This window comes from Eptesicus fuscus, chromosome 2, assembly GCF_027574615.1.
Source record: "Eptesicus fuscus isolate TK198812 chromosome 2, DD_ASM_mEF_20220401, whole genome shotgun sequence".
NCBI classification, from domain to species: domain Eukaryota; kingdom Metazoa; phylum Chordata; class Mammalia; order Chiroptera; family Vespertilionidae; genus Eptesicus; species Eptesicus fuscus.
Window position 1 is genome coordinate 28,673,906 of NC_072474.1, and position 63,788 is coordinate 28,737,693.

A 63,788-nucleotide genomic window follows, 5' to 3' on the forward strand; every position below is an offset into this window, starting at 1 on the left:
AAAATTTCAAAGTCTGTAACTCCCAGAATCTGATGGTGGTCAACCACTGCTCTCTTTGCTGGAATTGCCAAGGGCTGCTGGAGTCTGGAACTATCTCTTACTGATAGAGATGTCTCTAGAAGCAGATAAAAAGGAAGGATTATGTATTCTCTCTCTCTCTCTCTCTCTTTATCTGCCTTCCAATTCTTTTTAGGACTTGCCATTGACCAAACATAGCCAGAAGCAAGGGCAAGATCATCTGGGAAATGTAATTTGCAAAGACCCAGCCCCTAACCATAGAGAATAGGGTGTGGAAGGACAGGAATGCTTCAGCACTTCTGGTGTTGAGTCTTTTACTCCTTTGCTGATTAATGGTACCACTTCCACAATTAATCACTTCGCTCTAAAGCATTTATTCATTTCAAACATGTAGTGTCTTCTTTTATTAGGCCCTATTCTTTCAAGACAATCTAAAGAGCTTAAACCAAATTTTCTCTTTCAGGTCTAATTAGAAATGAAAACACCTAGCTGTCGGTCTGACTGCTCGAAGATAGTTAGCTATTAGTCTATTTTCCCCTCAGATGCATTCTTTTCTTAGTGGTGTGTTAATCATATTTTGTCATTTGATCTTTGTATAATTTTGTCCTTGTTGGTCTGTCCAACTTACCACACAATATTTTTCTTTCATAGTTACTGATGGAAACAGATCTGCCAGAGAACCCGAAACAGCAGATGTACGAGATGGCAGTTGCATACCCTAAAGAACTATGGTACTATTGGCTGTGTGCATAAATGTTGAACAGATCAATGTAGGAATAAAAATTATCTGGCAGTTGATTTAAATGCAGATTTTAAGAACATTCCCCACAAATAAATGTCCTACATACCAAGCACGAAGAATATAGGAGAAAAGATTTATCAGTGGGCATTAATAAGGACCAGAAGATATATCTAGAACTCTGGGGGGAAGCTCAATGGATCTGTACTCTTCCACCTGCTGCTCAACCAATAGATGTTAATCTCCAGGTCTAATGAAGTAAGAGACTATTCTTCCCACAAATATTTATGGATGCCTATTATGTGCATAGTGCCAAAGTAGACAATAGAATTCTATGAAGTACAACAAGTTTAAATTTTGGGGGGAAGGGACGAAATAAAATATAAAAAGTTCATTGACACGGTACAGCCATTATGAAAATGGTATAGAGGTTCTTCAAATATTAAAAGAAGAACTATCATATCATTCAGCAATCCAACTTCTGGGTATATATCCAGAGGAAATAAAATTTGTATCTTCATAAGGTATCTGCTTTCGTACGTTCATTGCAGCATTATTCACAATAGTCAAGGTATGGAAACAACCTAAGTGTCCATCAACAGATGAATAGGTAAAAAAAAAAAAACATACACACACATACACACACACACACACACATAATGGAATATTATTCAACCTGAAAAAAGAAAATTCTGCATTTGTGACAACATGGAAAAAACTGGAGGACAGTATGCTAAATGAAATAAGCCAGACACAAAAAGACAAATATTGTATGATCCTCTTATATGAGGAACCTAAAAAAAAAAAAAAAAAAGTCAAACCCATAGTTAGAGAGTAGAATGGTGGTACCAGGGGCCGGGGGTGGGGCAAACGGGAGATGTTGGTCAAGGAATACAAAGTTTCAGTTATCCGGGAGGAGTAAGTTCTGCTCTAAATAGCTTGGTGACTATAGTTAATACTGTCTAGTGTACTTAAGATTTGCTGAGAGACCAGATCTTAATTGTTCTCACATATATAAAAACTATATCTATATGATGTGATGGACATGTTAATTAGCTTGATTGTGGTGACCATTTCACACACACATTCCAGTACATAGTGCTGCATCTCAGATACTGAGCCCAAATTTTACTTGGACAGCTTAGCACATTGGCAATAGAAGAACATCAAAGAAGTTTTTCTACACCCTTAAAAACCCCACATTTCACTCCTCATAAAGCCTAAGTCCACATTTTCTTTCCTATTCCCATGACTGAGCTTTGAGATAGTACTTTCTAAGCTTTGTAATAGTATGATGATTTGAAAACTTAGATTTTTGATAAAATAATACTTCCTTATAGGCCATAAAGAAAAGTATGTTTGCTTACTCCTACATCCACTCTCCTTTCTCTGGTAACCTACTTTTCATTTGTTTGTTTACCATTCTCCCCACTCCAAGTAGCCAATGAGAGAAGCTGATTCCACTCTTAATTCTAGGGGCGGGATGTGTGGGTCTCGCCTAAGGAAATAAATGTCATCTTACTGTGCAAGGTAGACATGAGGCTTAATTTGAACCAATAAGACTAGAGAAGTCATTTCCTGGGACATTCTTAGGAAAGACGCTCTTTTTATTTTTTGATATGATGATCTGATAAAAATTCTGGAATATTTACAGTGTAGTGGCCACATGAAGTTAATCTTGCTATTGGATAAAGCTGACATCACTGGAAACAGAGAAGAGAGAGAGGGGGAAAAAAAACCAACAACAACAACCCCAAACTACATTCTTGATAAGGTTGTGGAGCTATGAAGAAAACTACCACTAAGGAGTACACAGTTATGTGAAAAGTTGTTTTGGATTTGTTATTATTTGCTACTTAGAATCCTAAGTGATACATATGCTAATACTGTGCTTGATAATTCTTATCTTTTGACCATATATTTCTTTTGGTCCCTATTCCCAAAGCAGTAGTATAACTACAAAGGCATGTTTCTCAATATTGTAGAAGAAAAAGAAGACATTCTTCAAAAAAGGAATGGAATAACAGGGATCGGCTTTGAAAATCTCTTTCTAATTCCTAATTTAGCCAGAAAACACCATCTGATAGGAACATCTCTTGTGAGCCAACATATTTGGAAAGACTTCAGGGACATTGTAAATTAGTTGCAGTCATTCTTTTTTTTTTTTTTAAAGTACTTTTATTGATTTCAGAGAGGAAGGGAGAGGGAAAGACAGGTAGAAACATCAATGATGAGAGAGAATCATTGATCGGCTGCCTCCTGCACACCCCCCACTGGGGATCGAGCCTGCAACCTGGGCATGTGCTCTTGACCGGAATCGAACCCGGGACCCTTTAGTCTGCAGGCAGATGCTCTAGCCACTGAGCCAAATTGGCTAGGGCTGCAGTAATTCTTTGAAGATGAGTAAGGGAATAGTCATATTACCACAAAGAATTGACACCATTTTCTCTGATATACTTATTTACCTCCTAGAGGGGAAAATTTTTAAGATAATATTTATGGAAACAAAAACATGTATTTACGTGAAAGCATGCTTAAATGTTGAAAGCTAATTCTTGTCCCATTTTCTATTGAAATATTTTGATGCTAATATGACAGTATAAGCCAAGTTTGGGAGAGGGGCATGTATATACAATATGTTAGTAAGGACGGATAATTGTTATAGGATGCTGATATAGGGGAAAAAGTCACAGTGTCCTGATTGGGAGGATTTTTCTGTGTTAGGTACAGTCCAAGTTTAAGCTGTCCTGGTGTGGCACCTTCATGGTGTTAGGCATCCAGGCTCCTTTGGTTTTGTTTCTCAAACTTAACATGCAGTTTCTATCACATTGGTAGTTCTAACGCCCACTCTCAAGACCACCTGCCAGCCAGTGGAAGAGACAAAGAAGGGGAAAGGCATACCTGTTCTCTTCAGACACATCCTGAAAATTGCATACTTTACTTCTGCTCAAGTCTCGTTGGTCAGAACTTAGTCACATGACATCACTTAGCTGTAAGGGAGGCTAGCAAACATTATCCTTAGCTGGGAGAGGGATGTGTTCCACTGAAACCTGGGTGGTTGTTTTTTTTTGTTTGTTTGTTTTGTTTTTTTACCAATGGAAGAATAGATTTAGGAGGACATGGCAATAGGTGTCAGAATTATTTCTTTATTTTTTAAAAGGGTTTTAATCATTTTAGAGGGAGAGGAAGGGAAAGGGATAGAGAGACAGAAACATCGATGAGAGAGAAACATTGATCAGCTGCCTCTTGCATGGCCCCTACAGGGGATTGAGCCCACAACTCAGGCATGTGCCCTGACCGGGAATCAAACCGGTGACCTCTTGATTCATGGGTCAACACTCAACCACTGAGCCACATCAGCCAGGCAAAATGATTTCTTTTCCATAGTTGTTTTAAATAATTCCCAGTCTGATGATTCCAACAACTCTGCCATTATGAATTTGGTTCTAATGCTGTCTTTGTCTCTCCAAACTGTGATTTTTTGCCTTTTAGAGTATCTTGTAATTTTTTTTGTTGAAAGCTGAACATGATGTAGTAGACAAAAGGAACTGAAGTAAGCAGGCCTTTGGTGTGAAGCTGTGTGTTTATCTGACTAGGAGTTAGGTTGTGGTTGTGTTTACTCTTTGCTGCTGCTGTGGGATAAGAGGCAAAATCTTCTCTAGTGTCTTTGTCTCTCCTATTGTCTCTGGGTTTCTGGAGAGACTTTGTAAATAGAGTATGAGATGTGGGGTTCTTTTAGCTGCTTTTCCCTGTTACCATACAGGAGAACTATTGATGTGGTGTTGAGGTGGGGGGCGGAGGGAGGGAACTGGTCCACCATGCTACAATTAGGGATTAGGTTTCAGTCTTTTAGTGAGTTGTTGTGTTTATCATCCCAGAAAACATGAATACTCATTAAGTAATTACTCTTTCCATGCCTTGGTAAGCACTAATTTACATTCTGTCTATATGGAGCTGCCTATTTTGGATATACCGTGTAAAAGAATCATACAATGTGTGGCTTTCTGTATCTGGCTTTTTTCATTTAGCATATTGTTTTTGAGGCTCATCTACATCATAGCATGTATCAGTACTTCATTCCTTTTTGTGACTAAATAATATTGCAGTGTATGGATATCTTACAATTTCCAGTGGTTCTCAAAGTGTGGTACCTGGACCAGTGTTTCTCAAAGTGTAGAACCATCATGCAGAATCATCTGCTTCACTTGGAATTTGTTAGAAATGTAAATTTTTAGGCCCACTCCAGACCTTGAAACTCTGGAGATGAGCCCAGCCATCTGTGTTTTAACAATTCCTGTCCGTTCATGGGAATTTGGGTTGTTTTCACCTCTTGGCTATTTGGCTATAGTGATGTTATAAACAGTCATGTACAAGTTTCTGTGTGGACATAGGTTTTCATCTCTCTTGGGTACATAGCTAGAATTAGAATCAGGAGTAGAATTGCTATTATGTGGTAATTCAATGTTTAACTTTTTTGTTGTTGTTAATCCTCACCCGAGGATATTTTCCCATTGATTTTTTTTTTTTTTTTGAGAGAGAGTGGAAGACAGAAAGAGAAACATCAATATGAGAGAGACACAGCAATTAGTTGCCTCCTGCACACCCCTCAACCAGGGCCAGGGATCAAGTCTGCAACCCAGGTACGTGCCCTTGACTGGGAATCGAATCCAGGACCCTTCAGTCCATGGACTGACACTCTATCCACTGAGCCAAACCAGGTAGGGCTCAATGTTCAACTTTTTGAGGAACTGCCAACTTGTTTTTCACAGTGGCTGCACCACCATTTACATTTCCACCACCAATGTATAAGGATTCCTATTTCTCCATAATTTTTCCATATCCTTGTGAACATTTGTTCTTTTCTTTTCTTCTTCTTCTTCTTCTTAAAAATATTTTTTCATTGATTTCATAGAGAGGAAGGAAGAGGGAGAAAGAGATAGAAACATCAATGATGAGAGGATCATTGATCAGCTGCCTCCTGCATGCCCCCTACTGGGGATCGAGCCCACAACCTGGGCATGTGCCCTGATTAGGAATCGAACTGTGACCTCCTGGTTCATAGTTCAATGATCAACCACTGAGCCACACTGGCCAGGCTTCTCCTCTTTTTTTGTTTGTTTTGTTTTGTTTAAAGTCATCTTAGTAGGTATGACATGGAATCTCATTATGATTTTGATCTGCATTTCTGAAATGACTAGTGATGATGTGGTTATTAGCTATTTGTTAGGAGCTCTGTATGTTATTAAAAAGTATTGAGGATGCCAAAGACCTTTTGTTTATATAGTTACCGCTAGTGATACTTACTGTATTTAGATACTAAAACCAAGAAATTTAAAAAATATTGTTTATTAATTTCTTCATAAACAACAGTAATAAATTCATTGTATGTTAACATCCGAATCATGACATGATCACATATGTAGTTTCTGGAAAACTTCACCATACACTTATAAGAGAATTAGAGTAAAAAAGGTAAATAAACATCTTAATTATTATGAAAAAAATTTGGTCTCATAGAACTCCCTCCCCCAAAATGAGTAATCTTACTTCAATTCAATGTTACTCAAATAATATAAGTAAAATAAAATAAAAATTATGGTCTGAGATTCCTCTCAACTTTAGTTTAACTAGAAAACACAAATTTGGGGCAGTGATGGGGGATATTGACAATGGAATCTGTAGGGTACTTGGTCATAGAAAGGACAGAAAATGTTTCTTTAATCTGGATATGGACCTGCTGGCACCTTCCTATATTTTTCATAAGACTTTCCTGCTCTTTCCAAAATGAAAACTGGCTGCAGGTTTAAACTTTTCATTAATCACCTTGGTCATCTGATTTTGTCTAACTGTGACATCCGAGTCAACTGATTTTAAGATTGAGCTCTTACACAAAAGGCTGTACAAGAACTTTCACTGAAATCCCAGCACCTGAAGCTGATTTTTCAGTAGGCATTGGGGATCAGAGGGCATAGAGAGATATAACCCAATGGTTCTCAAAGTGTGGTACCTGGGATAGTCATCAGTGTCATCTGGAATTTGTTAGAAATGTACATTTTCAGGCCCAATCCAGACCTGTTGACTCTGAAACTCTGGAAATGCACCCAGCCATCTGTGTTTTAACAAGGCCTCCAGGTGATTCTGATTTGCTAACAGTTTGAGGACTACTGGTATGACCTTTTCCATAGTTGCATCCTGTCAGTGTGATTTCCTTCCCCACTCCTCCCTTTTTTCTTCTTTCTTTCCATAAACATTGAATGCATTGATCTCTTACTGGTGTTTTTATGACACTTATTTGAAAATGTACACATTTGCACATAATGTCCATCTACAAATATCAAATTCTTGCAGGACAAATTCTGAGTATTATTTACAGCATGCTCAAAGAAACTAACTCTTAAAGAAACCTATTAGTAATGAATAGGTGGCACTTTTTAATAGGTATAATTCATTACCTTGGACCTAGTTTATCCCTCTTTTCCAACATGAACTCCAGTAAAATCCTTTCAAATATTGAAGCTCTACAATTCCAAGGGTTCGATTGCCCCATTTTGGTGTTACCCAAAGATAATTCTGCCATAGTCTCTGCTCTTTTGAGTGGGGCTAGTTTAGAGGACTGACCTAAGGACAAAAAGATGCATTCAAGTTACCAGTCCAGAGTTCTTAGCGGAATCTAAGGAATTAAGGAATGTGATCAGGAGAATGGGCTAGTCATTCAGAGGCTGGGAAAGGAGCTACGTGGATCAAGGGACAAGATCCTCTATTACGTAGGCTAGAGAGTGCGTATATGTCTATTTACATTAGTGCTGGGTTTTTCCTTGGGATGTCTAAACTGGGCAGTTGGGATGAAATTAACATTAAGCTATTTTCTTTATACTATTTAGGGTGTGGAGAGAGTTCCTGGCCCATCAAGCTTTACATATACATGAAAATAAGAATGAGAGTTCTGGTTGCTCCTTGCTGTTCCTCCAGTGATGTACTTAGAATCAGGTTGAGCTCACTCACTGATCCAGAGCTGGCTTCGTGATGGGGTTGCAGTTGCCTGTTGTTCTGTGATGTGGTGTCAGAGTTTTTCAAAACCCAAGGTTATCACAAGAGATGCAGCTTAGGTGAGTGTTTCACTTCTTTGATTTTGCTTGTGCTTCATGACTGCTGTGGGCTGTTCTCAGCTTCTTACCACTCTAGCTTTCTAGAGTGTTCTTCTACTCTTCTTCCTGTAGTGATATAACTAAGTCATAGTTATCAGTGTAATACTGAACCAAGAAAAATGTGTTTCCACCTAAATCGATGTGGGTAGAACATTCAACTAAGCCCACGTTGATCTGCTAACTTTAAATTCCACCCCAGGATACTATTACCTTCCTACATGCTGAAATCTGACCTCAAGTCTTCTCTCTCCTGCCAAGCTAAGACTGCCCCGTGGTTCTTACAGCATGAAAACTCAGTCATTATGCAATGAGGCAATCTGAGAAAGAGCCCAAGGTAGCCCTTCCATTTCCCTGTCAGTTCTAGGACTGGACAGTTGTAGGTATGGAGGCTGAGCGTGTCCTAGGTAATGGACCAGAGGATGAGCTCTGCTTGGGGGTTAATCCCAAGGGGTATACACTACTCTAGATCCTCATTCTATACTTCATCTCAGTGTATAGTGATTAGCAAGTCCTACTGTCACACTCTAAAACCTGGACTCACTCCTAAGTCATCCCTCTTCCTTAACCTTCACTTAAAACCAGCTACCTTGACCTCCTTTATATATTTCTTGATTCTTTTGCTCCTTTTTAACATACACCTACTGACCTAGTTCATGCTGTAATCATCTCCTGTGTGGATTTACTCCATCATAACATAACCAGACTGCCACCACTATCACCCATCTTAAATCCAGCCTCTGTTGTAGCTGGACCATTCAAAGGGTCAATGCTACCATTTGTCCCATAAGTAAAGCTTCTGTGGAGCTCTCTGTTGCCCTCAGGATAGGGTCTAAGCCCCTCAGTCTGGCCTGATCTTCATGACTTGGTCCATCCCCAGAGCTTCATTGTTACCACTGCCCCATGCATGTATGTTCAGAACTTCTTGGCTTCTCCCAAACATTGTGATACTCCCTCTCACTGCTTTCCCTCTCCCCACACTCCCTCTGCCCAGCAGCTATCTCCTGCCTTTTTAAAATCTGGCCTCAGACATCTTAGGCACCTTCAACTCTAAAAGCCTTCTTGGCACCCCCACATATGGTTAAGTGCTCATTTTCTTTGCTCCTATAACACCTTAATCTTAGGCTCCAACAAATTATATTAAATTCTCTATTTTTTCCCTTCTCTACTAGTCTGTAAGCTCCTGAGAAAAGAGGACATTTGTATTTATCTTCAGGCCCCTGACAAGTGCCTGACACATGGCAAATATTCTTTTTAATATATATATATATATATATATATACAGATATATACATATATATACAGGAGTGGGCAAAAGTAGGTTTACAGTTGTACTACACAAAACACGGAGTTTTTTCTTATTTTATTATTTATGTATTAATTATTATATTATTTTTGTTATTTGTCTTCTCCTTATTGTTATTATTGTGTATCCTTACTTATGATTTATCTTTTAGGTAATGATGGCTGATAATTTAACTTAATTTTGCCCACACCGATATATTTTTATTGAATTTATTAGAGTAACATTGGTTAATAAAATTCAGATATTCTAGGAATTGTTTTCTTGAAATATAACTGACATATAACATTGTGTGAGTTCAAGATGTAAACATGCTGATTTGATACATTTTATATATTGCAATATGAGTACCACTGTAGCATCAGCTAACACCTCTGTTGTGTCACATGATAATCATTTTATTTTTATGGTAAGAATATATAAGATCTAGTCTCTTAGCAACTTTGAAGTATATAATACAGTTTTGTTGATGATAAGTACAATGCTGTGCATTAGATTCCTAGAACTTATTCATCTACTAACTGGAAGTTTGTAACCTTTGGCCCACATCTACAGAGAAGATAGTCTATAAATTTTTTTAACTGTGTGGAGGACAATAGTTGCAGAAAAGGAATAATAATAGCAAATAACAGTGCTCAGTGATTTTCATGAGTGAAAACTCTTAGTTTCTAGCCAGCACTGTCCTATCTGAAATTTCTGTGATGATGGAAATATAAACGTGGCTAGTGCAACTAATGAACTCAATATTTAATTATATTTAATTTATTTAGGTTTAAACTTAAATATCCACATGTGACTAGTGGCTACCATATTAGACAAAACTGTGCTTATTTTCCCTAGTTTTTATTTAGCCCAGTTAGTTGCTTTCTACCTTGCTCAGAACTCCATGAGGCAAGGCTTCGATAAGTGGTGTGCTGGGAAATGTTTAATGTATATCCAACTAGCTCTCTGAAAAAATTTGCCGATTTCCATGTGTAAATATTCCTACCATGCCTAGTTTCAGGCTACCAATGTGACATCACTGAATACAGAGTTGGAAAGAGAGATGCAAGAGCAAATCATTATATAATATTTTCTTGATATTGACACAATAGCTGTAAATAACTCTGCGAATAAAGGAATCAGTAAAATGTAGTAAAATAATTAGAAAAGTGATAGTTTTGAGTATTTAATTTTGTATTTAATGTAATTTATTTGTAAGTTTGCATACCTTAATTTTTCACAATGGTTATACTTTAAAACAGTTTGTAAAATTCCTGAAAACTTAACTTTGGCTCTCAGGAGCCACTGTAAGCCAGCTCTGGCTCATCACTAGTTCCTAGTAATTGCTGGCAGGTAAATAAGATCAAATGTAGGATTCTGTTTGGCCATAAGAGGGCATTATTAGATGAAATTTGACTTTAGGAAGGATTTTGGACTAATCTCTGACAGAGATGTCAGTTTGAGTCTCCTGGAAGATTGTAATTATGGAGGAGTTTGTGGGACTCATGATTTCAGGCTGTTCTTTGTTTCACAAAATAAATTCCTAAACCTTGACCACCCCCAAATAGCTTCACCCTTTCATGTCTGAAGGCTTTTTGTCTTTAAGCTACTTAAATGAAAAGATCCTTGAGAGATATTAAGTATTATCACTGAAGGAAGGAGAGGACCTAACAAATATCTTCTGAGGGTCTTACTGGGGAGTTTATATTAGGGTGGGGCTAGAGTGTCCTCTGGTATGTGGGTAGGGATAGCCTGGATCTTTGAAAAAGTGACATAATAGGTCTCTATAGCCTGCTGGCTAAAGGGTGGGAGAAGCAGTGTGTGTGTGTGTGTGTGTGTGTGTGTGTGTGTGTGTGTGTAAAATTATTTTACTCTCTTGATTCTTAATACAGTTAGGCTTATACAGTGGTTCTCAAAGTTTGGTTCCTGGAACAGAAGTATCAGTATCAGCTGTGGATTTGTTAGAAATGTACATTTTCAGGCCCCATCCCAGACCTACTGAATCAGAAACACCGGGGTAGGGCTGGAAGTCTGTATAAACAAGCCCACCAGGAGATTCTGATGCCCATCAAGTTTGAGAACAAGTGGCTTAGTGCAGAGTTGGAAAAATTGGATGTGAATGTATTTGATGCATCTGAGGAGTTTTTAAAAAGTATTTCATAGTCACATGAGGTTGTATATTGTGTGATTCCATTTATATGAAATGTCCAGAATAGGTAAATCCACAGAGACAGAAAGTAGATTAGTGGTTGCCAGGGACTAGGTGAATTGGGAACTTCAGGGTTTCTTTTTGGGGTGATGGAAATGTTCTAATGTAGAATTAGGTAATGGTGGTGTGTCTCCAACATTGCTAAAACCACTGAGTTATGCACTTGAAAATGGTTAAAGTAATTAATTTTATCTCAATTGAAAAGAAAAAAGTACTGATGTTGAGGGCCAACCCCAAAGATTTTGGTTGGGACCCAAGCATTAGTTGGGACCCAAGCATTTTAAAGAATATCTCCTGTCCTGGCTGGTGGGCTCAATTGGTTGGAGCATCGTCCGATGCACCAAAAGGTGGTAGGTTCCATTCCCAGTCAAGGCACATACCCAGGTTTCAAGTTTGATCCCTGGTCAGGGTTTGGGCAGGAGAGGGTAGGATGTCTCTTCTCTCTCTCTCTCTCTCTCTCTCTCTCTCTCTCTCTCTCCTCTCTCTAAAATCAATTTACAAAAATACCTCCTGGTTGTTCCAACCTGCAGCCAAGATTGAGAATCCAAGTTAGTGGAAATAAGGCCACACATCAGTCATGTTCCTGGTCAAGAAGGCTCTGGTGTGAGTGTCTGCAGGAGGTGGGGTGAGAGCTCAGGAGAGAAGAACTTAGGGTGGGCCTAGCTTCCTTCTAGCCAGGTGATGGGGCAGAAAGGCCTTGGGATCTCTATTCAAGTTGCATTTGGAGCTCTGCTGTGCAATCTAGTTTATGTTACTTAATCTGTTCAAGATGTAGCTATGAGAAGGTTTCTGAGAAGACAGGTTGTGATAATGTTTATTAGACAAGCATTGAAATTGGTATACAGTAGGTGCTCAACAAATGTTAGTTTCCTTTGCTCTTCCAATTCCCTGTGGCTGTAATTTTGTTGATTGACTCTTTGGGAGTGCATGCTTGGCCAATTCTCCCTCTACTACTCTTCAAACTGCTGGTGGGTAGGAGGAGGATGGGGAGTGCTGGGGACCCGGGTATCTCTGCCCTGAGGCTTTTCCTACTCTGGCTTCACAGATAGCTTGGGCAAGGGCTTCCTTATAAGGTACTCACCGTCTCCGCTGCCAGGTGAGCGCACTCAGAAGGAAAATACTGATCAGCAGGAGAATGCAGCCGGCCACTGCCAACAGAGAAGCAGATCAGCACAGTATGTCCTGGGCTAGGTCATAGAGCAGGCTGAGAAAATCCCCCCATGAGCAAGGATATCCCAAAGAGGTGGGCTCTGCAGTTTCTGATTTCCCTCCCCTGACAGATTCCTTAGGGTGCTCCAGGACTGAGTGAGGTGGCATGGATGGAGAAGGACATAGTGCCTTTCCTCAAAAGGCTTTCAGGTGAGATCAAACTGAAAGACCCTCTTTTCAGAAAGGTTCAGAGCCCAGGCCTCAGTTAAAGAGGCTGAGAGGGAGGCCTGTGACAGGTAAAAGAAATACTGGAACGTAAAGATAAATCATAAACACTTTAGCATCTCTTGAAAGTGTTCATATTTCCCAATAGTACTGGAGTGAGCCATCTATCTACCTACCTATCTACCTTAAATGTGCCTCAAAGCATGTTTTTCTTCTTTTGTCCCCAGCTTTATTGACATAGTAGAGGTCCAGTGCATGAAAATTCATGCACTGGGGGGAGAGGGTCTCTCAGCCTGGCCTCCCCCTCTCAAAGTCCAGGAGCCCTCAGGGGATGTCCTACTGCAATATGGCCTCCCTCTGCAGAAGGGGACCAGGCCAATCAGGGGAAGGCGCTACCCCCATCACCCTGCTGCTGCTTCGACTGCCAGCCCTCCTCAGCTCTCACAGTCACTGCCGCTTTGTCCAGAAGACGTCCGGTCTATCTGGTCTAATTAGCATATCACCCTTTTATTAGTATATGTAATTGACACTAGAGGCCCAGTGCATGAATTCGTGCACAGGTGGGGTCCAGCCAGCCTGCCCCGATCAGGGCCTGATCAGGGCTAGGCTGGCTGGGGAAAGTGGCCACGGGTGATTAGCTGGCAGGCCTCACCCCCAGTTGGGGTGGTGGGGCAATCAGGGGCAGGGCCAGTCAGGGGGAGGGGCTTCAGGCTTATTGGGGTGGCAGGGGCCCATTGGGGGTAGGGCTGGCTGGGGGGAGAGGCTGTAGGAGGTTGGCCAGTTGGCCCCTCCCCCTTTGGGGTAGAGGGGGGTGATCAAGGGTGGGGCCTGCCCGAGGCAGAAGCTTCGAGCTGATTGGGGTGGGGTGGGCTGATTGGGGCTGGGGCCAGCCAGGGGGAAGGGCTGCGGGGGGGTTGGCCGGCTGCCCCACACTTGATCAGGGTGGGAGAGGCCGATCAGGGGTGGGGCCAGCTGGAGGTAGGGGTCATGGGGGGGGTGGCCAGCCACCCAGCCCTCGATCAGGGTGGGAGAGGCCAATTGGGCGGTTCACTGGCTGCAGTGGGTGTCATAGCGACCAGTCATTCAGGTCGTTACGGCGTACCGGTCACTGGCTTTTTATATATAGAGATATACATTGTGTGAGTTTAAGGTGTACAGCATGTTGATTTGATACATTTACATAGTGCCATATGATTACTACCATGGCATTGGCTAACACCTCCATCATGTCACATAATTACCATTTCTTTTTTGTGGTGAGAATGTTTAAGATCTCCTCTCTTAGCAACTTTCAATTATACAGTACGGTATTGTTAACTACAATCACCATGCTGTGCATTTCATCCCCAGAACTTCTCTTCTAACTGGAATTTGTGCCCTCTGACCACCATCTCCCTATCGGCCCCAGCCCCAGCCCCTGGTGATCTCCATCCTACTCTTTTTCTATGAGCTCATTTTTAATTTTATTGTTTTCTTGCCGCAAAGCATGTTTTTTCCCTCCTACCAGGAAACAACTGTACTGTTTTAGGAATTTTTTTTCTTTCCCTGGTTATACATTCTCCCTCCCCCTTTGCTTCAACGTTCACTTCCAGGCATGGGGTATTTCATCATTTAGGATCCATTCAGGAGGAGCTGAATGAGGCTAGTTTGAGCCTTCACTGTGATTTTAGGTTATGTTAATTTCTGCATTAGTATTTTACTCTTATAAACATGTAGTGTAAATAGGGGGTCATGATAAACAACTAACCAACCCACCCACCCACAAGCAACATGCCCCACAATCGCTGACTGGTGAACATTTTGTTAATAATAGAAGTGACTCCTACCCACCTGCTATCTGATACTCAATGGTAAATATGAACATCTCCGTGGTTGTAGACTCTTCTGTATATTTCTGAAAATCTATGCAGAAGAGAGAGGGGAAGATGCTCTGTTTAGGCAATTATTGGATTGCACAGGCTGAAGAGTGCTAGGGTTCTCCCTGAGCTAGAACCTCAAAGACTGATGGAAGAGACATAAAAGACAAGGGGAGGCCGTGCACAAGCATTTCCTTCTTCTGCTTCAAGACACTGCCCTCAGGATGGTATTATCTCTTTCTGACACTTGCTTTCCAGCCTTTGAGGATTGGGAGGTCAGATGCAGATCTTGATCATCTTAACATTCACGGGGCAGCTCTGCCCAGGCTGGCGAGGCTGCTCCAGACAAACTGTCTTCCCTCTCTCCCATTTGATAAAATGGCTTTTATCTTCATAGAAACAGACTCAGTCATACCTGTAGTAGTACCTGTCGTGGTGAAGGGACAGGAAGCTTCACTCCCAGAAGGAGTGTCCGTGATTGCTGGAGACTCTTCGTCATCTGGCAGAGAGAGTAAGCAATGTTTGTGGAACTGAAAGGGGAGGGGGTCTTACATCCAGCCCCACCCACCCACCTCAGTTGACTCTAGATACACTAGCTAAGGTGTGAATCTCAGTTCTGGGCATGTTATCTGTGGGTGCCACGTCACATGGCTCTACATCAGAGCCAAAGGGAGTGGCATAAGAGGTCCCAGCAGAGCCCAGTGAGAAGGAATTCTAATTCTGGCCTTGGTTTTCCATAGAACTTTGAGAAACTCTTCCTCTCTAGGCTTCCTACTCAGCCTGGTTTACATCTGTGACTTGGAAACAGGTCATAACAACACCAATACCACTGAACTATCAAACAAAGTAGAAAGGCACAAAAGGATAGTTTTTCCTCTGTTATAGGTCCTCATTCAGCATGGGTGTTGTCAGTTACCCAGGACACTGCCCCACCTTGTCATCCTTTTACAAAGGAAACCAGGGACACACTACGACCAGTATGGCTTACTGGAGACAAGCTATGGGAAAGAAACACAGAATTCTCAAGAATCCAAGAGGAAGTCATGGGATATGGGAAAGAGTGGTGAGCAAAGAAACCTGTAACCCATTGTTAAATGTAACTGACTTTTAATACACACACACACACACACACACACACACACACACACACACACACACACTTTTATAATCCTCATCCGAGGATATGTTTTTATTGATTTTAGAGAGAAAGGAAGGGAGGGGGAGAGACAGAGATAGAGACATCAATGGGTTGCCTCCTGTATGTGTCCCAACAGGGGATCAAACCTGCAACCTTTTGGTATATGGGACGATGTTCCAACTAACTGAGTCACCTGGCTAGGACAATGTAAGTGACTTTAGATTGTAGAAATAGTAATACAACTTCAGAATGAAAATAGCAGAAGATCTCAGCATACATTGGTTGTATGTGTGGATGAAGGAATGTGCATGCTTGTGTTTGAATAAGTCCCTTCTCTGCACATTTGCATTTTTATCAAAGCTCAGGTGGGAAGTATACAAGGGGAAGTTGCCATGTCAACAGTGTAGCACTGTACAAATAATGGATTTACATGATCTATAAGTAAATTAGAAATGTGTGGGTTGCAGGTTGGACTTTCCCCTTTGAACGAGAGGAAGTCTTGGTAGCTAAGAGGAAGAAGTGGGATTTCAGGATCAGCTAGGAAAGGGGAGGCATTATCACCAGTGAGGGATCTGGGGGCTCTGGAACACTCCAAAGATCTTTTCTCCTCTTCCCTCTCCTGCTACTTATCTCCACTCAGGGTTCAGGAGACCTTAAGTGATAGAGACCTTTGAGTTTCTCTAGTGTTTTTTATAGAATGAGAAAAAATAGAGGCCCAAGGAGATTAACTTGCCCAAAGTTACATAGCTGGTAGGTCAGGAATTCCACCCTGGTCGGCCTGATGGAAAAAGCAAACTAGTGAACTCAGGAAGGTGCCACCATACCTAGAAACTGATCGTTCTCACTCTCACTTGTGCACTTGAGCTGGGGCTGTGTCCACCTTGTCTTCCCACAGATCATTTTGCAGGTACTCGTGGCAGGACCTTTCTGTATGGCCCTGAATCCCTGGGCGCACTCATAGTGAACTGTCTGGCCCACCACGAAATGATAAATTCTCTCTGAAGCTTCATGTTCCCATGGTGGAGGCTCCCTGCAATGACCTGGAAGAGGGAAAGGAAATTCCAAAGGCAAGTTGGGGAGAGCACTGTGAGTCCAAGTTTCCCCTTCCTAGGGACCAGACCTTGGTTCTTATTTTTTTGTTCATTTATTTTCTTTCATTTAACCAATATGTATTGAGAATGTCTATATGTCAGGACTTTGCTAAGTACTTTGTGGGAAGGCACAGAGACTCAGTCACTCCTGCAGGAGGGGTCAGCCAACTGGGTAAGAAAGACATGTGAAGGCAGAATGTGCTGAGTATTATAGTTAAGGAACAGACGCTTGCTATGGGAACACAGAGGCATGAGTAATTACTTCTGACGATAGTGAGAGTTTTGGCAAGTGCACAGGACTGGGAAGGATGGTCTCAGCTGAGGGATAAGAGCAGGCTTAGCCCAATTTGGGTCACTGAAAAGTGAAGACCAACCACCCCTTATTGAGGAAGCTACAGCCTCAGGTTGCAGCTGATGGTCACCTTGGGACCATGGTAGAAGAACTGGGGACAAAGCCAAAGCCCCGAGGAGAGAGCGGCTGAGAGAATCTCAGAAAATTGGAGCCTGATCTCTGATCAAGCCATACCTGAAGCTTGCCCTGGGTTAGCCCAATGAAGGCCTCTGGAAATGCCCTGTGTTTGGTAACTTTCCACTCCCAAACTAAAACCCACGCCTGACTGACCTTTAACCCTAAAGATCGTGTCCTGCTATGATATAATCTCAGGATTTTTCACTCCATCCCCAATCTGGACATATGGAACCACATGTACCCTCTATTCCTCAGACATGGGAAGCTACACATATTCTCTGACCTTCCAAGCCTTCCACAGCCTGAATACCCAATATAAGCTCTACAAATACTCTATATAACCCTTCTGCCCCACCTGGAAGCTTAGTGGTTCTGTCCTGAGCAGTCTGCTCTAACACCTGGCAAATCATGACTGAACGTATGTTTTAGTCTCAAAAAATTTCTTTTACAGTCAGTGATATTCATAACTGTCTGAACCTGTTTTTAATTGGGTTTGCTTCTTTTAAATGAAAACATACTAATTAAGACAATCTGTGAAATATCCCTTAGCCAAAACCAGCTGGTTATCTCTTGAGTAAGGACAACAAACATTGACATTTTGAGGAACCTTTCAATAATTGTGGAGGGTATTATGGGAGAAGTAGAGAAAAAAACAATAATTAAACTTGCTTTGAAATACCATTCCAGTACAAAGTTGTGTGTGTGTGTGTGTGTGTGTGTGTGTGTGTGTGTGTGTATGTAAATGGATAAAAACCTCACATTGCAACAATGCCCCTGGATTCTTCTTTTTTTTAATAATGCAAGATGCAAATAAATTCGAACTAGTCTAAAATAAGTAATCAGTAGAAAGATTTCTAGTCCAATTCAGGAGACCCAAGGTCTTATTCTTAAATTATGTGAGTTTAGCCAAATCTTTTACCTTCTCAATGTCTCAATTTTTTCAGTAAATTGAAGTAATATTCCTCCTCCTTCACTCACCGGGTTGTGAGGTTCAAGTGAGATTTTATATAATATGTTTAAGTTCTTTGTAATATTATACAATCAGCATGGGACCATAGGTTTCTATAAGGTCAGCTGGTCCCCCAAAAGCTCAGGCTTTCCTAATGGGCTCTATTTCCTCCTGACATTATGACTTGACTTTAATTAACATGATTCATCTCAGAAAGTTGCAGCAGCAACTGGGTACTTATGGTGCTCACTCATCCATAGCCCATTAGCCAGGAGGTATTTGTCTGCAGCTTCAAGACTCACCAGTATGGCCCAGCACATTTTACTCACACACACACACACACACACACACACACACACACACACAGAGAGACACACACACACTCCTCCTAAGAAGCATCTGGAAATAAATTGCTTTGCTGGCAGTTCATTATCTTCTACTTAGGGAAAAAACAAAGTATTTCCTTTAGAGAAGGAGCTATTGTCTGCTCATGTTTATATCTTCTGTTGGCAGTGCCTGGCACCTTTAGTCCCAACACATGCTTTTTGAATTGAATTGAATTGAATTGAATTGAATTGAATTCTATTCAGCCAACTCTCAAACCAGGAAGAACCCCCAAGGCCAGGTTGGCTTCTGTGACAGTGACTTGAAATGCTGAGCCAAGAGCCTGCAAATGCTATTGTTGACATGATATCCTTAGAGGAGAGGATAATGGGACAGACTTTCTTCCTTTGGGGACCACATCATAAACCTGCAAGAGACGGGCTGTCTCCTAGTACTCAGACAACAGTTGTTCAGATTCCCCTCTTACCTAGAAGGTTAACTTGGTCTGTGGGCCGTGTTTGGCTTTGCATTTCTGTGGTTTTTCTTTCCTTCTGTTCTTCAGGTTTAGGAGTAGCTTGTTTTTGTGTGTTCCTGAGGGCTAGAGAATATGAATGGAATGAAGCAAACAACTTCACAAATGTTTATAACAGTAAACACTCTTCATGTACTCACTTACTCAGAAAGTGTCTTTCTAGTGCTTGCAGTGCACCAGGAAATACCAAAGTGCTGCCGTTACAAAGATGTGCCACACATGAGCCCTGCCCTTGGGGTGCTGTTAGTGGGCCCTGCTCACGTTCAGCCCAGGTCAGCACTGGCCTGTCAGTATTCATGTGTGTAATGACAATAGCGTTCAGCATAGACATGACAACATTTGCCATATCAATCATTTTAAGTGTACGGTTCAGTGGCATTCAGTATATTCACATTATTGTGAACTAGAATTATTTTTTAATTGTTCAGTAATCATTAGTGTAATGTCTGTTTTCTTCCTGACCATGAAATATAAGTTTCTTGAGTGCTGGGTGTCCTGCATGCCTAGACCAGTACTTGGACCTAGAAGACACTCCTTAAATATTTGTTTAGTGTATGAATATTCCAGAAACCAGTAAAATTAGTTCCCGTGTAGTTCAGACTGGACAATTTTTGTCTGTGGGGCCGAGTGAACAAAAGCTGAAGCTCTGTCTCACTCTTTGCTACGCTCTTCTCTTCCCCTTGGCAGTTACAAAAGGAAACACTTACAATTCATTTTGCACTGACATTGGTTTTCCCAGGCAGAGTGGCCAGCGTTTCCTGTACAATTCATAAAGACCGACTCTCTGCTTATGCGGAAACCTTTCTTGCAGTCACAGTTTAACAGGGTGCCCATTTCGTAGGTGATGGCTTTGAATGTGGCATGTCTGAGATTTGGTGGCCTGAGACACAACTCTGCGAAGGAAAAGAAGCATATTACCAGTTCAGGAGGGTCCAAGTCAAACATTCACACATTTAATCATGTAGTGATTTAATCACACATATCTGCGTTTTATTTAAAGGATTTATATATACCCCACTTTTTCCTAGAAAGAAACTAAGTCTGTTGCCATTGTTCTTTAGAAACTTTTGTATGAGACACAGTTCAAAATTTAATTTCAACCAAATTAAAATATAAACTACAATATATTTTAAAGTAAATGAATAGAAATGAATGAGGTTTTACTCTGAATATGCCTGATGCTGAGCAAGTAGAGAGAGGAAGACCAAGGAATATGAGAAAAAGAAGAGAGGAAAGCCATGTAAATTTAGTTAAAAGACAAAATGTGTGTGTGAGAAAAGAACTTTTCAGGATTGTCTGACTTTCTATAATTAATGATTCTGCATCACTAAAAAATAGAAATTTAAAATGCTTCCCTCAATGTCTGGCTAGTAGGAAGTGTGTGTTTATCATCCACCTACCCATCGGTTAGTTTTCCAAATACCTTTTCATACTGCAAAGACCTGCCCCTCACTCAGCTCAAAAAATGGACCTTGATTTCCCACTAAAGACCCTTGATGTAGTGGCCAAACGCTCAACTATAAAGGGGGAAAGGCATTGGTCTAATCAGAAAGATGACTCCATTGGCATTGGTCTAATCAGAAAGATGCAACCAGTTCCCCTTTTAAGAAACTAGATTTTTAGGAAGAAGCCACACACTGGATAAAAGAAGTGGATAAGAAGGATCACAGGAAAGAGGAAAAGGCGAGAAAGCCGGGGACTCTACCACAGCCAGCTAATCCGGGCTGGTTGCTGCACTAGTTGATGGTAGAGGATGATCTGCCGATTGCTTATTAATAACTCAGATTGTAGTGAAGGTTCCCTGTACCTGCACATTCTGCTCACCAGCGTCTTGCCATCCTAGATATCACTCCCATCTAAGACTTAGGATACTCCTATTACCCCCAATAACAGAAGGTGAGAAGAATGTGGACAGCTTGCCCACCTCTAACCAAGAAAGGACTAAACAAAAGCAATCTCATTGGCTCAGTGGGCCAGCAATTATAGAGGAACATGTGTCATAAGCACTCAATACATCCTGGTAATCATAATAATAATCATAATAAGGCAAGAAAGGGGAGAAAGGTGATTTTCTTAATTCTAGCTCTACCAGTTAACTAGTTATATAACTTTATTATTTTTACTTACCTAAGATATGGCTTCCTTTTCCATAAAGTGGGTATTATCATAATTATTTTACTAATTTGTTTTAAAGATTACTTGTTGTAACATATTAAGGTAACTTGCAGAGCACCGTGCACATAATAGGCATAGATAGATGCTAGTTCTACTTTTTTCCTCTGTCCAGAAAAAAAAGAATGGTAATTCATATAGAGACTGGGCTAAAGTTTATTTTATCCCTTAACTCCTGCAAAAGGGCATTTCTCTCTACAGGTATCATCAGTACCACTCACTGGCACTTATCAGGCATCAATACCAAACAACTTTTTAAGTATCAGAAGGTAAATCTGGTTGCTAAAACAAGATAGGCATAATAATCAGAAAAACCAATGGAGGTACATGGCAAGGATGTCCCCCCCACACACACTCCTTTTTTTAAAATTCATCCTCACTCGAGGATATGTTTTTATTGATTTTAGAGAGAGAGAAAAGGAGAGGGGGAGAGAGATAAACATCAAAGTAAGAGAGAAACATTGATTGGTTGTCCCCCATACACGCCCTGACCAGAATCGAACCTGCAATCCTTTGGTGCATGAGATGCTGCTCTAACCAACTAAGCCACTTAGCCAGGGCAAGGATGTTCCTTTTAACCACCATTTTCCAACATTGTACTAGAAGTCCTAGCTAATGCAACAGAAAAGGAAAGGGAATAAAGGGTATACAGATTGGGTAGAAATAATAAAATTGTCTGTGTTTGTGGTTGTCATGACTGACTATGTAGAAAATCTGAAAGAACAGACAAAAAAACAAAAAACAAAAAACAAAAAAACCCAAACCTCTTCATACTAATAAGTGATTATAACAGAGTTACAGAATACAAAGCTAGCCCTAGCCGATTTGGCTCAGTGGAGAGAGGTTGGCCTGCAGATCGAAGGGTCCCAGGCTCAATTCCGGTCAAGGGCTCATACCTTGATTGTAGGCTCCTCCTCAGCCTGGGCTTTGGTTGGCACTCCTGCAGGAGGCAACCAATAGATGTGTTTCTCTCACATCGATATTTCTCTCTGTCTTTCCCCTCTCTCTTAACACTCTCTCTAAAAATCAATGTAAAAATATCCTCGGGTGAGGATTAAAAAAAGAATACAAAAATAATATATAAAAGTCAATTGCTTGGCTATAGAGCAGCAATGAACAAATGGAAATTGAAATTAAAAATACAATAGCCTTTACATTAGCACCCAAAAAATAAAGTACTTGGATATAAATCTGACAACATATTTATGAGATCTATATAAGGAAAACTATAAAACTCTGATAAAAAAATCAAATAACTAAATAAATGGACAGATATTCCATGTTCATGGATAGGATGATTCAATATTGTCAATATGTCAGTTCTTCCCAACTTGATCTATAGAATCAATGCAATCCCAGTAAAAATTCTAACAAGTTATCTTGTGGATGTCAACAAACTGATTCCAAAGTTTATATGGAGAAGCAAAAGGCCCAGAATAGCAAACACAATATTGAAGAACAAAGTTGGAGGATTGACACTACCTGATTCAAGACTTACTATAAAGCTGCAGTAATCAAGATAGTGTGGTTACATATCTATCAACAAGTGAATCTAGAAATCTAGTGAATAAAAAATATTATGAACAGAATAAACTGGTGAATATAATAGACTCAGGGGCATAGAAAGGGAGTGGACTGACAATTCTCGGGGGGAAGGGGATGTGGGGGTGCGGGAAGAGACAGGACAAAAATCGAACACCTATGGACGAGGACAATGGGGGCGTAAGGGTATGGGGTGGTGTGGGAACCAGGTGGAGAGGAGCTATGGGGAGAAAAAAGAGGAACAACTGTAATAATCTGAACAATAAAAAATTTTTTTTAAAAAAATAGTGTGGTATTGGTGAAAGAATGGACAAGCTAGATCAATGGAATACTGCATACCCAAAAATTCATTTTGTTACATATCTAAATATTTAGACACTAGATCTATATATTGTAGATACAAAAATAAAAGTTAAAACTATTATGCTGCTAAAAGAAAGCTTTGCAAGCTAGTTATAGGCAGAGAGTTCCTAGAGATGAGAAGAAAAACACTAACCATAAAAGGAGAATAAATCAAAAATTTCTGCTTATCCTAAGATGAGTAGAAAATAGAAAAAATAAATGATAGAGATAGACTTGGAGAAAATATTTGCAACTTATATATCTGAGAAAAAGACTCGTGTCCACATTATAAAAAGAACTACAAATCAATAAAAAGGGCAAATAACCCAATAAATACAGGGCAAACACCTTAAGAGTCACTTCTCCAAAGAAAATATATGATGATCAGTAAGCACTAGAAAGAGTGCTCAACATAAAGAAAAAGCAAATTGGAACCCACCGTGAAATAGTCCATTAGAAAGGGTAAAATGCGTAAAAGAGTGACACTACCAAATGCTAGAGAGGAAGTAAAGCTACAGCCTTGGGCACTGCAGCCACTTTCCCTCCCTAGACACTCTGCAAGGGAGAAATAATATAAAAGCAGCCGCCAGGTGGCTCCCAACAACCCATATGAATCAGTGGGATGGATTCAGATCCCGGGCTGGCAAGGGCATCCCACTGCCCTTGGGCTGATTGTGTTCCTGCCCCCCCTCCCCCCAAGGATGGGCACCAGACTCATGGCTGGCGAGCGCAGCAGCAGCAGCACGAGCCTCTCCTGATCAGGACTGACTGGGTGCGAGCCCGCTGCAGGCACAGCGGGGCCAGGATGAGCGGGAGCAGCAGGTTAGAGCAGCAGGCAGCGTTGGACTGCTGGTTTCTGCCCAATCCCCGCAGGCCACACTGAGGGACCCCACCCATGCATGAATTTGTGCACCAGGCCTCTAGTATGCATATAAGTTTATTGGTTAATCTCTTCCCACCCCCTCTCCCCCTTTCCTCTGTGATTCCTCAGTCTGTTCCACGTTTCCATGCCTCTGGTTCTATTTTATTTGTCAGTTTATTTTATTCATTAGATTCCACATATAAGTGAGATCATGTGATATTTGTCTGCCTTTATTCTTGTGCCTATCTTTCTCATTTCTACCAAAGGTTCTGAATCTAAATTGTTCTGTGCTCTCAGCTCTATCATTTCTTTGGCTCACAATGGGCCTAGAAGCTCAGGAGGCAGAGAATTTTCTTTAGAAGGTGGGAGGAGAAATATTTTTCTCTCTGTAAGTATTGGTACAATTCTGGATTTAGATGTCATTTTCTCTACTGAGAGTATTTAAAGTGTCTACTGCTGGTGGTTGCCTATGTTTGGTCTGTGAAGGATGCCAAGACAGTTCTTAGTCCTAATCCTTCTATTCCCCCCTTGCCCTGCCATCCAACTGCTCATGAGATGCTGCAATCTCCATCCTTCATTTAGTCATCCTTTATGGCTTTCTCCTTCAGCATCCTGTTCACAATGCCAGGAGTTTTAGAATATCATTTGTCATTGACTCTTTGTTATGGGATGAATTGTGTCTCCCAAAATACATATGTTGAAGCTCTAATCCCCAGAAACTCAAAATGTGACTGTATTTAGAGAATGGGCCTTTAAAGAGGTAATTAAGATTAAATTAGGTCATATGAGCAGGCCCTAATCCAATCTGACTTGTTTCCTTACAAGAAGAAGAATTGGGAGATGCCAGGGATGGGTGCAGAGAAAAGACCCGGTGAAGAGGCAGCAAGAAGGCTATTGTCTGCAAGCCAAGGAGAGAGGCCTCAGAGGAAACCAATCCTGCTGGCACTTTGATCTTGGTCTTCCAGCCTCCAGAGGTTTAAGAAAGTAAATTTATATTGTTTACGCTGCTAAGTCTGGTATTTTATTATGGCAGCCTGAGCAGACTAATATCACTTCTTAACATAAATTAGTTCATACAATCCTCTGCTCTTTGCCAACTAGCTGATGTTTGGAGTAGAAATGGGAAATATGTTCTTCCCAAGAAGGGAATGATCTGGATTCCCAAATAATGAATTATAAGGAGTTAAACACAGGAGAAGCGTGATGGATTGGAAGTAAGAGATAGAGAAAAAGAAGGAGGAAGGTCGATAAATCACTAATATGTGACTTTTGTATAGGATTATTTTGTTCCAAAGGACTTTCTCATTAGCATTTCATCCTGACAACAGTGTTTGAGGGAAACACTGTCTCCATGTCACAGATGAGGAACATGTGGCTCATAGAAGACATGTGGCTCTCTCAAGGTCATCCTCAGAGCCTGAACTCCCCAGTACCGTTGAGTCCCACAGATGTCAAGTACCTTTAGCTTTTCAGGTTTGCTGTGGCCATCCCACTGGCGCCTCCACTGTGCAGTGCCCCCAGCTAATGTGATGTTGACTTTTCCAAGAACAAGAGGCAAACCACCAGTTACCCAATGGTTTTATATTGCACCTCCTACCACATCTGGGATCCCATCTGGGGCCAGAACTGTGTCCTAGTCCCCTTGGCAGCCCTTTACAACACCTGATTCAGAGTCTTATACAGATGAGTAGAATATTTGCTAATTGAATCAATGTGGCCTCAATTTATTTCTTGAAAAAACGAGGTCTGGATTAATCTGAAGCCAGTCCCTAATTTAAAAACCAACAATGTGATACAATTTTATTTGTGTGGCAGTGTGTTTGAAAAACTCAGAGTTCATTTTCCAATTAAATAAGTGATATAAATACATATCAAAATCCATGTACGTATTTATAATAATTGACACCAGAATCCCACTACAAGAAGTGCTCCCTAAGCAACCAATTCAACAGGAGAGAGAGCAAATATGCTCAGGATTGTTCTTGTTGTTAAACCGCAAACCTAGATACTATTGAGTCGTCCCATAAAGAAAAATGGTTAAATAAGAGAAATCAGTGTTTTATGACATTATGCAAATATTAAACTGATTATGATGTCACCTGGGAAATAGTTGTGATATAAGGTTAGGCAGAATCAGAAGATATAGCTGGTATGTGGACCAAGATGGGGCTATATTATTTTTAAAATAAAAATGGAAATAACAAGTGATGCAAATTTTAGTTATTTCTCTGCATTAGTGCAAAGAAGTCCTTTAACTAAAATATAGTTAATATAATCATTCCATCCTCAGTTCTAGAGCCTGAAGACAAACTCTGCAGAAACATAAATGATGAGAGAGAAGAAAAAATTAAGGAGGAGTGGGAGGCAGAAGAGGAAATAATGGGTAAAGACTTCCAACCATCTCATTTGATTTCATATTTCTTTCCAGTTGAACACCAGATTCTCTCTTTAGTTAATGTTATTGTAAACCAAGATATATGGGTGTCAAAAAATACTTGATTAAAATTTTTTACAAAGTGTCTGCTGACTGAAGGAAGGCAGACTGCAAGATAGTGTGTAAGTGAGAGAACAAAGGGAGAGTGTGTGGTCGCACGGGGAGTGTTTTGTGAGCTGAAGGACAGCTATACCCCAGGGGACTGAGCGGGACCACCGGAGGGGGTTCCCCTGACCAGGCAGCCCCCACTGCTGCTGGGATCCCTCCCTGAGCAACCGGCTCTGACTCCCCTGACCAGGCAGCCTCCACTGCTGCTGGGATCCCTCCCTGAGCAACCGGCTCTGATGATGGAGACCACGCCATCTTGAATGGGAGAGTGGATGTTGTTGGAAGCCTGAAAATCCCGGGAATTTACAACAACAGCACCCAGCGAACAGCTGCGAACCCGGGAACACGTGGGCGCGAGCACATGGATTCGGAGGAGCTCTGCACTCCCTCACGGAAAGGTCAGATTTCACCTGTGATAAGGTGAGGTCTGTGGTCTGGGCAGGAGAGAGAAATGTGCACTGTGGGAGCTGGAGGATCTGGGGAAGTCTCTGCCCAGAAAAGTCCTCGGCCATTGGGGCTGGCGTGATCCGCGAATGTGGAAGGGGATCCTCAGGGCTGCTAACAGAAGGGAACTCTAAAAAACAACCCATAGCTTATCTGGGCACAAAAGGGCAGCCTAAAAATTTTAAGAGTGTGCCGACTGCTTAGACCCAAGGGAAAAAAGACTGCACAGACTTGCATTGCAGCGCCAGAGTTCACGCACTTACTCTGACTCTTCTCGCTCTCTCTCTCTCTCTCTCTCTCTTTCTTTCTCTCTCTCTCTCTCTCTCTCTCTCTCTCACTCTCTCTCTCTGTTCCTCTTTAAATCCTTGCTTCTGATTACTAAGCCCAATACATAGGATCACCCAATTGGGGACACTCTAAGAGACTGCAGGGAAAAGTTGTTTTTGTGGAACCTGGGGATCAGAGTGGGGAATAACGATCAGAGAACCAGCTCTGGGGCAACCCTTTCCCCCAAACCGGTATTAAGTGCCATGGGGAAAACAAAATCTAAACACTAGCTAAAGGGTCTGCTGTAAAAAGAAGAAATAAGAAGGGAAGGAGGAACAAAGGGGTAAAGAATAAAAATGGCGACAAACAAGTACCTATCAATAATAACTTTAAATGTAAATGGATTAAATGCCCCAATCAAAAGACATAGGGCAACTGAGTGGATAAGAAAACATGACCCATATATCTACTGTCTACAGGAAACCCACCTCAGAAAAAAAGACGCACACAGACTGAGGGTGAAGGGATGGAAAAAGGTTTTTCAGGCGAATGGAAATGAAAAAAAATCTGGGGTAGCAATACTTATATCTGACAAATTAGATCTCAAAATGAAGGACATAAAAAGAGATAAGGAAGGCCACTTCATAATACTAAAGGGAGTAATCCATCAAGAAGAAATAACTCTGGTAAACATATACGCACCCAACACAGGAGCACCCAAATATATATTAAAAAACTTCTGGAGGATATCAAGGGAGAGATTGACAGCAATACAATCATAGTAGGTGACTTTAATACCCCACTATCACCATTGGACAAATCCTCTAAACAAAAAATCAGCAAAGAAACATCAATTCTAAATGACTCACTAGGTCAGATGGAATTAATTGACATCTTCAGAACATTTCACCCCAAAGCCACAGAATATACATTCTTCTCACGTTCACATGGGTCATTTTCAAAGATAGACCATATATTGCATCACAGGCAAAGTCTCTTCAGATTCAAGAAGATAGAAATCATATCAAGTATCTTCTCATATCACAGTTGCATAAAACTGGAAATCAACTACAATGAAAACAATCCAAAAAAAATCAAACATATGGAGACTAAATAGCATGCTATTAAACAATGACTGGGTTTCCAGAGAGATCAAAGAAGAAATAAAAAGCATCATGGCAACAAATGACAATGAAAACACAGCAATCCCAAATATATGTGACACAGAGAAAGCAGTCTTGAGAGGGAAGTTCATAGCTCTACAAGCCTACTGCAAAAAACAAGAAACAATGGTAATAAATTACCTAACCCTACAACTCAAAGAGTTAGAAAGAGAGCAACAAGAAAATTCCAGTGTAAAAATAAACAAAATCAGAAATGAAAGAGAAGAAATAACAACAGACCCCATAGAAATACAAAGGATTGTTAAAAAATAGTATGAACAACTCTATTCCAACAAACTGGACAACCTGGAGGAAATGGACATATTCCTAGAAAAATACAACCTTCCAAAACTCAATCAGGAAGAATCTAAACAACTCAATAGGCCAATAACTATGGAAGAAATTGAAGCAGTCATCAAAAAGCTTCCAACAAACAAAAGCCCAGGGCCAGACAGCTTCACAGGGGAGTTTTCCAAACATTCAAGGAAGAACTAAAACATATCCTCCTCAGACTATTTCAGAAAATTCAAGAGGAAGGAACACTTCCAAGCTCATGCTATGAAGTCAGCATCACCCTAATACCAAAACCAGGTAAAGACAACACAATGAAAGAGAATTACAGGGCAATATCCCTCATGAACATAGATGCCAAAATCCTCAACAAAATTCTAGCAAATCGGCTCCAGCAGTACATCAGAAAGATTATACACCATGACCAAGTAGGATTTGTCCCAGGGATGCAAGGATGGTACAATATCCGCAAATCAATAAATGTGATACATCACATAACCAAATTGAGAGATAAAAACCACATAGTCATATCAATTGATGCAGAAAAAGCATTTGACAAAATCCAACACCCTTTCTTGATAAAAACACTCAGCAAGGTGGGAATAGAAGGATCATACCTCAACATTATAAAAGCCATATATGACAAACCCACAGCCAACATCATACTCAATGGGCAAAAACTAAAACCATTTCCCCTAAGAACAGGAACAAGACAGGGATGCCCACTCTCACCACCCCTGTTCGACATAGTACTGGAAGTATTAGCCATTGCAATTAGACAAGAAGAAGAAATAAAAGGCATCCAAACTGGAAAAGAACAAGTAAAACTGTCCTTATTTGCTGATGACATGATATTGTACATAAAAAACCCTAAAGACTCCATAAAAAAACTATTAGACTTAATAGATGAATTCAGCAATGTAGCAGGATACAAAATTAATACCAAGAAATCTATAGCATTTCTATACACTAATAGTGAACTTACAGAAAGAGAGACTAAAAAAGCAATCCCATTTACCATTGCACCAAAAAAATTAAGATACCTAGAAATAAACTTAACTAAGGAGGTAAAAGACCTATATGTGGAAAACTACAGGACACTGAAAAAAAGAGATAGAGGAAGACATAAACAGATGGAAGAACATACCATGTTCATGGATTGATAGAATCAACATCATTAAAATGTCCATACTATCCAAAGCAATCTATAGACTCAATGCACTCCCCATTAAAATACCAATGACATATTTCACAGACCTAGAAAGAACTCTGCAAAAATTCATCTGGAATAAAAAAAGAACCCGAATAGCTGCAGCAATCCTGAGAAAGAAGAACAAAGTAGGTGGGATCTCAATACCAGATTTGAAGCTGTATTACAAAGCCACTGTTCTCAAAACAGCCTGGTACTGGCACGAGAACAGACATATAAACCAATGGAATAGAATAGAGAACCCAGATATCAACCCCAACCACTATACTCAATATTTGACAAAGGAGGCATGAACATACAATGGAGTCAAAACAGTCTCTTCAATAAATGGTGTTGGGAAAATTGGACAGATAAATGCAAAAAAATGAAACTAGACCACCAACTTACACCATACACAAAAATAAACTCAAAATGGATAAAGGACTTAAACATAAGACAGGAAACCATAAAAATACTAGCGGAATCCACAGGCAGCGAAATCTCAGACATAAGTTGAAGCAATTTCTTCACTGATACTGCTCCTAGGGCATTGGAAACTAAAGAGAAAAATAAACAAATGGGACTATATCAAAATAAAAAGCTTTTTTACAGCAAAAGAAACCATCAACAAAACAACAAGAAAGCCCACTGTACGGGAGAACATATTTGCAAATGTTATAATTGATAAAGGTTTAATTTCCAACATTCACAGGGAACTCATACATCTTAATAAAAAGAAGATAAATTATCCAATAAAAAAGTGGGCAAAAGCCCTAAATAGATACTTTTCAAAAGAAGACAGAAGGAAGGCTAAGAGACATGAAAACATGTGCAAATCACTAATTATCCGAGAGATGCAAATTAGAATGACAATGGAGTACCATCTCACACCTGTCAGAATGGCAATCATCAACAAATCAACAAACAACAAGTGCTGGCGAGGATGAGGAGAAAAAGGAACCCTCGTGCACTGTTGGTGGGAATGCAGACTGGTGGAGAATAGTATGGAGTTTCCTCAAAAAACTAAAAATGGAACTCCCATTTGACCCAGTAATCCCACTTCTAGGACTGTATCCCAAGAAAGTAGAAACACCAATCAGAAAGGATATATGCACCCCTATGTTCATAGCAGCACAATTTACAATAGCTAAGATTTGGAAACAGCCTAAATGCCCATCAGCAGATGACTGGATCAGAAAACTATGGTATATCTACACAATGGAATACTACACTGCTATAAAAAAGAAGGAATCCTTACCATTTGCATCAGCATGGATAGAACTGGAGAGCATTATGTTAAGTGAAATAAGCCAGGCAATGAAAGAAAAATACCACATGATCTCACTCATTTGTGGAAAATAAAGAACATTATAACCTGATGAACAAAAAGATAGATACAGAGGCAGTAAAGCATCGAACAGACTGTCAAACTACAGCGGGAAGGCTGGGGAGTGTTGGGGATGGGGGGAAAGAGATAAACCGAAGGACTTGTATGCATGCATATAAGCACAACCAATGGACACAAGACACTGGAGGGGTTGGGATGAGGGCATATGACAGGGGGTAGGAGTGGCTTGGGGAAGGTCAATGGGGAAAACAAAAGGAGATATATGTACTACTATGTGTAATACTTTAAACAATAAAATAAAATAGAAAAACAAACAAAAAAACACACAGGTGTATCCAAGCAGATAACAGATGCAATTTTAATTCTGTCACTGGATCAAGGATTGAGTCAGATAGAAAAATTGTTTCAAAATGTACCAAGACCTTTTCAGAAATAGAGGCAGTCTCATGACAATTGACATTTTAAAAATAAATCGTTTTGCCCTAACCGGTTTGGCTCAGTGGATAGAGCGTCGGCCTGCAGACTGAAAGGTCCCGGGTTCGATTCCGGTCAAGGGCATGTACCTTGGTTGCGGGCACATCCCCAGTAGGAGGTGTGCAGGAGGCAGCTGATCGATGTTTCTCTCTCATCGATGTTTCTAACTCTCTCTCCCTCTCTCCCTTCCTCTCTGTAAAAAAATAAAAATAAAAAATTCAAAATAAATAAATAAATAAATAAATAAAAACGTTTTTACACGTGAAAAAAAAAGTGCTGCCTATGGATTGGAGTAAAACTTTAGATTCCTAACCTTGGGAGATGGCGATAAGTAAGTTCCCAGAGCTTGGAAAGTGGGGCTCCAGTAGGGGAGTCCTACGGTAGGCGCAGGAGTACAGTGATGTGGCTTGACCTTTTAGCTCTTATACCTTTTATGTGGACAGTGGGAAAAGGAGACAGCCAACACGTTACTAATCCTGAAAATCCCAAGGGTTTAGGTATTCATCAAGAGAGCATTAAACTGAGCTCTTCTGATGTTGAAAATGTTTCACATCTTGTTTCACATTTTTTCTATGAACGGTAATTTGGAAGACACAGGCAGGATCCATGTGTTCCACTCCCTTCTCACAACCCACCTCCATCACTGTCTCTGAAATACTATCACAGATGCATCTTACCTTGGGATATTTATGGATTTGTTGCCTCCTCCTCAATTGAAGTATAACACTCTGAGTGCACTTTTGGTTTCTTCAGCTGACACTAATGACAATAACTGAGAGCCACCTTCCTCGGGCTTGTATCACCAAACAGGTCTGGGGAGAAGAGTGAGGGGCCCTCAGACACTCTTCTCTTTTTCTGTTGTTTTTTCCCCCCTCTAATGGATTGCTGGAGACTCAACTTCTCCATGTCACTCACATGCCATGCTAGGTAGGAAAGGATTAGGCTTTTGTATGATACTTAGAAACAATTTTAAGGATTCAAACCAGCTTCACTGTCTCCCAGACATCTGCTCTCTCCTTTCAAGTATTAGACCATATCACCAACCACCCATCACTCTTCCCAAATAGAAATGTGCAGCTTCTATTGCTTGGGTTTAAGAAAAAAAAAGGGGGGGGGGGATGAGAACTGTAACTAAATGAGGTATTCTCTTTTCTTCCTGTAAGTGTCTCCATCACACAGGAAGAAGAACAGGAGCAAGAGATTCAGGGATTCTTAACTGGATTTGGAATCCTGACACCTCTTATTTTATTTTGCCAACTCCCCCTATATAAACCCTACTCCTTTATTTTTTTACCCTTTTGGTTTTTTTAAAGGGACTATAACTAAAATGAGTTATGTGCTGAGATATTGTTGTGTCCTAGAAATATCAACACTTGGAAGTCATTTGATCTGGGAGAGTGACGTCTAAGTTGGATTCTCTCCAACCAGTAGGACCTATGCTGACTTTGTTCACAGCCATGCTTCTCAAACTTTAATGTGCACACAAGTCCCCTGGGGAGTCTTGTTAAAATGCTCATTTGGATTTGATAGGCGAGTGTGGAGGCTAAGACAATGTCTAACAAGCTCCCAAAAGCTGCTGGTGCTGCAACCGCACCCTTAGGGTAGCAATGGCTGCTGCAGCCTCTGTCTCTAGCTGTCCCCTTCCTAAGGACTCCCTCTCCCAGTAGACAGTGAGCAGGGGCCTCAGGTGCGGTGCAACCTGCTTACAAAGCAATTTGTTTCCAGGCTATTTTACTCAGTATCTAAGAGCGTGCAGTGAAAATTTTCTAGCTGGAGGAGAGATGGGTGGGTGAAAAACGCTTGTTTTTTGTTGTTGTTGTTGTTTGTTTGTTTGGTCTGATGTTGTTTAAAATGAGAAAGAACTCATCTGGCCCTTGTGGTCCGTGTGAGCAACTTGAAAAATAAGGAAAAGGATGGGGCTTCAAAAGGATGTGGACAGAGTCTGTGCTAAAACCCTTTGCTCTGTGGGTGAATCAAGGTCAAGTTATGCTTACCCACAACCCAACTATCACTGTTTCCAAAACTGAGTAAATGGCTTCATCCTTGTGCCTCTCTTCTCCGTCTATACCAGGGGTGGGGAACTTCTGTTCTGCCAAGGGCCATTTGGATATTTATAACATTTGGTTAATATAATTCACGTAATATAAATTTATGTTGCTATGAAAAAAGCTCCTAGATTTATTGAATTTCAAGTCCTACCTTCAGTTTACTTGGCAGGGCTAGACCAAGTGATTTTGCAGGTCTTATAGGGCCCTCGGGTTCTGTGTTCCCCACCCCTGATCTATACAATAGAAATGGGGGATGACTCACTAAGCACAGAAAGTTCTAGATGATGATTTACTAAGCTTTACACAAAGGGTATAGAAGTATTTTAAGAGTTAGGGCACCCAATAAAGAAATGATATGGTTCTTCACTTAAAGCCATTCATCTTCTATGTTAGATCGAAGAAGAACCATGATATACCCGATGTCAAAGATAGTATCCATCTTCCTTAGGAAGCCCAACCAGCGAAAACCAAGTATTTCTGGTGCAAAATACCATAGGACATGCTGACTATAAATAACCCTTAAGGATCCTAAGATCTGAGAGCTGGGAGAAACCCTAAAGATCATTTAGGTCAACCTCCACATTTTGTGGATGAGGAAATAAGTTGTGTGGCAACCTGATTCCCAGTTTAGTACTTTCCCGTTGTGTAGAATCATAATCTTCAGGAACCAGTGTGCTTTTCACCCAGCTGTGGAAGGTTCTCTCTCAGAGAGAAGTAGAGCTATGTCTAAACTATCTGGGTCACTGGAAAGTGTTTATGAAATGTTGTGGTTTAATTCAGATCATTATCTTTGAAGAAGTCACAGAACTCAGGTCCTCCAATTGGGGCCATTTATATCATAGTAACTATGAGAGCTGAGCCTTGCCTGTGTGCTGATCCTTTGTCTAGATTGCCTTTAATGTCCGCTCCACCACTGAAAGGTAGATATTGTCATCCTGACTTTACATAGCCGGAGACTGAAGTTCAGAGAGAGGTGGTGGGACAGGAATCACAAGAAAGCCTACTATTGCTGCACTCTTTTCTGCCTTTAAAATTTTTACTTTCACTTTTAGGAATTCTTTCAGGAAGCAAACTTAAATATTTCAGGAAGAAGAAAGGATTAAGAGGTTTTCACTGACTTTACGGAACCATAAAAGCTCAGAGGGTGATGCCATTGGCTTTGTGTAGGAGACAGATTCAAAATATTGAACAAGTAGGATAGCAGACTCAGGAACAAATATGAATATAGCAGTAAAATGAATTAGGAATTTGGAAGACCATGGTGAGAAACTTTCAAGAAACATTAGGTAGGGGTAATGACAAATCAGAGATTGTGATAGAAAAATGGGGGAAAGGAGCTCATCTAGACGCAGGCGCGGTGGTGCGTGGCCTGGACTTGGGGCAGCAGCAGCGAGGGGCCCATCTGTGCCCGGAGTCAGGCGGGTCTCCCTCCTGGGCCAGGCCGTGCTGGAGCGATGCCTTGCTTTTGCGCAGCGATTTGCTGTAAGAACCGGTGGGGAAGGAATAATAAGGTCCTCAAGCTTAGTTTTTACCCGTTTCTCTACAGGACAAAGAAAGACTTGAAAAATGGTTAATGAACATGAAACGAGATTCATGGATGCCCAGTAAATACCAATTCCTGTGTAGTGACCATTTCACACCTGAGTCTCTTGACATCAGTTGGGGGATTCGATATTTGAAACCAACTGCAATTCCAACAATATTTTCTTTGCCTGAAGACAGTCAGGAAAAAGACCCTTCCAAAACAACTGTCAGAAGAAAAAAATAGAGTATGAGACAGAGGCGTGCCTGAAAGCCAAGTCACAAGGATCATTTGCATCAAAAAAGCCAAAGAAAAATACAGTTAATACAGGAGTCCTCCCTGCGCATGCAGAATCACTCCTTTCATCTTCGTTGGTGTAGCCACCAGCTCCAAAAGCAGGATAACATACTAACTCTTAATCTAGTTAAACTGGAAGATCCTGGAAAACCAGAATCTACCTTGGAAACATCAATTAACCAAGACATAGGTGGTTTTCACACATCTTTTGAGAATCTAAATTCGACAACTATTACTTTGACAATTTCAAATTCAGAAAGTAGTCAGCAGTCTTTGGAAACCCAAGAAGTGCTTGAAATAACTACCAATCATCTTGTTACAAATAATTCAGTGGAAATTAAGTCAGCACAGGAAAATTCATTCTTACTCAGCACAATTACTCAAACGGTTGAAGAATTAAACCCCAATAAAGAATCTGTTATTGCCATTTATGTGCCCACAGAAAATTCCAAACCTATAATTCTTTTATGCCTGTCCAAAAAGAAATTGTAGAAATGGAAGACATAGACAGTGAAGACTCCTGTAAGGAGCTAGACTATGAGACAGAAGTCTTACAACTTGAACATTCTTACTGCAGACAGAATATAAATAAGGACCATCTTTGGCAGAAAATCTCTAAATTACATTCAAAGATTACTTTTCTTGAGCTACAAGAGCAACAAACTCTAGGGAGATTGAAGTCTATGGAAGGTCTTATAAGGCAACTAAAACAGGAGAACTGGCTCTCTGAAGAAAATGTCAAGATTATAGAAAACCATTTCACAACATATGAAGTTACTATGATATAAAGACGTCTCAAAGCTATGACTTTTATATAAGCGTTTTGCAGCCAAATCAAATTATATGTAAAGTGAACTTTTTCCTGCATAAATTTCTCCACTTAATGGAACTCAAAGAGTGCCCTAACATTATGAACTGCAGAGAAACGATAACTGGTAGAAAGAAAAAATCAAATGCAAAGTGATGTGAACTCCCAGAAGGAAGCACTTACTTGTGTATGGTAGGTAGGACAGTGGAAAGAGAGCTATGAAAATAACGACTCTGTGAGCAGCGTCTGGAGGGATAAAAAGCATTTCCCAGGCAAGGATTAGTAGAAGAAAGGGAACAGCATGAGCGAGACAAGGTGATGTGTTGGGGAAATACTGTGTACTACTATGTATGAGGAACTGAGAGCTGACTGTTCCATTTAGGTCAGCATTGAGTCTCAGCACTTAGGACATTTAGCACAGAAAGCTAGACGGTAGATGGATAGGACAAAATCATGGAGGAAATCATGTGAATGTCATCTGTGAGGCACCAGGGAGCCATTTGAAGGTTTATGACTATGGGATGCTGTACTCAGATCTGTTCTTTAAGAAGAACTTTTTTTTTTTTTTTTTTTTGGCATTTACAGATGGCTAGCTGGGGGCAGCAGGAGGGCAGCAAGAGGTGGGAGGTAGGGTGATCAGTTAGGCTAGTGCTTCTCAAAGTTTTGTGTGCACATGAGTTACATAGGGAATTTATTAAAATGCAAATTCAGACATAGCAGGTTTGGAGTGGGACCCGAGAACCTGAATTTCTCCCAGGGGTTGCTGCTGCTGTTCCAACCACAGTTTGAGGGGTAAGGAATTAATAGACCATTATAATAGGCTGAGTGAGAGCTAAGAGAAGCCTTGGGACTGGGAAAGAGCAGAGGGGATAGGTAGATTGGAGAGACGGGAGAGAAGGGATGATCAGTATGACTGGACAACCACTGGCGGGTGGGGAGCAAAGGAAGAGAAAATATGGGAGATGACACAATATGGATCCCAGTAGGACAAAGAGAGTTGCCGATGCAGTCAATAGAGTAGATGTTGGTGAGGTAAGAAATGTGAACACCTTTAAAGAAGAGAACACTTTGTCTTCATTTTTAAAATGACAGAAGTTTAGTATGATGACCTTGGGTTGCGAGCTTGTTGGCCAGTTTCAGTCTACCACCTAAATGTTTAAGGAAAGTAAATCAGTTCTGAGTGTCAGAGACCCAAGTCTTCTTCCTGTCCCACTCACTGGTTCACTGTGGTCCCTCCTCACCTTGGATGCTCATCCATAAGATGAAGTAGGAAGAATTCCTCCCAGGTACCTGGTCAAATTTCACAGTGCCTTAAGCTCATTTACCCCCTGGAGGAATTCCTGTGGGAGGCTAGGAAAAGGGCCGTGGAATGAGCGGATATCTTTGATAGTTGGGTGAAGTTTATGAAAATTTGAGGATGCTTAGATGAGATTTGCTAGCTTGAAAATTATAATATATTTTGGCACATATATATATATATTTAAGTTTACCCTAGATTTTTCATGACATGCCTTTGAAAGGAATTCCAATCTTGCTCAGAGATGAGGAAATGGAGTGTAGGAGTCTGTCTGAGTAGATGGTTCGAAATTACACAGCTGGTGGTGCAGAGCCAGAGCCAGAAGTCAAAAGATTGGGCACTATTCTGCATTCTACTGCCACCCCTACCCTTAGTTATACTAAGAATTTGGTCAGGTGATGTATTTGCTTCATGTTCCTTTCTCACTTGCCTTCTGCATTCTCCCTTGTTTCTGATTATCCTCAACTTTCCTTTTTACATTTCATAATGGCCCCATCTTTACTCATTATTTCTTCTGTCGCTCCACTTAAAACATATTCCTGATCTCTCTAAACCTGACACCACTGTGCTTTGGATCACTTCTCCTCTACTGCCTCTGGCCCTGTGCCCTGTCAGCTGTCCCTGCTCTAGCTCCCACTCCCACTGGACCCCCCTCCTCAGCCTTATAAGCATACAGGTACGTAAGTTGCTCCTCCCTAAATCAATCCTTATTTCTTTTCCTCCTAATTCAGTATATCATAAGAATAGTTCACCTCGTTGTTTCTATTTCCTCCTTACCGACTCATTCCATTGCTATTCCGTGTGTCTTCTGCTTCCACCGGAATGTTTTTAAGCGCACACTAAGAAGCTACGAGTTGCCAAGTCCCATGGCTCTCATTCTCCTCGAAGTTTGTTTAGCATGTGTTTCCAAATGTAACTCTTCCTTTTTGAAATTTCACTTTTGTTATCATAAGACATCATGATCCCCTGGTTCCTCATCTCTTTGGCTTTCTTTCTTTGAATGCTCACTTGACTCTCATTCTATAAATCTGCTGACCCAAGTTTTCCCCATTATTGATATCTTAGGATGTACATTTGTCATAGCTACTGAACCAATATGGATACATTATTATTAAATAAGTTTATACTTTATTCAAATTTTCTCAGTTTTTCCCTAATGTCCTTTCTTCTGTTCCAAGATCCCATCTAGAGCTCCAAATTACACTTAGTTATTATGTCTCTTTAGGCTCCTCTTGGTTATGAAGAGGATATGATAGTTTCTCATTTTCCTTGTTTTTGATGACCTTCATAATTTTGAAGAATACTAGTCAGATGTTTTGTAGGATGCCCCACTATTGGAATTTGTCTGATGTTCCTGCTATAATTAGCCTGGAATTAGAAGGATAGCTTTCATAAGATTCTCAAAGTAATCCATGACCAAAAATTTGTTAAGAAGGGTGCAGTGTAGGAATTTGCCAGTGAAATGACCTTGGCTCTTATCATTCTATTTTTTCTCAGAAGTTTCATCATTTCAGCCCTTTACATATATTGACTAATTTAATTCTGAAAACTGTACTATAAAGTAAATGTTATAATTATTACTGCCATTTTTCAAATGAGACATTACAGTCCTGGGAGGTTTGATAAATTGCCTGATGTAATTTCTAGCTTGGTCACACAGCTTGAGGACCCACAGTAATGGAGCTGAGAGTCTCCTCGAGGCTTCAGAGCCCATAGTCTTAGTAATGATGCTATGCTGTCTCTTTCAGATTTATATCTCTAGCCCTAAGCCCTAGTCTAGACTACTCTGTGCCCTTCTATTTTTCCACTCAGCTATCCTCTGGTACTGCAACTTTGTTCAAAACTATTTCTTCTCCTACTTGACATTACCATTGAGGTTTTATCCAATGCAATCAGATAAAATAATGTAGAGGCATTAAAAATTAGAAATAAAACTATCTTTGTTTGAAAATTATATGATAGTATCCTATCTAATAATAGAGTAACATGTAAATTACCATCACTCCGCTACGCCCACGATTGGGCGGCGGGAGGCTGGGGGGGGGGGGACTCGGGGTGGCCTATCCGGCCATTGAGAGGCACGGATCCGCTGCCACTGAGGGGGGCTACCCTGATGTTGAGAGGCGCAGATCTGCGGCGCTGAGGGGGCCTGCCGCGGACACCCAGCTGCGCCTCTCAACGGCAGGGTAGCCAGGTGTCCGCGGAAGCCCCCCTCAGCGGCCGTTGAGAGGCGCAGGGGGCGGGAGTCCTGCCCCCTGTGCCTCTCAACAGCAGGGTAGCCCCCCTCAGCGACCGCGGGCCATCAAAAGCGGGGGAGCTGGGTGCCTGTCTGCTCTGGCACCAGGCCTTTCAGAAGCCTCCGCCAAGCTGGAGGCTTCTGAAAGGCCTGGTGCACCAGCGGACAGGCACCCAGCTCCACCGCGAAAAGCGAAAGCGTGTAGGGGACCCTACATGTGCATGATTCAATCATGCACTGGGCCTCTAGTATCTAATAAACCCAAGAGAATCAATGATGAAAGTAATAAAATAATTTTAAAAGATAGCAATCCATAGTGGTACTAAAAAATCATGGGTTGGGAGGAGGGAGAAAGCTCTTCTTTACAAGATAATGCCAGCTAAGGGGTGCTGAAAAATGGATCTCAGGGGAATTAAGTGGAGAAATATGGATCTCCAGGGACTTAAGTTGAGTGAAAAAAGCCAATTTCAAAGTTTTCATATTTAATTATTCCATTTATATAACATTCTTAAAATGACAAATTATAGAAATGGATAATAGCTTAGTGGTTGTCAGGGATTAGGAAAGAAGGAGGTAGGTGTCTGTGGCTACGACAGGGTAGCAGAAGGGATCCTTGTGATGGAAACCATTGTGTATCTTAACTATTAGGGTGGTCATGGGAATCTACACATGTGATAAAGTTGCATAGAATTAAACACACACATACACTATTGAGTTCATATAAAATTGGTGCAATCTAAATAAGATTGATAGATTATATCAATGTCAATTTTCTGCTTGTGATATTGTGCTATAGTCATGAAGGAAATTGAATGAAGAATATATTGGATCTCTATTATTTACAACTGCATGTGATTCTACAATTATCTCAAAATTAAAAGTTAAAAACAAATATACAGCCAAAACTGGTTTGGCTCAGTGGATAGAGCGTCGGCCTGCGGACTGAAAGGTCCCAGGTTCGATTCCGGTCAAGGGCATGTACCTTGGTTGCGGGCACATCCCTAGTAAGGGGTGTGCAAGAGGCAGCTGATCGATGATTCTCTCTCATCGATGTTTCTAACTCTCTATCCCTCTCTCTTCCTCTCTGTAAAGAATCAATAAAATATATATTAAAAAAAATAATAATAAATAAAAAAATAAAAACAAATATACAGACAGCCCTCTGATCCTCTTCTTGGACTTGTTTCTCTTAATGACCCTCATTTCTCTTACTGACTCTCACATTCCCATCATCTGAGTCTCCCAAGTTTGACCCTTCTGCATACTCTTTGAATTCCACGTCTCCTTTGCCTGCATATCAAATCTCTTCCTAAGAGTCATTATTTTTATCTGCTTAATACCCTTTTTATAATTGATTTTGAGAGAGAGAGAGAGAGAGAGAGAGAGAGAGAGAGAGAGAACATTGATTTGTTGTTCTACTTATTCATACATTCGTTGGTTGCTTCTTGTATGTGTCCTGACCGAGGATCGAACCTACAACCTTGATGTATTGGGATGACACTCTAACCAACTGAGCAACCTGGCTAGGGACTCTGTGCAATACTCTTGTTCACATTTCTTCTGAACTTCACTTTCACCACCTCCTAACTGTTCACCTGCCATAGCAATAGCATCTTATTATTTCTCTCTACCTTTCATCTCTCCATCCCTCCAATATGTCTTTAAAATATTGTCAAATCAAGCATTCTAAAGCACAGAGCTAATTGTACTAGTAGCATAAATAAATGGCCTAGAGGCGAGGTTTCATGTGTTCTCCACCTGTGTGACTCATCTCTGGTTATAACAATAACAAGCCTCCCTTCTTTTTCCCTTGATCCAGGAAGTGGGTTTGTCTAACACGGACTAAGTTTTTGTTGGGAGATATTGACTGCATTTTGTTGCTTTACTTTGGTGATTGAGTTTGTCAATCAAAGAGCAGGTGGAAGATTCCTGAGAACCATTAACCAGAATGTGACCATAGGAGCTTCCTGGACACTCCAAGTCTTCGCCTTTGGCCCTGCCATTTAGTCCTCTGGGTCTCCTGACATGGTGCCCCCTGATGGGGAATTCTGCCCCTGTCTATGAGCCAGATCAGGAGAAAGGCTGCTCTTGATTCGCCCATGTTTGAAGGGTGAAAAGAGGTTCATCTGACAGGTTCAGCAGAATAGGTCACCCACTTGGCAGAGGGAATGTTGTGTTCAGGGGACTGTAAGTAGAATGTTTTGTTGGAGTGTGAATGGCAAAGTTATGAATGACAGAAATATATCAGTAGAAATAATGTAAGTCAACAGATCTTGAAATCTGTGAAAAAGCCCAATAAATCCTGTTTGTTGCCTTTATAACCCTCAAGCAGTGCAGCATTTAGGACAAAGTGATAAAATATGTAAGGTCACTTTGTGAGCTGGAAAAAAAATATTTAAAATGTTAATTACTTACAGCTTGATTGTGTCAGAGCAAAGAAATGGAGTTTCTTTTAGATTCATCTTCTAAGAACTATTTATGGGAATTTTATATTAGTTTCCTTCTTCCCACCTGTATTCACATGAATAGTTTATAATGGCTTTCAAATCTATTAAAATATGGTCATCTCTGTCCATGTGGCTCAGTTGGTTGGAGTATCGTCCAGTACACCAAAAGGTTGCAGGTTCAATTCCAAGTCAGGGCACATAGCTAGGTTGCAGGTTCAATCCCTGGTTGGGGCATGTATGGGAAGCAACCAATCTATGTTTTTATCTCACATCGATGTCTCTCTGTCTCTCTCCCTTCCTCTCACTCTCTAAAAATCAATACAAACTTATCCTCAGGTGAGGATTAAAAAGAGAAAGAAAAATTTTAAATGAATAATAAAATAAAATACGATCAATTCCCTGATCACTGCCAGCAAGGTCCCCACAGTTTAGTTTGAATACTTCCAGTCACTTCTGTTTGTTGCTGGCTGCCTGCATCACCTATTCTTTATTTAAACTATTTCATCAACACGGGCACTGAATAAATTATTGGGAGCATTGGCAGTGGTAATACTGTTCATTCATTCACTCAAACAAATATCCATCTTTGTTCAGCAAGAATAAATGTTGAGGGGAATGTGGCAGAAGCAAAGTTTGATGTCACAAGGATGGGGGCCGGGACAACCAGGTCAAGGGAAGTTATTGTCATTAAGGAAAAGGCACAGTCCTGTCTAGGTGGCTCAGTTGGTTGGAGTGTCATCCTGTGCCCCAAAAGACTGTAGGTTCGATTCCTAGTCAGGGCACATACCTAGGTTATGGGATAAAAAAATGCATCCTCGGGTGAGGATTAAAGAAAAAGAAAAAGCACCTGGTTCCCTGGGGAGATAAGAGGGGAGACTGTGTGCTCCGAGGGAGGAAACTTGGGTGCAGTTGGGCACATTCTGCAGTGACTAGCATCTATCATCTCTGTGTTATCTGACCCACAGTTCCTGAGGCCTGGCTGGCCTAGTACGTCAAATAGTCAGAGTTTCCACAGTTGAAGAATGAGTGGCTCACAGGGTCAGACCTGTCTGGAAAACAACCTGTGCCTTCTTCAACACTTGTTACCAAGAATAAAGGGGAATCAGGGGTGGGAATTCAGTTATTTTCTCTTTACCTTGGAAGGAAAAAAGAAGGCAGGCAACCAAAAATAGTTCTCCCAGCAGCTGACTCTACATCGAAACTGTCATATTTCGGAATTTCAAACGCTTCTGCTAGTGAAATGTTGAGACTGTTATTTCTGCCCCTTAAGTCTTCTCAAGCTTCTGTACGTGAAAGGGTTAACCACAAGTTCACCACAGAATGTCAACCTGATGAAAATTAAAGGGTTGTCAGATAAGAAAAACAAGGGGGTAAAAATATACTCTTGTTCTTTCTCTGAAATCTAAAAGCAGTTTTCCTTCAAATCTTTGAAACCTAATTCTTGGGATGGAATAATATTTTTAGTAGAAATATGCTGCATGGGTGAATCCCACCCACAGTCTTCTATGAGGAGAGTTTTCTGCGAAATTAGACTGCAGAGTTGAGAATATTTTCAACTGGATAACAACAGAATTTCCACTGAGACTTTAAAGAATACTAGCTAGGTAAGTATGATGCCAGGTAGAAACTTAAGACCAGAAGAGAAACAAAGAAAAGATGGAAAAAGGAAAAAGTTATGTGAAACAATGGAGACTTCAGCAACACAGTGTTTCTCCTCAGAACCGTAGCCTGGTCTGGGTGTCAGGCAAGAACCAGCCACGTCGACACAGACAGTTATTGTGTCAGCACACCAAATCCACATGTGCAAAACTGGGGATGACCCTGGGTCAAATGTTGCCTTCAGCCACTCTCTCCCGTTATCTCCATACCCATCTCCTGGGAGTGACGCTTGGGCCCTTCACTCTGAGGCCCTCTTAGCTTTCAAGAATCACAACTTTAAACAAGACACAAGTGTATACTGTTTGGACTGAATATTTGTAACCGCCCCCCCGCCCCCTCGGCCTACTGTCCAATGTGATGGTATTAGAAGGTGAGGCCTTTACAGTTAGATGAGGTCATGAGGGTGAAGCTTCATGAATGGGATTCATGCCCTTCTAAGAGTCACGAGAGAGCTGGCTTCCTCTCCCTGCTCTCTGCCATGTGAGGACCCAGCAAGGAGGTGGGCATCTGTGACCCTCAAGCAGGTTTTCACCAGACCTCCACCATGCTGCCCCCTGACCTCGGACTTCCCGTGGGATGATGTGGTGGGCAACACAGCATAGGGAGGAGGTGATGTTACCAAAAATCCTCTCTTGTACTCCAGGGACAGGCCTTAGAAAAGCCAACTTAACATATTGCGGACGGATCACAAGAATTCTCGTGTTTCCTGTTCTAAGACTTGTGACCAATCATGAAAATTCTCGGCTTTTCATTGTTGTCATTTAGAGAGAAACAGTGTAATGGAAAACACATTCACTGAAGTTAAAAATTACAAAAGGAATTAAAAGTGATCAGTCTCTTGTCGTTAGTAATAAAAATAACTGTTTTATACATCAATTTGATATTTTTAAAGTGCTCAGTAACCATGGATAATGACAAAGAACATGATAAAATTCTGGATATATTTGCTGAAAATTTATCAGATATTCCAAGTGAAAGTGATGAAAGCTTTGACAGTGGCAGTGATATAGTTATTCCTTCAAAAAGGCGAAAAATAGTAATTTCAAGTGATTTCAAACCTGAAAATTTGAACAATTCCACACATGATTTTGAATGTAATTTGGGTCTTGGTTGCCAAGATAATGATTGGTCAAAAGAGGACTTTCAACCTAACTTGGAAAAATTTGAAGGTAATACCTGGGTTACAGTTATACCATGTGATTCTAAGAACACCATTGAAGTCACCAACTTGATTTTTGACGACGATCTGTTTGAACTATTTTGTCATCAATCGAACATATATTATAACCAAAATTTGGGAAAGCACAAAATTTTGATAGCAATAAAATGGTCTCCTGTTATTCCAATAGATATGAAAAAAATTTTAGGACTTATAGTGCTAATGGGGCATACTCGAAAGGATACTTGGAAAGAATATTGGTCTACAAATCCAGTTCTAGCTGTTCCAATATTTCCTCAGACGATGAGTTGAAATCGTTTTTGAACAAATCTGGACTTATTGGCATTTCAATGACAATGCAAAGATGACTAAATCTCCATCCAGGCTATTTAAAATTCAATCTGTACTCGACCACTTTATTAGTAAATTTCAAACAATATATAAACCTATGCGAGAATTATCATTAGATGAAGGCATGATTCCCTGAAGGTCCCGTCTTCTATTTCGAACTTACAACCCAGCTGAAATTATTAAATATGGTTTACTTGTAAGAATGGTGTGTGAGCCAAGACCGGTTTGGCTCAGTGGATAGAGCGTCGGCCTTCGGACTGAAAGGTCCCAGGTTCGATTCCGGTCAAGGGCACGTACCTTGGTTGCGGGCACATCCCCAGTAGGGGGCGTGCAAGGGGCAGCTGATCGATGTTTCTCTCTCATCGATGTTTCTAACTCTCTCTCTCTCTCTCACTCTCTCTCTCTCTCTCTCTCTCCCTTCCTCTCTATAAAAAAAAAAAAAAAAGAATGGTGTGTGAGAGCAAGACTGGGTATATTTGCAATTTGGAAATTTACACAGGTGAAGGGAAAAAATTGAATGATTCTATTCTGTCACTACTTTAGCTGTATCTGGAATTGGGGCATCACATATACCAAGATAACTATTACAATAACGTTTCAATTGCAGAAACTTTATATAAAAAGAAATATCCTACTAAAGTTTGCAAAGTATGCAAAAGTAATGGTAAGAGAAGAGAAACGCGTTACATTTGCCAGCTTTGTTTAGTTCCACTTCATATTACACAGTGTTTTAAAAAGTATCATACTTTAAAAAGATATTAGCTTGTAAGAACATGTAATAAATAACTTCAAAATGCAATGGGTATTTAACTTTAAAGAGTGCCTTTAACATTAATGTAAAACTTTTTTTTGTACTCGTTCAATAGAAACTTATCTGGCCACTGGGTAAAGCTAGCAATAAAACTACTGGTCTGCAATGTGTTAACTTAAAGGCTTTTGTGGAGTTCAGTCTGTGGACTCAGAGTGGGCTGCACTCCCACTGAGGGAAACACAGCCTTCCACGTTCCCAGCGCTCTGCACTATTCCCGCCTTACATACATTCTTAGTTATCCCGTGAAATCATGGTTTTTGGGCCTGCAGTGGGCATTAATATTGGGCATTAAATCCAAGGTGGCTGAATTTTCTAAGGACATGGGAACGTAAGATCTGTTACCTTGATTCACTGGGAATTGCTTTGTGCTAACAAGTAACAAATGGAACTCATCAAGGATGTGGTCATTATAGCTGTCCCCCTGGGAGGTTAAATGGCATAGTCAGCATGATGTTGAAGAGACGTTACTTTTCACTCCATTATAGGGCAAGTATTTATTAAGCCACAGAATGTCAGGACTGAGAGGGGGCTCAAAGACTCCTTCTCTCAATCTGCTTGCTTGCATAGGAGCATACACTTTGTCCAAGGTATCTCAGAGTAACTGCACGCCAGGAGCTATTCTAGGCACTTCACACACATTGACTCCCCTATTCCTCTCAGTCACCTATGAAATAGGTTATTATAAAGAGTAATGCTAAATAACACAATATTATACTATATTATTAAAGTAGAATTAAATATGTGGTAAATAATATACAAAATACTATAGTTTAATTACCATAATTAACATTTATAAGAATCATTGAATAATTAATTAATTATTAGATGAGTAGTTCTTATCATCTGCATTTTATAGGTGGTGGAAGTGAGGCACTGACAGGTTCGGTGAGTGACCTTCCCAGAGCCACTCAGCCTGTCGGTCGCAAAGGCAGTATTTGGACCCAGCAGCCTAACAGCTGTATGTGCTCAGACCTTTCCTCCCTTTTGTGCCTTGGCTGCATCTGTTCCTGTGGTCACTGCAGCCTGTGACCTCCCACTGCCCTTGTCCTGCATCTGTCCTGCATTGTGGGGATGCTGTCGTGGGTCTTCTCAGTGGGGGTGATGAGAGTGATCATGGGGAGAGGTTGCTAATGTTCGGAGATTGTAAGGGCTGGAGTCTCCAGAGATTGGGGCTTGTTTGGGTACATGGGACCAGTGAAAGGAAAGAAGGAATTTTCCCAGGTTTCCAGGACAGCTGGGTGGATAATGGTGTTACCATTGAAACAGAAAAGCGGGGAGAAAGAGCCTGGGAGAGCAATTCTGGGTGTATTCAGTGTGGGAAGCCTGAGAGATATCCATGTGGAAAGGTCCACTGGGCCTTTGGTTATGCAGATTAGAAGTCCAGCAAGTCATGTTTGTTGAGCACCTTCCACATCCTGGTTATTTTAGGCAGCCTGTCTTATACAGCCAGTGGGCGGGGGTTGAGGGTTGTTGTTCCCATTTTATACCCACAGCAACAGAAGCCCATGGAGGTTTAAGAAACCTGCCTACCATCCACTCTCACCTCACCTAGCAGCCTGACTTCGGGGTCTGCCACTCCCTGACTCCCATCCCATCTGCTGCTAATCATTCACAATGAGGACAGTGCCAACTCTCCAGATCATGTCCCTCCCTTGCCTAAGACTGCTCTGTGGTATGCTGTTCCTCTCAGGATACAGTGCTTTCCCTGTACTTGGCAAGGCTTTGTGATATAGCTCACACCCAGCTTCAAAAGTCTCCGCCTCTGCTGTGTACCTGAATGCTCCGGCCTGGTAGAACTACATGCAGCTCTCGGAACTCACTATGTCTTTTGTCTTTGGCCTTGCTCACGCTGGACTTAAAACTTAGTTTCTACCTTCTTGACTCTTGCTTCTCCTGCAGGTCTCCCTCATTGTCGTTTTTCTCTAGGAAGCCTTCGGGACCCTCCCCAGCCTTGGTTTTATGGTATTCCTCTGCACTTGCAGGCTACCCTGCCATTTCTTTAGACAGTGCTTACCACACGGTGTCCATCAGATCCCACCACCTTGCTAGTGCCTGCAGAGAAGGGCACTCAATGATTGGTTTAAAGGCAAGTAGAGTCATGCAAGTCCAAGCTAGGATCTGAATGCAAGCCCATACATTCCCTAATTCATGAGCCCTTTCTGCTCTCCCAACATGTTTTCCAGTGGTCAGAATTCCAAGTAGGCAGCTGAGGTGTGGAAGATTATTCCAGTAAAGGGGGTAGGGGGCCGGAAATAAGGCTTCCCTAGGAGCCAAGCTTTGAAAAATAGGAGAGCTGCTGGCAGGGTTGCATGGAGCTGGGGTGCCCTCTGCAGAGGACATGTGGACATCCAGGTAAGAATATTAGCCGAAACCGGTTTGGCTCAGTGGATAGAGCGTCGGCCTGCGGACTCAAGGGTCCCAGGTTCGATTCTGGTCAAGGGCATGTACCTTGGTTGCGGGCACATCCCCAGTAGGGGGTGTGCAAGAGGCAGCTGATCGATGTTTCTAACTCTCTATCCCTCTCTCTTCCTCTCTGTAAAAAATCAATAAAATATATTGTTTTAAAAAAATATTAGATGCCAGGCTTTGGAAATGTGTCCCATAGGCAGTGGAAAATGATTTGGGCTCTTTGATCAGGGAGAAGTCATCATGAATTTTTCTTTCAGGGGAGATTAATTTGGGGATAAATCAAAGAATGACTTCAAATGAGAGATGGGAGGCTGGCTTGCATACAAGCCACGGGGCAGTTGCTTTCCTTGTACAAGGATGGAGCAGATAGCCCACTTCTTCTGCTATTTGGGGCCTCACAACCTATTTCCTCACCTATAAAATGGGGGTGATGATAATGGTTCCTGTCTCATAGGGCTGTTCTGAGGATTCAGCAAGATAATACCTGAAAAGTGTACAGCCTGAGGCAGGGCTGGCCCACAGGAAGGCTCCAGGGCCGCAATTACTACCACATGAAGAGGAGGGAAGGAGGGTGCTTAGGCGGCCTGTCCTGCTCTGGCTCAGAGTTCCTCCTGCCTCAGCCTAGGGCAAACCCAGACCAGAGGAGGGAAACGCAAGACTCCCTGGGAGAGGGAAAGTGAAATTCATGGCCTGATGAATGAAATGCAGTGAAAGCCAAAAGTGAAATAAATGAAAAGATGTTTGAATACCGAGAGCTGAAATGCTAACCCTCTGCGGTCTCTGTGCTCTCTTGGGTGTTAGCAGGATGTCTGAGGAAATTGCCCTTTTATTTTATAATGGTTTTGGGGGGGGGTGTGTGTGTGTGTGTCTGTTTGTAGTTGCTTGTTTTGCTTTCCACTTAAAATACGGAGTTTTCTTTTTACAAAGATCCTTTTATTCTAAATCAGGCTCTGAACAGAGGTGTCACTACCACAGGGGCCGGAAACAGACACCACACAGACGCTCAGTCGGGTTTGAAGGCTGTGCCCGGTTTCATCAGCCGGGGAAGCCAAGACAGCCTTGGCCACAGCCAGGAAAGGTGTCAGATGAGCAACCTCTTGTGAAGTCATCACCCTCACCCCCAAAACTCCCGGGAAACTCACAGCGCTCTGAGACAGGAAGAAGCTGACGTCAACTTGTGTTTTGGGGACTTCAAACAAAACTCTTAGAAATGTTTCTTTGCCCTTTACTTGGTGTCATAATAACTGATCTTTCGATGAGGAGATGGGCCAGTTAGCTCCAAAAGGCCCATTTCATGAAATTAAAAAAAAAAATCACCACTGTTGCTTTGCTTTTAAGTACATAATAACATAAATCAAACCTGGTAGGTTTCCTTAGGTCCGCCCTGGGAGTTTAGGGTTGGGGAGTGGTTCATGCCCCACTGGGGAGGCAGCGCTTGGTCAGCACCACCTATAAACGGGGCTTCTGCACCACTTGGGGGCTTCAGGAGAAATCAAACAGTTGGATCGTAAAGATCTGTAAATACTCCCACTTGACATATTTCCATTTTCCTGTAAAGGAATTTCTTGAGCAAAAGACAGTTTCTGCACATCCTCTCTCTATGTTATTCCAAATTCAAAATTAGTGTTTGATTTTGGTCATTAATAATGACCAAACAATGCTCTCAGCTTCCTTTTTCTTTCTTTCTTTTTTTTTCTTTTTCTTTTTTCTTTTTTTTGGCCCCAAATGTTAGTGTAAACTTGAGGCAGTTATTGACTTAAGATGTTGGGACTTGCAGTAAGAATGACCATCTATGTATCTGTGTGTTCCATCACTCTTTCTTTATTTACTCTTGTACCTTAGATCTTGGGTTGTAATTATCTGTGCCATGTATTTCTCCCCTGCTGCCTGGTGAGCTCCTGGAGACTAAGGACTGGGTTACCTTCATCTCTTACCCTGTATTTGGCACATGGTAGTTGCTCAATACATACTTGCTGAATGAATGAATAAACAAAGGAATGAACAACTGACTGGAAGGTCTGCCACAGGCAAGATGTCCCCAGCCACCCTATGGCTTCCCTCTTCCACCTGCCCCACCCATCCTGTCTGTCGGCTCTACCGTGGCAGCAACATTTTCACTCTGAAAACCATCACAGCAGAGAAATCTCCCACCATGTTGCCTTAGAGGCACCCACCTATCCTGCCTTTGTTTTTATTGCTGAGAGTACAGAAAGCAGTGAGGCTGCTGAAGGAGGTATCTATTTTGGTCCCAAACAGAAAAGAGTGGGTGATTCCGTGGGCAGAGATGGCAATTCCTGAAGATGGTGTGGTTGACTCATGCCCGGAGGTGCTCAGAATTTCCTCTGTTTTGTGGGCGTTTGGGGCAGACGTGGCCCGACTGAAGTTTCTTTGAAGCACAGTCAAATGCAAGAAAGACAACTCCAGCTGCTCTTTTGAGGGCAGAAGGAGCACTGAAGGGGAACAGCAAGATTCAGAGAATTTAAGACTCCAGGGACTTGATGGGCCTTAGGAGACCGTCCCTCCCGTACATTCAGGGACAGCTCCCCGTGGCAGCAGGGCTTGGTTTCCGTAGGCACAGCCACCTTAATTTATGCACAGCCACAGAAGCAGTGGGACATACCCCAGGACATATTTACTTCAACTTTTGAAAGAGTGAAAATAAACTTCTCTGTTAACACGGCACATGTATCTTGGGCCCTTAGCAGCAGTTTAGAAGAACAGTAAAGAACGCAGGCTCTGGGGTGAGACTGCCTGGCTCACAGCCTAATTGTGTGACATTGAGCCACCTATGTAACCTCTATAAGCCTCAGTTTTCCCGGTGTAAAATGGGAATAACAATACGGCCTGCCTTATTTTGAGGATTAACTGAAGTAATACTATGTTTTCACATAATACCTGAAAGATAGCCTATAGAATATGAATAGTCGCTCTTGTTATTATCATTACAGTTTAAAATATTTCTTGGAACAGGCTGACAGCAAATAAGCCTGAAAGGAAAAACTAGGTGTTGGTATCAGTATTTGTGCATGGCCTGGCTTCACCAGCCAGCTGTTTTCCAGTTCACAGCTTCGCTCATCAGCTCACCTTTCTTTGACACCATAGGCGATCAGGGCCTACTGGAAACTAGTCAACTTTCCATGCTCTTTAGTGTAAAGGAACCAATTGCCTTCTTTGAACTTCCTCTTGATCTTTAGAAATGTGCTTCTTCTTCTTCTTCTTCTTCTTCTTCTTCTTCTTCTTCTTCTTCTTCTTCTGGAAAAAGTACTCAACTGCTCCTAGTCTGACACCAGCCTATTCTTTCACTGCATCTGGAATAAGGAGTGTGAGGACTCCTGGGCAAGGGAGAAAGCAGCCCAGAAAGCATGTCTGGCTAATCTGACCCTCTCCTCCCACCATGGGTGGGCCTGCCCAGAGGCACAGACTTCTGACCAGCACCTTACTCCTTCCCTTCGTCTTCCTCCCAGCCTGGTGACCCCCACCTATGACACCCACACTTTGGTGCCCTAGTTTCCTCCTGTAGGCAGGATGCCTGGCACTGGGCTGCAGGCAGAGTTACTGATCAAAAGCCCCATGAACTGGGTGGTGGGGTTGTAGGTGTGAGCTGTCAGGATACTCTAGCCACCAGTGTGCGGTTAGCTGGTGCTGGGTCAGGGACAACATTTGGATGTGGGGAAATAAGACCCTGGGCTTCTTGACTGTTACCCAAAGGTGTCATGTAGCCTTGGTGATGCTGATCCAGTGATCTACTCTGTGAATGAAGTCTACCAGGTCCCAATGATGTGTGTAGACAGAGGATTAAAGTGAGATACTTTTTGTATGAGCAAAAGTTTTTTCTTTAAATCAGAGAATCACTAGCCATTTAGCCTCATTTTGCTCAGCACGCACACACACACAAATGCTCATTGTGTGTGTGTGCTAATTAGCTATATATATATATGTATAGTGTAATATGCTAATTATACCGGACATCCTTCCAGATGGTCTTCTGGATGAAGCCGGAGATACAAGGGAAGCTCGGGTCCTGGGTGCCAGAGGGAAGCTGGTGCCAGCAGCCGGGTGAAGGAAGGCCTACTCTTGCATGAATGTTGTGCATTGGGCCTCTAATATATATAATGTTTTTATTGCCTTAGTAAACTCCTGTTTTCAGTTTGTTACTCATGGAGCATGATCCATGTATACAACTTTAGCAAAATCATTAGAAAACACTATCCTGCAACCCATCTTCTGATATTCACAAGCACAAATTCAGAACCAATAGGTCCCAACTCTTCCGAGAAGCCTTTCCTAAGCACTGTTTTTCCTAAGCCCACCTGTTCTGATCGCTATGGAATGTGTCAGTTTTGCCACATACTACTTTGCAATATGTGATCTTGAATCTTTCCCAGATTGGTTTGCCCATTTTAGCTGCAAGTTCTATGTGGGTAGACACAACTTGTATTTCTTCTCTCACACAAAAGCCTTGCTACTCGAAATGGGGTCCATGCACATCATGTAGGAGCCTGTTTGAACCAGAATCTCAGCCCCTGTCCTGGACATCCTGAATCAGATTCTGCTTCCTAGCAATATCCACAGGTGATCTGTAAATACATTGAAGTTTGGAAAGTACTGTGCTAGGGCACCCATTCTTAGTGAATAGAAATGACATCATGGAAACAGACAAAAATGGGAATCATTATTTTGTGGATTTCAACCCTGACTGCATCTTGAATCCTTTGAGGAACTTTAAAAAAATTATTTTTATGTCCAATTCTCATCCCCAGAGAATCTGAACTAATTGGTCTTAATTATTCTTGGGGCCAAGGGTTGGTCATTATTTGTTAAAACATCCCAGATGCATAATTAATGTATGGTTGGTGTTGGTAACAACTGCTCTAAATGCATTTCCCGGTGGGACTTGTGTTACCGTATTGAAGGGAGCAAGTCCCAGAGTAACCCTAAAACAAGTCAAATAGCCAAAAACTATCTGAGTAATCTTAGAGTGGAAAATACCTAAGATATCTAGAAACAATTATATTACTCTTTTCCCCTAAATGGGTGACTTATTTGAAAGCCTTGTGGGGGGATTCAGTGATGGGTTGTTGACTCATTGGCAAACACTGTTGGCTTCCCTTGTCAGTCAAGAGAAGAATTGCTCAGCAGGTGTTTCATCCCAATTATTCAGCCAAAAGCAGTTTGAGGGCAAGAACTGTCACTTTTTTCATCTCAGTAATCCTGCTAGGTGGATTTGTCATTGAGAGAGAGTCCAAGTAGAGACATGCAGGGAATGTTGGACTGGAATTTAAGAGGTCTAGATTCTAGTCCTGGCTTTGCCACTTTTCTTGCTTGTCTTGTGTCATTGGTTTGTCCTGGGTACCCTTTACTTGCTATCGTCTCTAGGCTCCCAGACCTCTTAGGTTGCCCTTACCAATTATAGTTCCCTTTCCAGAGAGGGTAATTTCCTGTATCTCATTCTCTCTGTTCAAGACAATGGGTGTTAAGATATCAAATAATGTAATCAGATGTCTTACCTGGGGACCCTGGTTTATAGGGAGGCTTTAATCCCCAAGAATTTTATTCAAAATTTTGTGCATTTGCACATTTTTTTCTAAGAAGACTGTTGATAGATCTCATCAAATTTTCTCAAGGATTTACCAATTCACCACTCAAAAAAAAAAATTAAGAACCAAAAACTAGATGGATTGTTGCTATCACATTGTTTTTCTTGTTGAGAAATTCAGGCTGTGTACATAGGAGTGATACATGAGGTTCATCTTTATGTAGTGAGGCTTGCTGGGCCTTTTTCTCCCCCTTTCCTCCCCATCCTTGATGGTACCTGGGGCAGCAGATGACTTTACCTAACCAGAACTTCCTGAAGAAATCATCAGAAAGGGTCACCAAAGAGTTTGGCAGGAGATGAGGGAGCTCTTTAAGGGTCTCCAATCTTTCCTTACCTGATAGCTGCCTAGACAAAGAATTGAACAAGAGAAGAGGGTCTCAGGAAGTGTAGAGACCCCCAGTAACAGAGGAGCCCCACATGGGCCATAGATTGAAACCAGAGGGATACACATTGTCAGTCCAGAGGGAAGAAACCCTAGATTCTAAATCCAAAGGGATCCGAGCCTATCACTTCCACTTTCTGCTTCCAGAGGAAGGGAGCCTATGCCTTTGTGGAGAGGGCAGGAGGGGAGGAGCTCCTTACTCTGGGTGTTTGGCTATTGGAAGTTCACCAAATACAGGGTGGGGCAAAAGTAAGTTTACCGTTGTGAGTACACGAAACAGTTTATTCTTGTATTATTACTTATTAATTGTGGAATTTCCATATGAACCACTGTAAACCTACTTTTGTCCCACCCTGTACAGATAAACTCATGGTTCACATTTTACCTTTTTAGTGGCTCCCCTCGCCCAGCCTCAGTCACCTTCCCACTCAAATTCTCCTTCCTTTTATGTTTCTCACTGTCACCCAAAGTTTGGAGTGGTGGAGCAGACAGTGGATTAAAACCAAGAATCCACACTTATATGTTATCTGTTCTTTTGGATTTGAAAAGAATGAAAATCACATATCCCTAATTTCATTTCCTAGGAGGGGAAGTAAAAAGTACAGGTGGGCTGGCTGGTGTGGTTCAGCATCAATCCATGAACCAGGAGATCACAGGTTTGATTCCCAGTCAGGGCATATGCCTGGGTTTCAGGCTCAATCCTCAGTGTGAGGCCTGCAGGAGGCAGCTGATTAATGATTCTCTCTCATCATTGATGTTTCTATATCTCTCTACCTCTCCCTTCCTCTCTGAAATCAACAAAGATATATATATATATATATATATATATATATACACACACACACATATATATATATATATATATATATAGATATATATATATATTATTTTTATTTTTTTAAAGAAATACAGGTTGGAAGGAGGCAGAGGAGAACCAGAATGGAGAGGTGGGAAGGAGCCCAGAATGTTGCCAATCCACCCCCCCAGCCAGCATACACCCCTTCATGGCATCCCACAATAGTGGCCACAGCTTCTATTTGAACATTTTCAGGGTGAAGGGGTTATAACTTTTTGAAGCAATCAATTGAATTAAGATACTTTTTCCTTTTCTCACAGGGAATGGCCCGGGATAAAGAGAAGAGAAATAGGTTCCCACTCATCTAAGATCTCTCCAGTGAGGAACAAGGAAATGGTTTCAGGCAAAGATTCCTTAATCAAGCAAGCAAGCAGCCGAAGGCCTCACCAACAGTGAGTCGTGTTTTCGCCTTGCCTCTTACAACTGCAGCAATTACCAAGGCGCTGGGTCGTGCTTGAGAGCAGCGGAAGGAGTTGAAAGTAACCTACAATGAGATGTCAGCTTTGGGACTTTGACACTGAAAGGTTGCTAGACCCAGATCCTGTTGTGTATGTCTTCAGTTTGGGGGAAACTTTTTCATCCCAAAGAACCACAACTTGAAAATGCCTTTCAAGCAGAGCTTATTTTTCCCCTATCAGAATTATTTGCATAGACTGGAAGGGGGCCTTGAAATCATCTCTATCAACCCTCTCATTTTACAGAGAGGAACTGAGGCCCAGGGAAGTATACAAATTTGTCAAAAATCACATCCTTCACATGTCTTCTCTTTAGTCCTCCAACACTGTTTGTTAGGAAGTGCTTTGGCCCTCTATCAGCTCCCTGCAAAGTTCAGTTTCCCTCTAATTCTCCTATCCACTGACCTCAGTTGACATGCCCCACTCCCTAAGGGAGCTCTGTCTATTTGCAAGGTTTCTACTGCTCATTGGGCAATGAGAGGTACAGGGAAATTAGCTCCAGTGGCCACCATGTTGAGGGATAGCCTGACTTAAGGGTCACTCTAGCTATTATAGGAATGACTTCAACAAGAAATTACACAGAAGTATTCAGCATACTCAAGGATTTAACCAAAAAAGTTTAAGAATACTTTTCTTTGAGATGAGAGGTTCAAGTGGTGGGGCTATAGAGCTCACCCACAGTTCTTTGCTAGCACCTCTCACTGTCCATTTGTGAAGTCAATTCTTTTGTGTCTCAGTTTTCTTAAATCTAAAATGGGGCATATCTACATGTGATACAGCACTGCTTATGTAAGACACACTTTTTTGTTGTTGTTAATCCTCACCTGAGGATATTTTTCCATTGATTTTTAGAGAGAGTGGAAGAGACAGAGAGAGAAACATCGATATGAGAGAGACACATCGATGGGTTGCCTCCCGCACACACCCCGACCAGGGCCAGGGATCGAGCTTGCACAACCAAAGTGCGTGCCTTTGACTGGAATCAAACCCAGGACCCTGCAGTCCACGGGCTGATGCTCTATCCACTGAGCCAAACCATTAGGGCAAGACAAACTATTTTTAAAAAGTAGAAACTATTTTATGAGGTACTTCCTATGCTTACCAAAACCCTGTCTTACCAAGGTATATCTTTTTTTAAATTATTTTTTATTTAATGATTTTAGAAATAGAGAAAAATATCAGTTTGTTATCCACGTTTTTATGCATTCATTGGTTGATTCTTGTATGTGCCCCGAAACTTTGGTGTATGCAGAAGATACTCTAACCAATTGAGCTACACAGCCAGGGCTCACTGAGGTATACCTTGAAGATGAGCAAGGTAATAGTGGTAATAACATTTTAGGATCTAGAGAAATTGAATGATTAGGTGTGAAGAGTTAAACATTTTTTGTTTTAATGACAAATGTGAAGATGGGAAATTCCAGTGTGGGCAGTAGTCTTTACAAGAAGAGATAATTAGAAATATCATCTTAATGGGTTTCCGCACTTTTTTTGTTTTTTATTTTTTAGTCTAAGGGATGAAGATTTGATCACAGAATTCCTAGAATGAAAGAAAGATGATCAAGGCATAGATAAACTCTCAGAATTTCCACAATTCTGAGAAAAGTGCCTCAATAATGTGCCATGGTAACATCAGGAGAATTTTCTTTTAACCACATCCCAGGACCCAGTAATATAGAGACTAAAAACATTCAAGTTGATTAATTGTAACACATCACAATTTTTAAATGGTGGCTTTGGAAACTTTCAGAATGAAAATCTGCCTTATGAATCAGCTAGAAATTGCATCTGTTGACAATCTGTTTGATTTCAATCGAGACCTCTCACTCCTAATGAATAAAAAGACTTAAGACTGGGTTCTTGGAGGAAAAAGTCCAAGATGAGATTATTTGTTACCCAACCCATTTCATTCTCTTTACCACCAAGTCCTCATTTGCCTCTGGATTGGACTATCTCAAGAACCTCATGAATTGCCTCTGTGCACCTAATGTCTTTCCACCCTATGCCAGAGTCCTCTCCACAGAGCTCTGACCTTGTCTCAGTGAACAGAACAGACAGAGCACGAGCAAGGGAGACCTGGGTTTGAGCCCCAGCTCTGTCACTGCCTGTGAGACTTCTGAATTTTGGGTTCTTCTTCATCTAGTGGGTTTGTGACACCCACACTGCAAAGTTGCTATAAAGATTAAAATAAGATATACACCTGGTACATAGAAGGCACTCTATAGATGATAACTTTTCTTTCTAGTCGTCTTTTCTTGACTACCAAATGGAGTTAAAATTTTTAAACTTGTTATCCAAGGCCTTGGATCATTAATTTGACCTCACCCTACCATTCCAACCTTAATTTCCAAAATCCTCACATCACTGTGCAGTGCTGGGGGTTGCAGCAGACCACTTGTGGCTCCCTAATGCTGCTCTCCTGTGTCTTTGCTCATACGGTCCTCTCTGTCTGGAATCTACTTATGGAAATGTACTAGTCCATCGGGGCTCCCCTTGCATGCCACCTTCACAAAGTCTTCTCTTTTAGTTTCATGCTCCCATAGATCTTGTCACATCCCAACTTTATTACTGCATTACTTTTATTATATCTATGCCTTTCTCCCTCTTACTAGGTTATAAATCTCTTAAGGACAGAGACTGTCTGGTTTATTTTTATATTTCCTACAGTGCTGAAAATAGGAATAAGAGGTATTGGATAGATTTTTGGAGAACTGAGTGAATGAAAGAGTCCTCATAATACTTCCACTTGTCCCACTGCCATTAAGACGATTCCTCAGATAAGTCACCATTTGCTAGCAATAACACAAGTTTACTTGTAACTTGTTTCCCAGAAATAGGACATGAATAATTGTCAAGACTTCTCTGTTCTGGCTTGGACTGACCTTCCACTTTGCAAAGACCCCGCTGAGACAGAAATCACATTATAAGCATTCCTAAAACCATGCCCACTTTAGCTGCAAAGTGAAGAAGTACCTACACCTGGGTCAGTTCACATCCCAACATAACTTGGCCACTTCCCCCAAACAAGCAAAAAGACGATATGCATCATCGTGTTTGACTTCTTAGCACATCTTTCTGTGGCCAGTTAGCATTGTTATATATCTAGAAATTAAGGATATGAAATTATAGACTTTGCCACCTTATCTGTCTTCCTGGGTAAGCAAGAGAAGAAGTCATGAGAAAATTCACACTCAGGTAGGAAGGGTGGTTTTGAGGTAGAAGTTGGTAGTTATTTCTTAAGAAAAAAAAAAAGTCCAAAAAACGTTGACAAACCCCATGTGAAAGGATGAATGAAATTCAAAATTTGCATATATATATATATATATATATATATATATATATATATCCTATACACATACATATAGTACATGCATATACACACATAAGAACACAAGAGAAAGTAGTGTCCTGAAAGTGAGCACACTTATATTTCCAAAATGTCTATAAAGTTGCACATATAAGAAGTTTCCTAGGTATGATTTCCTGAGGCAGTAGAGAACCAAGTATACATCCTTGAAGCTAAACTATGCTGAGATCTCAAATTATCCCAATATTTCCTATATGAGTTACTGACATCTCAGGCACATTTGCCTGCTCTTAGAGAGATTTCTGGCAGATTTTAACCATTATTTTAATAGCTGGTGGGTGCAGCAGAAAACTAAATCCATTGGGAAATAAAAGGAAATTTCTTTTCAATTATCAGGCCACTCTATTCATCCCAAAATTAACTGTCAAAGACTTTGAGTGACAGCAGAGCCCATCATTCCTAGCTCTTTATATAGACCAGGGACAATTGGGGCATAAAATGGGGCTCCAGAGGGTCGTGAAGAATTCAACCCCCTTCTCTGTACCTTCTCCTTAGGGGCTCTCTGTGATTCTGTGGCTGGGGAGAGGTAACATCCAATAGCCTTTCCAAGTTCCTGTGGGCACCTGTGACCCCTTACCTGGCACGCAGTCCGTTACCATGATGAATGTGAAGAATCTCCACATCAGCAAGCTTGACTCCATCTTGGCACCTGGGATCAACTGCCCACTTAGGGACAGTGAAGAGAAGATCTTTCTCTGCAGAACTCTGGGTTTCCAGTCAGCCTCTTGTTGGCATCGTGCTGGGAGGATGGAAGGTGAAAGGATCAGTCCGTTAGGGTTGTCATCCTTGCTGGTCCATCCAGTCTCTGTGACAATGAGGAGTGGCTCTCTATAAGCGTTAGGCTGATTTGTTCAGCCAGGAAATTGTGCCTGACATTCTATTCTCTAGTCTCAGATAGGAAGTGGTTTTAACCAGGTGTTTTCAAGTTCAATTGCTGGGAGGTGTGGGCTGAGGTTGGTGAGAAGGATAGGGCTTCGTTGATGAGTCTTCTTCAGCTTCACCCAGAACAGGAAAGGGAGATTCCCCTGCCGTTAAAGGAAGGTGAGCAAGCACTTCTTGGCAGTGGTCTCATCTAGCACTTCATAAATTGAGGTCTTCCCCCAAACTTGCAGCTCCCTGGGGAGTCAGCAGGGGTCAGACGAGATGGGGGAGCATGGCCTGTGTAGGAGGAGCCTTAACCGTAGAAGGCAGTTCCTAAAACTGTGTGACCACTAATCCCTTTAAAAAGTCTAGTGGGCATCAGGACAGGTCTCCAAGAGCCAGGTATTTGAATAGGAAGCAGCATACTGACCCATACTCAGAATACATTAACAATCTCCCAAGATTTATAATTGGTACTAGTCATTTTACCAGGATGTCCTGGGTTCCCAAATGTGAGTTGTTGTTTTATATTTTGCCTCCAGATTAGCCTTCCTCTTAAAGGAAAATATTAAAGGCGGGCTTTGGTTTTAAACTTTGGACTTTTTTGCAAAGTTAAATCTTGCTTCCTTGTTTAATTATCAGAGCACTATCTCCTGATTTTCATGAAATGGTTGACTTGTTTTTGCTATCTGGAAATTCATGTCCGTTAGCAATCATCTTGTTATATTAAAATACAATTTTTAAAATATTAGAAAGAAAGCAAAGATATTGACAAAAGACCATCTGGGCAAGCCCAAGCAGTTCATGATTCCAATATGTGTTTCTTCTCCCCCTGACCTCTCAGAAAGATAGCTACCTCTGAAAGAGCCTGGGGATTCTGCCAAGAGAGTAAGAGTGGTTTCCAGATTTTCCAGGACAAGAATTTGCAGAGAAAAATAGTAAACTGATCTCTTTCCCAGAGTGGGATACTTATCAAAATGTGACAAGATTACCTTTTAAGATTCCATAGCAGGCTTAACCTCATTGCTAGAAACCTTTTCAACTGTATGAAGTATACAGCAATCCCTGTTATTAAGCTGGAGAGTTTTGCTAGCTATACTTATCATCCTGTAATTATAAATATCATCCTGAAACAAACTTACAGAACAAATGGAATTTTGTTACAAGTAATATCCTCCCCCCGCCCCCCCAAAAAAAACCCAACCATTTAAGAGTATTGCCAATATGATGTTTCATCACCCTAGAATACTTTAGTGTGTGTTTCCTATGAACAAGGACATTCTCCAACGTCACTACAACAATTAAAATCAGGAAATGACATTGATGCATCACTGCCATTGAATCTCAGGCAGGTTTCTCCAGTTGTCTCAGTAATGTCCTTTCAAGCAGAAGGGTCCCGTTCAGAACCACTTGTTGTATTTAGTTGTCACGTGTCCTTAGCAGGTCCTCTGCCTTTGCTTGGTTTCATGACCCAGCACTTTTGAGGGATACAGGCAAGTTATTTTATAGCTTATCCCTCAATTTGGATTTCTTAATTGTTTCCTCATGATTAGATTCAGGTTTTGCATCTCTGGCAGTAGTGACACCATGTACTTGGGACACCCTTTTATCCCATTACTGACAGTGTTCACTTTGATCACTTGATTAAAGTGGTATCTCCCAGGTGCCCCCACTTTAAAGTCACTGTTGTCGCCTTTGTGATATTAAACTTTCAATTTATTCATTTACTTATGTCTACATGGACTCATTATTTTCTATTTTATTCAGTGGGTTATAATCTATCACGGTCATTTAGTTCAATGCCTAAATTGTCTCCTGTTTGTCCACTGGAAATCCATTCAAGTTGGCTTCTGTGTCCTTTGGACATGTCCCCATCATTCTTTGAATACTTCCTTGCTTTGGGGGATAAAACTGTTTTCCAGGCCCATCTTGTGCGTTCTCTGTCCAATCCCTGGAATCAGCCATTTATCCGAAGTTCCCTGATTCCTTTAGAAGAAACTAGTCTTTTATAAGCCAAGATATGCTCGTTGCTATTGGGGTGGCACTACTCCAGGGCTCTTCCCATAGACAGAGTTAGGGATTCAATGCGTGTTCACACACACACTCACCTTTATATCTATATTTATTTCTATATCCTCTGCACATATTGAAAAGCACGAGTTCACACTGATACATCCCCATTCCAATCTAACACCACAGGGTTGAATTCTAATTTTGTTCTTCTCTCTATTTGTAACTCCCTTCTCTGACTGTGGGAAATTTGGCTTCCATTATCCCTAGTTTATTTACTTTTTTATCAGCTCCCATGTATGCTATCAATCTCTCACCTCTGCCACCACCTTGCTCCCTACGTGGGTACCCTCTTCTCCCTGTGGAGGCTGTGAACCCCTATTCTGAGTCAATGCCCAGACTCTGAGAGAATGGCTCCTCACACTGATCAGGCTGCGACACCCCTTACCTGGCTAGCCCCCACAGTCCCATGGCTATCCTTCTGACACTGTTTGGATGCCGAAAGCTTATGCTGGGCCATTCCCCTTGGGGACAACCTCTTCTGCTTGCTTGGTTCTGACACCTGGCCACCAGCTCCACGTGTGAACCCCCTCCCCACCCCACTTGGGCTCAGATGGCCCTTGAGTAATCTGCCTATCTTTGTGGACTCCCTCTCACCCTGGCCAGGTTCTGACTACCCCACGGGCTGCTCCCTGTGGGAGTCCCTGCTCCACTTTGCTTGGACCCTGACTTCCTATTCTAGACAGTCTCCTCATGGAAACACTCTTCTCACCGCCTTGAGCTGTGATACCTCCCCCTCTGGGCTACTATATGTCACTGCCCACTGTCCACCTCAGTTGCCTCTCTTACTTTGTTCTGCCTGAAAGCTTTAAGACCGAATTATTCAGAAAGGGAAGGAGAAGAGGAAGGCTTGTGGCCACTATTCTAGATAAGGCAGTAAAAGGCAAATGAGGCCAAAAGGTGGAACCCAGACAACCTTAGAGAATAAAGTCATATGTGATGAAGACACAAACAAAACCATAATGACCTCTAAGATTTTAATGTGCTTCATATTTTTTAAACTCTAAAACATCTTGGGAATTAATATTTATTATTAGAAAGTAATAATTACCTGAAGTTTACTACGATCTTCAGTTTTCTACCAGTTTCTTTTTTCTCTATGAAGTTAATTTTAATGATATTTATTTATAAATATTTTGAAGATAAAAAAAATACTAACCAGGATTCATAAGTTATACTTGGATTAAAGTAGACAGAAAAAATTAATCTCACTGATTAATCAGAGGAATTAGCAACAGGGAGGGCCACACGCTTGGGCCTGGTTGTGCAGGAGGAAGGGGTCAGTCTAGGGCCTGAGCGGATAGATGAGGGCGATGGTAGAGTTCGGTAAGACTTGGGGAGGTGGTGATACCAGGAGAAGGAAGGTTAAGGAGGAGACTAGATCTTGGGGAAGCT

General features: G+C 41.4%; 1 protein-coding gene and 1 pseudogene across 1 annotated transcript; one reads left to right on the forward strand and one right to left on the reverse strand.

Annotated features, from left to right (window-relative positions):
- Positions 1-7,860: 7,860 nt before the first annotated feature.
- On the reverse strand, positions 7,861-60,103 carry IL2RA (interleukin 2 receptor subunit alpha). Its single transcript, XM_054722825.1, has 8 exons — positions 60,040-60,103; positions 19,834-20,019; positions 19,082-19,192; positions 16,586-16,801; positions 15,039-15,122; positions 14,598-14,669; positions 12,475-12,541; positions 7,861-7,968 (listed from the first exon to the last, which is right to left on the reverse strand). The coding sequence occupies exons 1-8, from the start codon at positions 60,101-60,103 to the stop codon at positions 7,944-7,946; spliced, it is 825 nt and encodes a 274-aa protein (XP_054578800.1). The 3' UTR covers positions 7,861-7,943.
- On the forward strand, positions 35,265-36,417 carry LOC103298584 (THAP domain-containing protein 5-like; annotated as a pseudogene).
- Positions 60,104-63,788: the final 3,685 nt, after the last annotated feature.

Excerpts from the sequence above, each read along its gene's own strand:
- IL2RA (XM_054722825.1), bottom strand. The coding sequence starts at position 60,103 with ATGGAGTCAAGCTTGCTGATGTGGAGATTCTTCACATTCATCATGGTA. Across the intron at positions 16,802-19,081 it reads AGACCAAGTTAACCTTCTAG|GTCATTGCAGGGAGCCTCCA; the intron begins GTAAGAGGGGAA and ends TCCCTCTTCCAG. Across the intron at positions 14,670-15,038 it reads CACGACAGGTACTACTACAG|ATTTTCAGAAATATACAGAA; the intron begins GTATGACTGAGT and ends TCTTCTGCATAG.